Source organism: Pistacia vera, unplaced genomic scaffold (genome assembly GCF_008641045.1).
Source record: "Pistacia vera cultivar Batoury unplaced genomic scaffold, PisVer_v2 Contig824, whole genome shotgun sequence".
Taxonomy (NCBI): Eukaryota; Viridiplantae; Streptophyta; class Magnoliopsida; order Sapindales; family Anacardiaceae; genus Pistacia; species Pistacia vera.
The window spans coordinates 696035-768123 of NW_022196695.1; the positions used below are offsets into that span (position 1 = coordinate 696035).

General features: G+C 35.6%; 4 protein-coding genes across 4 annotated transcripts; 2 read left to right on the forward strand and 2 right to left on the reverse strand.

Annotated features, from left to right (window-relative positions):
* Positions 1-9280: 9280 nt before the first annotated feature.
* LOC116117858 (ethylene-responsive transcription factor ERF017-like) lies at positions 9281-10181 on the reverse strand. Its single transcript, XM_031403868.1, has one exon. It carries the CDS (start codon positions 10038-10040, stop codon positions 9459-9461), a length of 582 nt encoding a protein of 193 aa, XP_031259728.1. The 5' UTR covers positions 10041-10181; the 3' UTR covers positions 9281-9458.
* Positions 10182-12293: 2112 nt separating this feature from the next.
* On the reverse strand, positions 12294-13196 carry LOC116117856 (ethylene-responsive transcription factor ERF017-like). Its single transcript, XM_031403866.1, has one exon. The coding sequence runs from the start codon at positions 13090-13092 to the stop codon at positions 12499-12501; it is 594 nt and encodes a 197-aa protein (XP_031259726.1). The 5' UTR covers positions 13093-13196; the 3' UTR covers positions 12294-12498.
* A 1262-nt stretch (positions 13197-14458) lies between these two features.
* On the forward strand, positions 14459-22820 carry LOC116117895 (putative cysteine-rich receptor-like protein kinase 35). The gene is made up of 4 exons (XM_031403897.1): positions 14459-14524; positions 14656-14775; positions 22476-22545; positions 22582-22820. The coding sequence occupies exons 1-4, from the start codon at positions 14459-14461 to the stop codon at positions 22818-22820; spliced, it is 495 nt and encodes a 164-aa protein (XP_031259757.1).
* A 13977-nt stretch (positions 22821-36797) lies between these two features.
* Positions 36798-37696, forward strand: LOC116117900 (transcriptional regulator SUPERMAN-like). Its single transcript, XM_031403899.1, has one exon. It carries the CDS (start codon positions 36846-36848, stop codon positions 37569-37571), a length of 726 nt encoding a protein of 241 aa, XP_031259759.1. The 5' UTR covers positions 36798-36845; the 3' UTR covers positions 37572-37696.
* The last annotated feature ends 34393 nt before the right edge of the window (positions 37697-72089 follow it).

Below are 72089 nucleotides of genomic sequence, written 5' to 3' on the forward strand. Positions count from 1 at the left end.
ATAGAGAGATGAAACCTGATTAGTCTAAGGTAATAAAACCATAGATTGAGCGAATGTTAGAGATAGGTTACCACGATCTGTGAGGCTCTAGCACATTCCATAAAACTTAATGATCTCTTAGCTTTTAAATCAATTTCAGAGATATTTTGGGTTGTTGTTTAAGGGTTAATTCGCTAATTATTCGAGAGAAAGTTAGTGAAATATTAGGGAGTTTGGTCTTTAGAATAAGCTTAAGCTTAATTAGGTTAGCAATAATTCTCAATGCATACGATTAAATTAGTGTGAAATATGTGCCCTAGGTTTAGTCTTATTGATCTTTTTATCAGAGTATTAATACAATTATGCTTTTGTTTACTTTTTAGTTTGTTTTATTTTTCATTAATTCATTCTTAAAATTCTGTTTCATGAAATAGAAATAAAATAAACTAGTTTGGTACTTGGTAGGTAGTTCTCTTGAGATTCCACACTCGTTTACTCGAGCTTTACTACTTGCGCGATTTCGTACACTTGTGAATAGCCTGTCAGTGGAGACGGTGAAGGAGAATGTCTAAGCCAAGGCCCAGGTCGTAGAGAAGGCAAAGGAAGAAAAGCAGGCCAAGCTCAAATGACTTAGGGAGGAAATGGCGACCTTTGGGGTCAAGGAAAGGGAGTTCCTTGACAAGCTCAAAGCAAGCGAGGCTGTACAAGCTAAGGCTAAAGCCAAAGCAATCGAGGCTGCGAAGAGTCTAGCACAACAGCGAGGTTCCAATAACAAGCTGAACTCCGAGCTTTCCTTGGCCCAAAAAGCTACCTCGGATTGGGAGATCAAGTTCAAACAGACCTCCCTCGACCTTGCTTAGGAGGCGGAAGGTCGATGGAAAGCCGAAGCTGAGGCCAGGCAACTCAGGCTTCAAATTGAGGAGTTAAACGAAGCTATCATTACTCGGGTTTGACAGATGTCGGTCTTCCTTGTGCAAAAGTTGTGGGAAGCCCACCCTTCAATCGACTTCTCTTTCCTTCTGTGAGCTTATCAGATAGAGGTCGATAGGATGAAGACCGAGGCTCAGGGAATGGCCTACGGGTACTTAGATGACTCTGAGGATGATGGTGAACGCCAGGAAGAGGTCGAGGAAGGTGAAGAGGAGATCGGGCTCAAGCAAGAAGTCGAGGATCCAACTCCCCTGGCTACACTTCCCCCGGGCGAGGCTCCCAACCTTGAACAGACCGCTACCATTCCTTTCGTTGAGGAACCGTCTCTTCTAGTTGGCGACGAGCTCCCTGGACCGACTGAGGATGATGCCCCTGCTCTTCCAATTGCCTGAAAGATCATCATATATTTTTCTTTTCTTTTTTTTCTTTTTTTTTTTTTTTTGTTAGATTATAATCGACCTCATCAACGAAAAGAATATATTTTAGTATATCCTCGTCAAGCAAATTTTTATAATCCTGTAGAGTCATTTCAGTCGTCCTAACTGGACTTGTCATAAAGAATCCAAAGTTGCTCCAAGTTATGCATAGCTCGCTTCTTGAAGAGCTTTTTCGAATATATGCGAAGAAATCTTATGCAACAAACAACTCTGATTTCGGATCCGTTGTCTGTTTCGAGTTTTGGTTGCCGGCTTAAGGCTGATTTCCTTGACGTGTTTTTCTTGAATTTTTTTTTTTCAAGTTTAACTTCATCAATTCGGGATATTTCACCCTTATAGAGTTGGATTTTGGTGTGGCTTATTGAGATAAACTGCCTTTTTTCAGACTCTTGAATCCAAGTTTTTTTTTAAATACTATCGCATAGATCACGATTTTTGAAGGGATGAATAATAAGTGTTAAACGAGCAAAAATGACAATGATGAACAAAGAAATATTTTGAATAATACATCTTTCATTGATAAAGCATTTTGGCCATGAACGGCCTTACCATGAATGATAAAAAGAAAGACATAGGTGGAACCTGAGCTGCTCATTGGTAGTACAGTCGCAAATGCTCGACGTTCTAGGCTCAAAATATTGCTTTGCCATTGAGGTGTTCCAGGTAGAAAGTTCCTAGCGTGAGCTTTTCAGCGATCCTAAAAGGACCTTCCCATTTAGGCCCAAGTGCCCCCAAGTTCGGGTTTTAAGTACCTTGGACGACTTTTCCGAGAACCAAATCACCCACTTCAAAGTCTATGTTTTTGACTTTGGTGTTAAAATATCGTTTGACTCATTATTGATATGAGACAAGCCTTAACTGAGACTTGGCCCGATGTTCTTCGATTAGGTCTAGCCTCAAGTGGAGAAGGTCCCCATTTACTTCTTTGTCGAAAACTTCCATTTAGAACAAATTGATCCCCACTTCAACCGAGGCCATTGCTTCACACCCATATGACAGAGAGAATGGGGTTTCACCTGTCGAGCTTTTGGCTATCGTCTTGTAGGATAACAAGGCTTCAGACAATTCTTCGACCCATCTTTCCTTCAAGGCGTCGAGCTTCCTTTTGATGGTATGTTTGATGACCTTGTTTACAGCCTTTACTTGACCACTGGCTTGTGGCCGATAAACAATGGTGAAGCTTTTCTTGATACCGAGCTGTTCGCCTTAAGATCTGAAGTGTTCATTGTCGAATCTTTTTTCGTTGTCGGTAATTATGGTGTGGGGGATTTTGAACCTACAAATGATGTTTTTGTAGACAAAATCCTTTAGCTTGTTCGACGTGATGGTGGCTAAAGGCTCGGCTGCCGCCCATTTGGTAAAGTAGTCCACGACAACAACTGTGAACTTAACGCCCCCATTTCCTTGAGGCAAAGGACTAATTAGGTTGATCCCCAAATTGCGAATGGCCAAGGGCTTGTTAATGTAGTTAAATCTTGGTGTGGAGCTCGTGAAGTATCTGTGAATCTCTGTCATTTGTCGCGTCTGCGCATATAGTCCATTGTGTCGTCGAAAACTGTTGGCCAATAATAACCTTGACGAAGCAATTTGTATGCTAGAGATCTACCTTATGCATGGTTCCTGCAATTTCCCTTATGGATCTCCCTCAGAATATAATTCGCGTCCTCGTGGTCAATACATTGCAGTAGCGGTACATTGAATCTACGCTTATACAACTTATCATTGATGCGTGTGTGTATCGAGTTGACTTCGCGCAAAGTGTTCTAGCTTCAGTTCTTCCTTCCGACAGTGTATCATCCCTTTTAGGTAGGCAATGGTTGCGTCTATCTAACTGTATCTCTAACTCATTGCTAAGACTAGCTCTTGTGGAGCGGAGGTGTTTGGTCTTGGAAGGAACTTAACTGGTATGGAATCAGCTTTCTCTTGGTCCATTGCAGAGGCTAGGTAGGCTAAAGCATTAGCTACTGAGTTCTTCTCCTCTGAAGAACTATAAAGGATCTAAACTGCTCGAGCTCGGGTTTCACCAGTTGGAGGCAGGACGCCATCCTATCTTCCTTCGCCTAGTACTCCCCGGTAATCTGGTGGACCATGAGTTGGGAATTACTGTAAATTTTAATGGACTCTGCCTCCATTTCTTTAGCGAGGCGGATCCCTACGAGCAATACCTCTTACTCAGCCTTGTTGTTGGAGACGGTGAACCCAAATCTTATTGCAACTCTGATTGGGTTTCTCTCTGGACTTTTGAGCAAAAGCCCTACTGTTGCCCCCTTCTCATTCGAGGAGCCATCCACATATAGATTCCAATGCCATAGGTCATCGAGCTTTGGCTTCTGCTGCTTGACTTCTTCCAAGGTATTTGCCTTTAGTAGGCTTAGTTCCCCTTCTAGCTGATAGGAAAATTTTGATATGAAATCCGTCAAGGCCTGATCTTTGATTGTTGTTCTCGGAATGTATTTGATATCGTGCTGACTCATTTCCATTGTCCACTGGATCAATCTAACTGATGTATCGGGCTTCTACATTATTTTTTTCATAAGAAAGTTGGTCAGCATATGAATGGAGTTAGGCTGGAAATAAAGCTGCAGCTTCTTGGCAGCGATGACAAGGGCATAGGCGAGCTTCTCCATTTCAGGGTATCTCGTCTTCGCATCGAGCAACACCTTGCTCACATAGTATACCGACTACTGCACTTCTTCTTCTTTGCGTACCAATGTCGTGTTAATAACAGACTTTGATACCTACAAATACAATAGCAGTGGCTCACCCTAGACAGAGTTTGACAATACAGAAGGTCATCCCAGATGTTTTTTTAGCTCTTAGAAGGCTCTCTCACACTCTTTTGTCCACTTGAAACCTTTCTTCCTTTTTCAAGGTCTCAAAGAATGATAAGTATCTATCTGTGGCTCGAGAAACAAACCTGCTGAGTGCAGCCACACATCCTGTTAAGCTCTATACCTGCCTTATGCTGGTCAGGCTTTTCATATCCAATAGAGTATGAATCTTCTCTGGGTTGGCTTCAACACCTCGTTGATTTACAAAGAACCCTAAGAATTTTCCCGAGCTTACTCCGAAAGCACATTTTAGGGGGTTGAGCTTCATTTTGTATTTTCTAAGGATGTCAAACATTTCCCCCAGATGCTCAACGTGGCTTTCGGTAACCTTCGATTTGAAAAGCATGTCGTCGATGCATACCTTCATAGTCTTGCCAATTTGGTTGGCGAACATCTTGTTCACCAAACGCTAGTAGGTTGCCCCAGTGTTTTTTAGGCCAAACGGCATAAATCTGTAACAATAAATCTCACGGTTAGTAATAAAGAAGGTATGCTTTTCATCTGGCTAATACATCGGGATTTGGTTATATCCCGAGCATGCATCCATAAAGCTAAATAATGCGTTTTCAACTGTCGCATCTACTAGTTGGTCGATTTGTGGTAGTGAAAAGTTGTCTTTTGGACAGGCTTTATTCAAATATATGAAGTCAACGCAAGTCCGCCACTTGCCATTCGACTTCTTAACTGGGAATAGGTTGGCAAGCCAATCCAGGTACTTCACTTCCCTGATGAAGTTGATGTTTAGGAGTTTGTCAACTTTATCCTTGAGCGTTTTAGAGCACTCTGCATCCATAGACCTTCTTTTTTGTCTTATTGGCCAAGCTTTTGGGTCGATGTTCAGCTTGTGACACATTACCTCGGGGCTGATCCCCACCATATCTACATGCGCCTATGTGAACACGTCGAGGTTTTTCTTTAAAAACCTCGCCAAATTGTCAACCATTTCTTTGCTTAGGCTGCTGCCAATTTTCAATACGCGAGTTGGATCTTCCTTGCTGACACATATTTCTCATAGCTCTTCCATCGGCCCTGCTACGGGCTCTTCTCTATGGATGTGAAGATCTATGATATCCTCGAGAGGTCCAAGATTCGGCTCAAATTCTGTAATAACCATTGTCCTTGGGAGCATCCATTTTTGTGTAGTATTTATAGCCCACTTGTAACATTCCCAAGATTCCTTTCTACAGCTTTTGATCGTCGCGACTCCCCCAAGAGTTTGGAACCTCATTACTTGGCAGCACACTAAAGTGGTTACGCTCAGATAATCCAAAATCGGTCTTTAGAGGATGACATTGTATGTGGTCCGGCAATCTACCACTAGGAATTCAGTCGTCGCCTTCTTGATTTTGGGCTCTGCCCCCAGAGTTACGAGGAGGTCAATTGTCCCCTTGGGAACCAAGTTGTCCCCAGTAAATCCATAAAGCGGCGAAGGGCATGCCCTTAGGTATCTCTCCGTGAATCTTATTCCTTGGAAAGCTCTTAAGAAAATGATATTCGTTACACTCTCATTATTAACCATCACCCTCAGTACTCTAGCATTACCAATTCTAGCTACAATTACGATCGCATCATGATTATGGCGAGAGAATTCTTCGCATTCTTCGATTGTGAACCCTATCACCTCGCTCTCTTATCTGGGTCGTTTCGGTGACTTCTGTTCATAGCTCATTATCTGTGGGACCGAATCTGTTCTAGCCTCTCGAGCATATTACTTGCGAGCGCGCCTTGAGTTGTTCACTATGTCAGGCCCCCTGTAGATCATGCCATCATGCCTGGGCTTGCTGGACCTGGTTGTTTTACTTGCCAATACTTTCACAGGCCGGTGCCCCTTGACAAATTCCTTTAGGTAACCCCTTTGTATTAGGTCTTCGATGGCCTTTTTCAAAGCCCGACACTCATTGGTGTTGTGCCCGATGTCTCAGTGGTATCGATAATATTTTTGTCGATCTCTTCTGCCCGGAGCCCCCCTAATCTTTTCTAGAGCAGGCAATTTCTTTGCCTCACAAGAGACTTCGTAGATGTAGGCTATGTCTTGCATGAGGGGGGTATATTCTGCATACCACAGGAAGGGTTGTCTGTCCTTGCGGTTATCTTTTCTCTGTCTTTTTTGGGAACTATTGTGGTCCCTATTATTGCGGTCTTGGCCTATGCGCTTGTCTAATGGGTGATCTTGTTGCCTGTTCGGGGCTCCTCATTTCGAGCTTTCAACTCGCTGGTATTTTGCAGCCATCTGGTAAAACTTGGTCAAGCTTACTTGGTCTTCACTTTGGAGCTCTTTCCATAGCTCCGTGTTCGGCTTGATGCCTGCAATCAACAAAGTCCAGATGGTGCATCCGCGACCTTTGCTTGCTTGTTCTGGAACCTCGTTAAATACAAGGTTAGGGTTTCGTCTCTCTCCTAATGAATATTGCTCAAGTAGTTGAGTGGCATCGCAAACTGTCTCCTCGCCTGGAATTGCTGCAAGTACAGCGAGGGGAACTGTTGCTAACAACTGATGGAGTTCGCCTTGAGTCTTTTGTACCACCTCTTGGCATCTCCTACTAATGTTACCACGAAGCAGCGGCATTTTGCTAGGTCACAGACCTGGTGCAACTCCATCAGGTCATTGAAATTGTCGAGGTGGTTTCTGAGGTCTTCTCTCCTATCGAACTTACTCTTTAATGCCTTAAATCCCTATGGAAGTAGGGCCTAGCAAACCTCCTTTGTGAAGGGAGAACTCGTTATTTCTTCCGCCACACCGTTCTGGCAGGCCTTTAGATCGTCGAGCATTTTCTTCATGCGGTCCAAGTCTTTATTGTGATTACCCTGGCTGGCTCTGTTCAACTTTACCTCGAGTAAGTGAGTTCGCAAATCTGTCGCTTGTGAACCCCCTCCATTGCACATATTGATGCGTGAGGTTGAGTCATGATGGCTCGATTGATAAGTGTTATCATGCTCGTCAATGCGTTGCTCACGACATAGGTTATAACTAGAACGTCAATCATTGCCAGATTGGTGCACATTACTCATCTTGCGAGCTTGTGAGGATGAAGCTTGTCTTGAGTGTGGGTTAAAACGGACACGATGATGTTGAGGATTCCACTAGGAAAGTCGAGCGTCTCGTGGGCGACCATTACCTTCGTTTTTACCCACTAGTTGTTTCCCCGACCGCCTCTCAAGGTTAGTTTGTCTGCGAGACTCACGCTCGTGGGCAAAGTGCACCCTTTGACGTTGGGGGTGTCAGTCACCCCTTGGCGCCGATGAGCCAAACTAGTCCCCGGCTGAAGTCCAACCCAGCAGGGTGGGATCAATAAAGCGTGGCTGGTCAAGGGTTTGGGTAGTTGGTTGCTGATTTCTCAGCTTAGCCACATTTTGTTGCACCGCTTGTGCAACCATAGTCCTGATCATTTCCATCAACTATTTGTTTTCGGGGTTTGATGTTCCTGCCCCTTGATTATTCGTGGCATGCTGAGATGGCGGCAATGGTGGTCGATGCCCAGCAACGTCCTGTTGCACCTCCTAATGGGTGGTCTCCACATCGTCGTGGTTTCCGACGGTGATTTTTGATCTTATACACACCATCATGGGCCTGAAATAGTTAGATCGCTGTGGTTGTTTGCCGGAATTTCTGATATGTTGGCGAAAGCCCTTCTTCTAGAGCCAAAATGTTGATACAGAAATTTGCACCAATTAAAGTGATCTGATCGACCTTGGCAGGATCGGAACTGATGTGTGCATAATTACAGATAACCAGCAATGAATGAATAATGAATGCAGTAATGTAAATGGCAAAAAAGGATTTTAAAGTGGTTCGGCGAGATGAACTCTTAAGCCTACGTCCACTGTTCTTTGTATTTGTTGTGTGAGCTTATAGTAGTAATTCTAGGAGTATTTTCCAACCATTTCCTCATCATTTGAGGGGGTTTATATACAAAGCTTGTACAAAGGAAAGAGCGAAATTAAAGGGATTATAATTAAATTGAAATACGACTCTGATATTCTCGCGATTGGGCGTTGTGATTGCGCAAAGATTGCTGTCAATCTTATCATTCCCGAGATATATGGGATCAGAAGTTATCTGGGAATTGATTGAATGATCACTTGGATTGTTTGCGACTAGCTTATGCTGGGTCGAGCTAAATCTCGATGAGCTTATCTGGGTCGGACAATCAATAGAGTCGTACTGATTCTGGGTTGAGCTATTACCTTGCAACTCTCCGAGCTTGATGGAAAAATCATACACAACAGATTTAAAATAACATAGCAAAAAAAAAAAAAAATTATTATTCTTAAAGCTAAGAAATGATTTTTTTATCAATAATTTTTTTGTAATTTTATTTATTTATCGATACTAATTAAGTTAATAGTAAAAACAATTAAATTTTTAGATGAATTATTAAATTTTAATGAATTCCCGTCAAAAATGTAATTGAAAAACTAAAAATAAATTAATATGATACATTGATGCTACAAACATTTTACTATATTTCGTATAATATTATGCTATAAAATACTATAAGTTACTGTAATTTACCATATTGTGCACCAAACATACCCTTAAGTCAAGGGGCATGTGCCTTGCTAGATTGCATGTAGGTCCCCTCACCAGTAAATTAAACCAGTATCATTCACTTTTAAATTTTATGTTGTTTCATTAAAATTTATCTAAAATTTATCACATTTGTTTGGTTTTCAAATATAAAAATATGTAGAAGATATTCATATTAGATGCTAATTGGCTGGATGGCATTATATTCTATTCACTGGATTTTAGGTTTTTTTTTTTTTTTTTTTCCAAATAATCAAAGTTTCCACTCCTACAGTGACGAAGTACAAAGATCGGTTTGGTTTTGGTAAGTTCTGCCTAAATAGTTAATTAAGTTAAACAAATCTCAGTTAGTCATAAATAATTCAACTCATTTATAATGTTTTTTAATATTCATTTACAAAAGAATGTTTGATCTGCGGGTGTTGCAGCCCACATGATGTAAAAGGAACAAACATAGAAAGAGGGGTATTTCTCCACGTGGCCATATAATTTCAACCTATAGAAATGAAGTAATACGGAAAATCCATTCAATTCATTACATGTAAAAAATTGCAAGCATACAATATGTAAAAAATTGCAAGCATACAATGTACAATTTTTTTGGTGAACTGAACTGTAGACTCGTAAAAAAAATATATACGAATCTGATGGATGACCAAATAAAAAAATATGATAATCTGTACCCGAATTTAAAACCTCAGTAACTCCAGATTCTAAAAATGTCCAGAATTCTGATATCGGTAAACTAATCACCTAAAAGTTCCAAAGAAATGAATCATCAACTAAAATCCCATCAAAGTTTTGTTCTCCATAATCAACGGTTGGCTGTGGTGGTACAAAAATATCATTAGAAAGGTCATCAAATCCGGGAAATATCCCATAACCCGAAGTGTAATTACTTGAACCCGACGTCGTTAAAAGATCCAAAAAAGATCCGTCAAAAACCCCATCACCATCCAACTGCACCGTTCCTTCTGAGACTGAGGGAGACGAATACTCCATTTGAAGTTCCGACCGGTGGCTTTCTGGACGCTCCGAATTCGCAAACCTAGCTGCAACAGATTGAATCTCGGACGGACTAAGTGACCGTCCACCGGCTATGTCCGGTGGATTGTCGGGAAAATTGAACTTACCTGAATGGCCGCGTAAACAAAAAAGTGCGGCGTCGAAAGCACGTGCGGCTTTTTCAGCGGTGTCGTAGGATCCTAACCAAATTCGTTCGCGGCTGTTGGGGAGTCTGATTTCGGACACCCATTTGCCCCATTTTCGTTTTCGAACACCTTTGTAACGAGAGTCGGATCTTTGAGCGGGTTTTTCAGGTGTGTGTTTGACCATGTCTGATTTGATTGTTATAAGGTTTGATTTTGACTTTGCAGTTGAGGATCAAATAAAATTTTGGTGTTGAGTTTGTCTTGCTGACTATGAGGATGGGATTTATCTGGAGGTGTGTGAGTATATATATGTATGTTTTGTGAAGGGGAGTGGGTTGATACTTGATACTAGTCTACTAGAGAGTCAATTGCGAGTGGTCAACACTCAACAGGCGCGTTGATTTAAAAGCAGTTAAAGAGTCAAGGGGAGTATAGAAAGTTGTGTTTCTGGATTACGCGGGGGGAGTGTTGTAGCACGTTTTCTTTTATTTTATTTTTTAAAGAATAAAAATAATTACTCCGGAAATATTTTTTTATGACAAAGACATACTTAAAGCTGCTTTACTCCATGCCCGACAAAATGATAACTGAATGCATTTTTCTTTTTAATGAAAATTGTTGAGTTACTGATTTTTTTTTTTTTTACCAAAATAATAATTTAATGACATTTTCACGATAAACTTTACAAAATATAATATCAATCACAAACACATATGAATTGACTTTAGCTTAAGAAAAAATAACACATAATTTAAAGAAAATAAAAAAAATATGACATGGGTCTCATATGTCTCCCATATTTAAAACAACTTATTACATTTTACGTATGTTTATTACATATGACATAATAGTCAAGACTGCTTTTAAATATTCTTCGTTAATTTCTGTCGGCAAAATCTTGACGATCCATGTATTATTTCCGCTTTTTAGATACACGTCAGCGTAGTACGTGTTATCGTTTTATTACTAAAATGTATATTCCTGCAGTTAATAGAAAACAAATTCTATTTAGACTGTTGAAACTTTTGAATAGAGAAGGCTAATGAATTTTTTGATGGTAGAAGATTGAATTTAGATGGTTGGGATTAATCAAAATTTGACTTGGGAGAGACGACTACGTAAACTCTAATTGTTTGATTATCAGCAATTGATAAGGTTGACGAAAGTAGTATTTGAAGGGTTTTGGTGAGTAATGATCGAAAAAAAGAATGATTGTGGTATAAGATCGTAACGATGTCGAAATTGAAAACGAAATATAAATTTGGATAATAAAATAGTATTTTAAAAGTCTATGAACGGAAGAGTGTAATTAAATCATTATTTGGATAAAAAAAAGTTATTTAATTGAAAATTGTTAAATATTGATCCACAAACCTTTCGAGAATCCAAAATTTACTTAATTCAAGAAACAGGATATTATCTACCTTTTCCTACATTTGACATTTTATTTCATTTAGCCAAAATTTTACAAACAAAATATCTTTATAGAATAATATTGCAACAATTTTGTAATAACTTTTTCATTTATTTTTTGATACATTATTATATACAAATCTTGGTCAGATGTGTTTGTATGAATAATAATATTGATATGAAATAGGAAATGAAGAGCCTGATGTGGGCTAAGAATTAAGATGATAAGCGGAGAAGGATATTGCAGTTGGCATTTGGCATATCAACACGGGCGAGCAGAGCTAGGTATGTTTATTAATTTAGGTTTGGTAGTTAACAAAGGACTGATGCGTCATCCACAGTAACGTCAGCCTGATTAAACTATTCATAAATTACGCGTCAGCTCGCCCAAAATTTCCAAAAACGGGTTCTCTCACTACTCTTAATTGCTCTTAAAACTACGTCATGGATGACCTCATCCAATCCATTAATCCACTTAAATTCAACCATAGTCCTTCGGTTCCACTTTTCAACTTATTATTTTAATAATTGATTAATTAATAATATCTTCAAAATAACTTTTTTTAGTTGTACATATAATTTTATGATTTTTTACAAAAAAAAAATAATTATATGCTTTAATCTGACTTCCATAATTTAAATAAAATCCAATTTCAGAACTCACACTACTGGACACAAAATAATTCCTTACTTGAAAGTTAACTTCGACTTAGTTGCATTTACTAATCAGAATTCGACCCAAAAATATATATAAAGATAGTTGCTTAGTTAATGAAACTCTATGAATTTAAACTAGATTTCAATGGAATTTACGATTAAAAATTGATAAATATATAGTAAAACAGAAATGAATTTGGTTTTGATTTCCAAATAAAACGAATGTTAGCATAAATAATTGAACTACTGCTTTATTTTGATACGGATGCAGGCACTGAAGGAGCAACGAAGAAGGCTTTACACAACGTGCAAAATATATACTCATCCACAATTAAAACAACGAGTTACATGTGGCAAATACCTTGCATTGATTAAAAAAAAATAACTCAATTCAATTCACCACGTGCAAAAAGAAGTACAAGTTATTCATTTTACAATCTTCTCCCCCAATTCAAGTTCATATTTCACTCGATTAAAAGAAGAAGACCGTGAAAAAAATGGTATATCTGTACCAATCAGCACCTCCAGAATCTAAAAATTTCCAGAACTCTGACTTAACTAATCACCTAGAGTTAGAAATTCCAAAGAAATGAATCATCCACTAAAATCCCATCAAAATTAATTTGGTCTCCATAATCAACGGTCGAAGGTGCTGCTGCAAAAATATCACCAGACAGATCATCAAACTGAGAAAAAACCCCAAGATCCGGCACGTAATTACTGGAATTCGTGGTAGATAAAAAATCCAAGAAGGAGCAGTCAAAGGCACCACCACTGTCTAAGTCTGAAATAGACGGAGAAGAATATTCCGTTTGTAAATCGGACACAGACTGTTCCGAAGATTGAGTTCTTGAACTTGAAGGCTCGGAATTTGCGAACCTTGCCGCAGCGGCTTGAATTTGGGGAGGACTAAGCGAGCGGCCACCTTCTATGTCTGGTTGATTGTCGGGAAAATTAAACTTGGCAGAGCAGCCACGTAAGCAAAAAAGTGCAGCGTCGAAAGCACGAGCGGCTTTTTCAGGGGTGTCGTAGGATCCCAACCAAATTCTTTGGCGGCTGTTTGGTAGTCTGATTTCTGAAACCCATTTGCCCCACTTTCGCTTGCGGACACCCTTGTAAATAGAGTCACTTGTCCTTGCAGGTTTCTTGCTTGTGGATTTCACCATTGTTGGAATTTTTATTTTTATTTTTCTTTGTTTGGTGGCTGTTGGATGTTATATTGTGTGTTTGCTGTTGCTGAGGATTTTATCTTTGTGTTGATTGAGGAATGAATTTGCGGCTGAGTGGATATATATAGTGGTGGGAGTTGGGTTGGTAGTAGGGAGGAAGGTGAGTCTCAGTCAACACTCAAAACCAAAAGAGCGAGTTAATTTGAAGCGGAAAAGGAAAATAGTGGACACGTGGCAGATAAGAAAGTAGTGTTTCTGGATTACGCGGGTAGGGTGTTTTGGGGCTTTTAGCCACGTTTGTCTTTTATTTCTCGTGATCAAAGAACGGAGTTAACAAGTATAATTAAAGTCGATGTCACCTGAATCGCAGGCGCAGCCCCACAAGTTCTGAGGAGTTGCTTACGTCCCTAAAGTTTGAGATCTATCCCCTTTACCCCGTACTATAGTATAAAAATATTACGAGATTGACTCCCTACAATTTCGGCATAATAACTATACCAAAGATCATGAGATTAACCTCCCAAGATCAAACCAATATCCTGAGAATCTCTCTTGTAACTATTATCAATTTAGCAATATATAAACCCCCTCAAAGTCATTGTAAAAGAGTTAACAATTTCAAAGAGAAAATGGGATAATTGTAAGTCAAAGACAAGATCGTTGCTTGCAATTGTCACTCAAATCTATCAATAAAATAATAATGGACGTAGGCATGATCGAACTTGCTGAACTACTTAAAAATGGAGTCGTGTTTTTATTGTTTCACTGTATCTTTGCTGATTTTAATTAATCACGCCCATATCTTATTTGATTCCATCATGGTCAATTGGAAATCTGTGGTTGTTGCGAGATTTCATCACAACATTTTGGTGCTAGAAGGAAGGTCGTCTTTCCCTTGTCAATCTTATTCGTTAATCACGCAAAACAGCCATGACACGTACCAGAGCAACCAAAAGTCCAATTGGAGCAAATCAGACTAGTGATGATGAGCCCGACCACTAGGAGGTTAACCAAAGGACCATGCAGACTCGCCCACCAATTGTTCCACCGTTAATCCCAACAGGGGGCACTAATGTCATCCAACCCAGAGAATGCCCAGATGATGAACATGTTGGGGTCGCTCACCAGTGCATTCCAAACCTTGTAGCAAGAGATGGCTAAAATGACAAAAGTCTAGCAAGGAAACCAGGCTCATAGCCAGCAAAACGTCGCTGCAAGAATGTAAGGCTAGGAGTTTGGAATTGCTAACAACGTCTTTAGTTCGTCCAGTGAGTGCCACCATCGGCGGCGAAGAGTTGGTGGAGCACAAAGGCATGAGGCTCAAGATCAAAATAACTCAGGCAGATGCCTAGGAAAGTAGCTAATGGGTAAGAGAGAAGGGCGCCAAGAAGTTGCTCACCCTGAGCAAGCAAACGGTCAAGCCCAGCATGTCGGTTTGAACCCATGCTAGGGGCGTACTTCGCGTCATTTAAATGCCCAAAACTGATGTGCCGATTACATCCACATCGGGAAACCTTAGATAATACCTATTGTCTGAGTAACTATAGTTCATCCTTGCAGGCCAGCATGCCTGATAAAAATGGACAGAAAGGATGGGTTTTAGATCTCCGCACTTATCTGGATTCACGGAGAACCAATCTTTGGACTCACCTCACTGCACAGGGGTCCAACTTAGGCCTGGTGTGAAATCCCCAGGTGAACGATTAGTTAGATTAGGTACAAAGAATACTTGATGACCATAGAGCTCATCAAGACGACCAGGTTACCGGAGCTGTCAAATCCCATTCTCAAAAGAACTGCACCGTGCACCCCTACCATTAGGCTTCAAATCGTCAGACATCAAGTTGGATGGTAAAAGTTATTTTTGAGTTCATCTTGACACCTTCAACGACCTAATGGAATTACATTAGGTCTTTGACCTTGCAAAGTACCACTGCTTCGCGGTCACCTTGATTGAATAAGCGAAAAGGTGGTATAAAAGGCTTTCAGCGGGCTCAGTTCATTCATGGCAGCAATTTGATGCGCTCTACCTCTAGCAATTCTAAGCGAGAAGGCAGTTTGCAATGCCCTTGAGTTACCTTAGTAACATCCAGTAAGAAAAGAGTGCAAAGAAAAGTTGCAAATGCGCGAGAATAGTCAATCCGAACACTCCTTATTGTCGGGGTAAGATCACAGAGTGATCTGTGGAAGGATTTGCAAGGCGAGAATCAAGTAAGTCTAGCTCGTTTATACCAAATGGCCGTTAAATATCAACAATTAGAGAACTCGATGGTTGTGTTAAATGGTGGAGCCTCAAGTAACACTTCTATTCACAATGAAGATGAACCTGGAGAAAAGAGGAAGGATGGTCAAGAGCGAGAAAACAGGGATAGACATCATTTCTCAAGGAAACAGCGAACAAAATCGAGAAGTGACTGCGAGCCACTTCCTCGATTAAGCGATTATACTTATTTGGTTGCTCTTCTTGAAGAAATCTTCGTAGTGTCAAGCAAGGCGAGGCAATTACCTCGATTAGAGAAATTAAGAGGGCAATGCAGTAGGAGAGATTCCTAGAAATATCGTCGATATTACAAGGATGTCAATCATGACACAAATGAGTGCCAATCCCTAAAAGATGTCATAGAAGACCTCATTTGAAGAGGTCGCTTGAAGGAATTTGTGGACAAAACACGAGCTCGTGGAGACTGACAAGACCATGACGAACACCTGCAAGAATCTCTTTGTGTTCAAGCCAACCAAGTCTGGTAAATTTTATCATGTAAATTTTTTATTTTTTCGGTCCTTATTTGTAAAGGCCAAGTTCAGCCTATATCAATTGTGATTTTTAATTCACGAGAATTGATTACAAGTTGTCTGTAGCTCATTTTTAATTTGTTGTAAAATGTGCATAAGTGTCTTATTAATACATTATAAAATCCTTGCATGGTCATGTGTTGGAAAAATCAACTACGCTGTAGCTCGGATCTTTAGTCCGAAGATGAAGAAGACGTTGCAAAACTCGAAGTCATTAGGTTGAGAAGGCAATCCGGTTGTAATTTAGTGACTTGATCCTTAGGAGCACAACATCACCAAAACTTAAGCTTCCGGGGCATCCTTCATAACTCAATGATAGACGACTCGAACAAGGCTACTCACTTAGTCCTAAATCGACATCGACACCTCGAGGAGGATTCAAATATACCTCAAAGACAAAGACTCGAGAAAGGCCCCTTGCTATAACTCGACGTCGTCTTGAGATGGAATCCTCGAAATCACTTGAATTGAGAAAGACGATCATCACTATAACTTGAAGACTTATGGTCTTGATAGTCTTATGGAAAAAATGAAAAGTCAAGGTCGGGATTCCATCGTCACATAAGCTCCACCAGGTTCACCAACATGTTCCAAGCTTTTTCCTCGCCCAACTCCTTCTCTTCTTCAAGTTGCTTCTTTAGCTAGGCGACCTCATTTTCCAACTCGACAGTTTTTCGTGAGTTGAAAATAACTCCACCTTGCCTGAATCCAAATCAGCCTTTAAAGCCTCATTTTTCTTAAGGAGTCTGGAGTTCAAGAGCATCTGTTTATCTCTATCTGCCACAAGCTAATTTTTCAAATTCTCCTCCTCTTAAAGCTGTTTAGCAAATTCTTTTTCATTCTCAGCCAGTTGGACCTTTGAAGACTCAATCTCCTTAGCAAGCTTTACCTTCACAATGGCTAGCTCCTCTTTCATTTTAGAAATCTTCTCGTTTGAAGATTTCTTGATCGTCTCCATCTTCTCGTTAATCTTATTAGATCACTCAAGGGTTACACCACTTTCTTGGACAAGCAGTGAGAAAACGTTCAAGCTCTGCATCCAAGGCGTTAAAATATCATCAAGCTGAGGTAAAAAAAAAATAAATAAATAAAGGAATAGCTAAAAGGAAGACGATCAAAGTTTGCCTTAAAGAGCATATCGGTTCCTTGCTGCAACTTTTGGTAAGGAGGCAGTTTCCTGAGATCCTCAAAGACATCCTCAAGATCATCTCATTTAATATCAAAGCCCTCATGGAAATGCAAGCAAACAATTTCATAAGTTTCTCATCCAACTGCTTGCTAAAACCCTTAACCTTTGAAGAACTGGCTCGCACAGCAGCCTCCTACTGAATGAATGGCAGTAAATCGTCCACTCTAACCTTCCTTTGATTGACAAGCTCCGCGGCATTCTCCTTAATTCTTCGACGGTCCAAATCTCGCAAGTCCTTTCCGAGGTCGCAAGGGAGCTTAGCGTTTTCTAATCTTTCTTCTGTTTTTTGAATCTTTTTCTAAAGTTGCCTACCTTTGATTCTTTGTTGGATCATTCTTATTTGGATCTTGTCTCCTCGAATCTTGTTTCCAAAATCCTGCTTCCTCGGATCCGATGTCTCAGAAGTAGTGTTTTTCTCCTATTGGCGCTTTGGTTTTGGTAGCGAACATCTTTGAGAAGCATCGGGCAACCTTCAGCTAATTAAAGGAAAAGCTGAGCAAATGAAATGACGACGAAAGGGATACTTACTTGCTTTCCTTCTCTTCTCAAAGATTGTATTAGAGCTTGCGGTAGGAGGACAGAATCCGAACTTGATCAAATTCTCAAGCGTGATGAGTTTTCTCACGTCGGGTCTAACCTTAGATAAGCAGTTAAACTCAAGAATCCGCTCCTGAGACCCCTGAGGAAGATAAAATTCATTGTGATGACCTGCAAGTAGTGGCAGACCTAGGATTTTTGCCTAGGGGGACCTCCGTGGCTCTGCCATTATTTGCCAGTCAACTAGTAAAAACTTTTAAAAAACTACCAAACCTTGAGTAAAGGAAATAATATAATATCAGGAAGCTAAAAGGAAATAATGCAATAACATAATACTTTCTTACTTGAATTCTATGAGTAGCTATACCTTGAGCAAATGTGTTGAAAATCACATCCAATTCATAAAGAAATGCAAGAAAATTTTGACGTGGAAAAACCGCTTGAATGTGAAGAGAGCAAAAAACCACGGGAATCTAACGATCCATTTAAATCTAATATAATCTAAAGAGTTTACAGCAACCACAATCCACCAAAAATATTCCACACAAATTTAGAGTTCAATCACGACTCTAACACAAGTAAAATACATAAAGGTTTATAAAGAGATGGATTAAAATCACCAAAGAAGCAGTCAAACCTCAAGTTGTATAACTCCAAATCCAACCGTTAAAATCAAAACTCAACTATCTAGATTAAAGATCCATGCATTCTCTGCTTACAGAACAAAAAATCAAGTTAGAATGTATACTTGAAGATCCGAATATATGAATATTGATTATTTAAAGATGAAAGCAAGTTAGAATGGTATACCTGAAGATCTTCAATTTAACACTATTTTCCGCTTTGATGCATTTTGAAAATGTTCAATAATATCTTCATTTTGAATTGTAGCAAAAACTTCTCTTTCTATGTAAACTACCAATCAATTGTTCATCCTCTCGTTTGCCATTCAATTACACAAACTATTCTTAACAAGATTCATTGCTAAGAACACCCTTTCAATTATTGCAGTAGCCACGAGCAAAACCAATGCTAATTTAATAAGCAAGAAAACCTTGTCATAAGCAACATCCTTCTTAAACTCAACCATTTTTTAGCAAGGTCGATAATCTCTTCGATATGAGTGAAATTGGCTTTGGTGTTAACATCCTCATAATAGTTTTCAAGTTGATCATCGAGCAATCAAATATCGTGTTGAGGAAAATCAACAGGATAGAACTTTGCAAATTCAAGTTATCTATCTTTGTTAAATGCAGCAAAAGAGTTACTTGGATCAAGAGATTCATACAGTGAAGCAACATCATATTTACTTCATCAAAATGATATTGAATTCTTCTTGAATGTTATCTAAAACTGTATACATCAATTCTACCTTAAAATGATGTTTATTCATAATTGGCACAATCCCCCGTTTTGTCCTCCCAAAGTTATCTTCGATGTTCTCCGGGATTGGTGTGTCATTATCTTTGCATATATTAGAAGCTTCTTTTAACACTATGTCGAAGCAAATGTCTTTAGTTATCATTTTATGCAATCGACGTTTTAAAATTTATACAAACTGCATGACATTAAGAAGGTCCTGATCTTTTCTTGTAATGCTTGTGATAGTTCATTTGTGATTCCCAATAATTTTTTCATTAAAAATAACTAAAAGACGAATTCAAAATTCTCCATGATTCGTAACAAACTCCTTGTTTGAATTTTGTTTTGTCAATTGTCTCCTTCAATCTCAATCACCCTGAGCACATCAACAACAGAAGAAAATAAGTTTATGACATTATGAGTTATCCCTATGTGTGAACCCCAACGTGTATCTCCTTGTTGTTTAATAGTGCATTCTTGATTCAAACCTCGTCCCGTCTAAAGATCACCATTAGAAATCAAAGATAACAAATATTCATATTGTTTACCATGTAAAAGATCTTTGTACTTACAAGATGTTGCTACAGTGTTTGATAACATAAAAAGAGATTGAAAAAATTCACCCAGTGCCAAATGGTTACTTACAAATTTGATTAGCACCAGTTGGAGTTGATGAGAGAAACAATGAATGGAGAAAGCAGATTTATTTTCTCTCAATATCAAAGTCTTCAAACTATTGAACTCACCCCTCATCTTGCTTGCTTCGTTGTAACCTTGCCCCCGTAAACTTGTTAAACCCAATCCATGCTTTACAAAAAATGAATCTATTGCAATTTTCAAAGACTTTGTAGAAGTATTTTTAATATGCATAACCCCAATAAAACGTTCAATAACACAACTTATTTTATTCACGTAATGTAAAACAATAGTCATGTGTTCTTTCACTGCCATATCACGAGATTTATCAACTAGCAAAGAGAACGGTTGTTTATCTCTCACAATTTCTACAATAATTTTCTTGATCGTCAAATGAGCACAAACAATATTTAGTTCCCTTTGGATTTTGGGGGCCGTCATTTGATGGTTTTTTGGAGCATTTTCCAGAACAACTTTCTTTATGTTATTATTGTGATTAAATAGAAACTTCAATAGTTTAATAAAGTTACCTTGATTTTCAGATTCAACCGACTTATCATGACCATGAAATGCCAATCCTTGATAAAAAAGAAAAAAAAAAATCTAATGCAATCAATTGATGCATTCAAGCAAATGTGATAGTCCAATTTGGCCTTTTTCGACACTCAAGCAAGATTTACATCAATGTGTTGCCTTTGGTTCATCAAATCAACACACTTGGCATGACATTGGTTTTGAGTACTAGAATGATCTCCAACATATTTTTTCACTTTTGCTTTATCTTTCCAATTATTAAATCCCTTACTCAAAGAAACGTCACCACCTACTTGAACACCATAATCAGGTTTGAAAATATAACAATTCAAACAAAAGATTGCATCTTTTGCCACACTATATTCCATCCAACTTGAACCTTCTTTGTATCACTCTGCTGTAAACCTATGTTTTTTATCTCTGAAAAGAGTAAAAGGAAAGTTATGACCTTTAGGTTGCAAGGACCATTCAGCAAGTATGCTCTTCGAACTTCCTCCTTTTGCTTATAGGTACAACAAATCTTGTTAACTAATATCCATAATCCTAGATTAGTTTCAAGCTCATCTAAATTGAACACCCCAATCGAAGGTTGAGCTTTTTTTACTTGGTGGTGTTGTTGTTGTTATGGAGCTTCTTCTTTTAATGGGATTTGATTAACCTTAATATCAATAGTGTCTCCATCAACAATTTTAGTTGGACTTTTCTTTAATCTTTTGAAATAATTGGATATAGTAGTTGCCAAATGAAAAAAGATAGTACGATACATGCAATGTAAGTGATTGAACTTAATGACTTCTGCTCCTATATTCATTTAGGCTTTATACCAAAGTTGTAAACTAAATCATGGCATACAAGCATCAAACAAGCAAAAATTTGGCATAAACCACCTGCTGTGGAACCAAGCAATTAAGGATAAATTTTTAGATTTAATAACAGTCTACAACTTAATAATTGCATCACTGATCATACAATAATTGAATTGATGTTTATAGTTGNATCTTTCCAATTATTAAATCCTTTGCTCACAAAAACTTCACCACCTGCTTGGTCACCATAATCAGTTTTGAAAAGATAACAATTTAAGCAAAAGATGCAATCTTTTGCCACACTATATTCCATCCAACTTGAACCTTCTTTGTACCACTCTGGTGTAAACCTACGCTTTTTATCTCCGAAAAGAGTGAAATGAAAGTTATGATCTTTAGGTTGGCAAGGACCTTTCAACAAGTATGCTCTTCGAACTTCCTCCATTTGCTTGTCAGTACAACAAATCTCGTTAATTGGTATCCTCAATCCTGGATCAGTTTCAGGCTCATCTAAATTGAACATCCCAATCGAAGGTTGAGCTTCTTTTACTAGGTGTTGTTGTTGCTGATGTGGGGCTTCTTCTTCTAATGAGATTTGATTAACCTCAATATCAATAGAGTCTCCACCAACAAATCTGCTGGAATTTTCTTTAATATCTTGAAATAATTGGATATCATAACTATCAAATAAAAAAAAAAGATAATATGATACATGCAAAGAAAGACCGATAAAACTTTAATTAATAAAATTAGAAGGACTGACTTATCATGTTTTTAGATGTAACAATTAGATCTAATTAAAATATTATTTTAGCAATTAATTAATCATTTTATTGTGTTAATTTTCTTATATTTAAAAACTTATATAATTTGCTAATGAATTTTTTGACTTATTTAAATTATTGGCATAGATCAACTAGATTTAATTTAATTACTATTAGAGCATACTTAGTCAACTAATCACATTCTAAAATAATAAAAATATCATTATTAATATATTAATGATTGGTGCAAATCAAGCTGTCCTCTAATTATATAAAAAATTAATTTTATAAATTATTTGTGATATCTAAAGTCACAAATTAATATTCAACCAATTACAAAATCAAACAAATACAAAACAAACTCACAAGATTTATAATTTTTTTCATCAGAATAAAAAACTTCCATAAAAACAAATATGATTTAACCCTAGAATAAACTAAATTAAAATAAGTAATATACATACCTAAAATTGATAAAGCAAAAAATAGTCTTCAAAAGTTATAACTTCAACCGAACCAATAAGACAAAGAGAAAGAGAGGCGCACTCCCTAAATAAAATTAGGGATACAAAAATTGTGATTTTATAGAGATTCGCCGTATATATATTAATAACTAGTGGGTCCCGCAATATTTATGATGGGTGAGCCTCTGCATTACGCCATTACCATATTAGCTTTTAGTTTGATTGTGGGCCATACATATGTATGGTACCTTTTTTATATAAAAATCATTAATTATAAATATTGGCAAAATTTCAGGGTAAGCCCAGGCCTACTCTCAAGTATGCTGGATCCGCCCCTGTTTATAAGTACTTAAACTTTGTTACAGGTACTTAATTATTTCCTTATTTGGTATAAATTTCAGATTCTGAGAGACGATCACAACTTGATTGGAAGAGGTGCTACAATATTATTGGTGGAATTGCTAGAGGACTTCTTTACCTTCATGAAGATTCTAGGCTTAATATCATTCACCGGGATCTAAAGCCAAGCAATGTATTGCTGGACAAAGAGATGATTGCCAAGATTTCAGATTTTGGTATGGCAAGGATTTTTGGTGAAAATCAGAATGCAGTTCAGACTAGGAGGATAGTTGGAACATAGTATGCTTATTATCTACCGATGTCTCTTTATTTATATATATATATTGCCGAGTAATCATTTCAAGTTTTTAGATGTTAAACCACCACCTAAACTTACATTTGTTCCCATGAGAAATTACTTTTTAGAGTTTTAGAAATTCAATTAACAGATTCACATCACAATAATACAATATCATGATATGAAATAGAAGAAAGAGAAAGATAGGATGACTCTTACAGTTTGTTACTTGGTCGACGACAGACGGCAGCTCACAGACGGTGACAATAATGATAGATGTGAAGGCTGAAGTTGAAGTCACAAATTTGTAGCAAACCTGCCACGGCAAGGAAGAAGCAGACCTTTAGATGGTGACAACGGCGATTGAAGAGGTTGAAGACTTGAAGACCTGAAGACTTGAAGCTGAAGGAGATCGCGAATGGAGGAGGAGGCAAAAAGCAAATACAATCGCAAAAAAAAAAAAAAAAAAAGGGTTAAAAAAATTTGGTTTAGTTTAGGGTTTTGTTAGTGGACCGAATTTGGGTGTTGGGCCGGTTGGACTGGCGGTTTGATACAGTATGGTCCAATAGCGGTTTAAAGCGGTCCAATGCCAAATCTTGGTTTTTTACCCTCTTTGAATCGATGATCTCACCGAAACCTGGTCAGACTAATTCGACCGCCCCGTCCGATCTGGGTTTTAGAACATTGAAATAAACCCCCCACAATTTCTGCAATTTACTATACCACCCGTCACCATTTAAAATGCAAGGATAATCCCATACCGGTAGCGTCCGTTGAAGAAAATCTACAAGTTATAAAATAACATTTTCACCTTATCATATGTATTTTTTATCCAAATAACACTAACAATTTTTTTTTTTTTTTTTTCATTTAATCATTTACTTAGTATCTTTACCAATTAATACTGATATAAATATTTTAATATATCAATTTTCTTAATTTAAACAATATTTTTATTTCCTTTTCCATTCTTTTCTCTCACCAAAACTTCATTCAATATTCTTCAAACTTTTCTCACCTTAAACTAAATTAATCCATTTTCTTATACTTTCCTACTTACCAACAAAACTTATCATCAAATACTTATTAACGCAAATTTAATATTAAGTCCATAAGTCCATTCATCAAATTTCTCACCCAAAAGTAAATTCATATTTTTTCCCTCTTACCAAAAATAATCAAAGATATCAAATAAATCATAAAATAAAGTTTATTTAACTTGAATCCAATAAATAAATAAATAAATAAATAAATAAATAATTTAACAAATGAAAAAAAGACTAAACGAGATTATCTACTTGTGCCGGTGTGATTTGGCAAGATTAATCAAATCAATGGTCTCGCAAATAGACCTTGGTGGCCAAAGTTAGCCCTCAAGATTTGGCTAGTTGCAATGTCCTAAATAGTTGTATTTTTTTTTTTTTTTTTTTAAAGTAAAATAAGGGGAGAAGAGGAGGAGGAGAAAAAAAGATAAAGAAAAATAGAAATATAAGATGAAAAGAGAAGAAAGAAACTGTTACATGGTTACGTTGAAACTTATCAAAATATCAAGTCCACATTGATCATGTCATTCTGTTTTGAACATGGAATTAGTTCATTCATTTTAGTTTTTCTTGTTTAAGTTTACGTTTGAGTTATTAACATTATTCCCTATTTTTGCTTAGTTAGTTTGGCTTTTGACTTGTATTTAAATGATTTTTTATTATGGAATAAATGTATCGAATATAAAAAAATATGCAACTTACTGTTGTATTAGGAGGCCTTGACCACTCAAAGTGTCAAGAAACTTATTTTTTTCTTAATTGTTTATTTAGCAAAAGTGAGTGTATCATCTTTGGTATCAGAGCCTGGCTATGGATTTGCAAGAGCAGGTGAAGAAGTTGGAAGAAGGCCTTAAATCTCTCTCTGATGGACAAAATGATCTTCTCAAACATGTTACTGAGCAAATGGAGAAGATGAGCCAATAATTATATGGCAAGAACTTTAATGAAACCAGTGAAGGTTCTAGTGTTAAAATGGGTGGACGTTCTTCTAAGGGAGGAAGCTCTAGCACGAATTTCATTCCAAGAACCATAAAGCTTGATTTCCCTCAGTATGACGGTCGAGACGACCCGGTTACTTGGATGAGTCAAGCAGAGAAATATTTTTCGCTTCATGATATTGCTGAATCAGACAAAATGGCGCTATCATCATTTTACTTGGAGGGTGATGCCCAACTGTGGTTCCAAACATTGGAACAGGAAATCCTTTATGTGACTTGGGAGAATTTTAGAAATGGGTTCTTCTCTTGTTTTGGTCAAAATCAGTTCGAAGACCCGTTTAGTGAACTTATCAAATTGCGGCAAACTAGCTTAGTAATTGAATACCAAAGCACATTTGAAAGAACATTGGCCAAAGTTGATATTTCTCTCAATCTAGGAAAGTCAGTTGTTTCATCACAGGCTTGAAAGACAGCATTCAAACCGACGTGCAAGCAAATAGGCCTTCTACACTAACCATGGTGGTGGGATTGGCAAAGTTATATGAAAGTTGCGAGCTCCCACATAAGAGATATGTTCTTCCAATTGCTCGACCAGTGAACCCAACACGAGCTGCTATAGGGCCTCAAGAATGTAATACAACAAATACAACAACCAAGAGGATGATGCCGGTTGAACTTGTGGAACGCCGAAGGCAGGGATTGTGCTTCCATTGTAACGACAAATACAACCCATGACACAATTGCCTAAAGCTCTTTCGAATTTAGGCATGTTGGGACGAGGAAGATGATGACGTGATAATTGAAGTCGAAGATGAAATTGTTGATGCAGCTCTAGCCACATCACTTCATGCAATGTCAAGAGTTCAAGCACCAAGGACAATTAGGTTATAGGGAAGTCTTAAAGGTCATTCAGTGATGGTTTTAATCGACTTAGGCAGTACTCACAACTTCATAAGTTTGCGAATAGCTCAACAAGTACAACTATATCCTGACTCTAATGGAAGATTGGAAGTATTGGTGGCATCGGGGGAGAGATTAGCAAGTCCTGGGAAATGCACTCAGGTGCAAATGAAACTCCAAAAGGTTAGATTTTCAAATGAATTTTTTATATTGCCTTTTGAAGGGTATGATGTGTGCTAGGTACACAATGACTAAGGACATTGGGACCAATCCAATAGGACTTCAAGAAACTACAAATGAAGTTTTTTTGGGGCTCCAAAGAAGTTACTTTGAGAGGCACCAATAAACCAGAAAATAAGGTTACTAGTAGTGTGACTTGGCCAAAGAAAGACTCTCTTGAATGGAGTGTGGTAGCCAAGGAAGCCTTTTCAAAAACTCAAGCTTGCAATGACTAAAGCTATGGTATTAGCTCTTCCTGATTTTTCTAAACCATTCATTGTTGAGTGTGATGCCTCCGGGATTGGAGTTGGTGCTATTTTGTTGTAGGAATGCCCCATTGCTTATTTCAGTCAAGCTCTCTATGGAAAGAATCTTCTTCTTTCAACTTACGAAAAAGAAATTTTGGCATTAGTACTTGCAGTTCAAAAATGGCGGCCCTATCTTTTAGGAAGGCAATTCATTGTTCATATTGACCACCAGAGTTTGAAGCATTTGTGGTCTCAAAAGATAACAACAAGTGCCCAACAACGCTGGTTCTACAAGTTAATAGGGTATGACTTCAAGGTAGAATACAAGAAAGAAGGTGAAAATATACTAGCTGATGCTCTTTCAAGGAGACATGAGGTACAAGAAAATTGTGGTAGCTTATATGCATTCACTCAATTAATACCCCATTGGTTGGAGGCAATAAAGGAGGAAGTTGGTGCTAACACTACACTCCAAGTCTTACAAGAATGAATTCAGCAAGGGGAAGCATTAGGTCCATGGTGTATGGTTGATGAGATTATTTTGTTTAAAGGGCGCATATATCTTCCTCCTGATTCTAAGCTAACTTCCTCTATTATCAATGAATTTCATGGCAGCACACATGAGGGCTATGTGAAGACACTCCAGAGGATTAAATCCAATTTTTATTAGCAACCAATGAGGAGGCAAATCAAGGACTTCATCTGCTACTGTGACATTTGCCAACTTCACAAGGTGGAACATCTAGCACATGCTGGACTCCTACAACCTCTCCCTATTCCAACCCAAATATGAGAAGATATTTCAATGGATTTTGTTGACTGCTTGCCACAATCAAATGGTAAAACATCTATCTTTATCATTGTTGACAGATTGTCAAAATATGCACATTTTGTACCACTTTCCCACCTTGCACAGCAGTTGGAGTAGCTTGATTATTTTTTGACAATGTATTCAAGCTACATGGGCTTCCTAAGTCGATAGTTTGCGAGCATGATCCAACATTTACAGGAGCATTTTGGAAGGAGTTGTTTCGTTTAAATGGTACTTCATTCAATTTCAGCTCTAGCTATCATCCACAAACGGACGACCAAAGTGAAGTTGTTAATCGAACATTCGAAATGTATCTTCATTGCTTCACCAGCTCTTGACCAAAGGATTGGTTACGTTAGTTATCTTAGGTGGAATATTGTTATAACACTAGTTGGCATTCCATTGTTCAAAAAACTCCTTTCAAGATTGTCTATGGTCGAAGTCCTCCTCAATTGTTTAGTTATATTCCTAGAACAGCAAGGGTGGTTATAGTTAGGGGTGTTCGGTTATGGGTACCCTACACTTTTGGAAGGAATCGGAACCGGAACCGACGGTTCCTTAACTTTTGGAACCGGAACAGGAACCGGAACCGGAACCTCCGGTTCCGGTTCTGGGTACCCTGTAAAATTAATTATCCCCCCCCCCCCCAAAGTTTTTTAAATGACAAAAAAACTCTTAAAAACTTACAAATACCCCCCACTTGACACTTATTAACAAAATTAAAATTGTAAACTTCATATTTCAAACTCCAAAATTAAAATAATCTATTGAAAATCACAAATTCAAAATTAAAATATTACAATAATCCATTGAAAATCACAAATTCAAAATTATAAACTCCAAAACTAAAACGATGAAATTACATAACATATAAAATTAGTAACATAACAATTAACAACATCCAAATATGAAAAACTAAAAATATCTCATGCTCCATGCTCTGAATTGCTCGCCTCATGTGCATTAATTTCTACAAAACAAGTACAAGAAAATTAATTAGTAAGTTCAAAATATTGAACAAAATAATTTGGGAATAAATTAACTAAATATGAATATAAAAGATTGATATTATTTTGTTACCTGAGTTATAACTTTCTGCATCCATCAAGTAATCCTCAAAAGTAGTTGGGGTATATGCATATCTCAACCAATCTTGTGCACAAACTAATGCTTCCACAATGGGTGTACTTAAAGAACTCCGAAAGTGATCAAGTACACGACCCGATGTACTGAAAGCTGACTCAGAAGCAACTGTAGATACCGGAATAGCAAACACATCTCTTGCCATATACGAGAGAACCTTATACGTTGCAGCATTTGCTTTCCACCAATCTAGTATGTTCAAGTTGGACTTCACGGGTAGACATTTCTCCTGGAGGTAAATGTCTAACTCTGATTTGGTCATATCATGAATCTCTACCTCCATCTCCTCCTCATACTCATCTAAGGAGCGGTCGTACGCAATCTCATCACAACTCACACCAGTAACTGAAGGCTGGCCAATTCCGGTAATTTGGGAAGAACAAGAAGTTTGGCTTTCTTGGAAACCTGATACAACCCCCACATAGAAATCATACAACCGCTGTAACAAATCTCTCAACTTTCTAGACATCAACCCAACCTTTTGCAAATCATTGTCATAAATCTTTTTGTACCCCCACTCCACATATTTTATTTTAAACCGAGGATCTAAAACCGCTGCAATCAATACCATCATGTTCGATCTATCAACACTTCCATAATACTTATCAAACTTCTCTTTCATTTTCTTTGACATGTTGTTAAGTATTGGATTTGTGTCTTTCTCCCAGTCATTCAAACAAAGCACAATACCAATTGTCTCTTGAAAGTAAGTGTTAGAAGTCACATAGTTCGACCCTGACATTTTTTTTGTAGCTTCATAAATTTTTTTGAGGAATTTAGCAAATACATTTGCTTTTTCCCAATCTTCGTTAGAAGGTGTATCATGTGACAAATCCGCAATGTAGTTGGGATCCTCATCTTCCAACCTCTGAAAAGCTTTCTTGAATTTTACTGCAACATCTAACATCAAATAGGTGGAATTCCATCTAGTAGCAACATCAAGACACACACCACCTTTATAAGCAATCCTTTCTTCTTTCACACATCTCTGAAACGTTTCGGCTCTAGCAGGGGAACTCCTCACATACTTAACCGAATTACGAATTCGGCTAATACAATCCTTTGTCTCACTAAGACCATCCTTCACGATCAAATTCATAATATGAGCAGTACATCTCATATGGAAGAACTCACCATCCAGAAGTAGTGCTAATTTGCCCCTCAAGTAAGCGATTGCCACATCATTAGCACTAGCATTATCCACGGTTATAGTAGACACTTTATCTTCAATACCCCAATAAAAAATGCACTTCTCAACCACTTTGCCTATCTCCTTTCCCTTGTGACTACTAATAGGCACAAAACTGAGAATTCTTTTATGTAAAACCCAATTCTCATCAATGTAGTGACCAGTGAGACATAAGTAGCTAATATTCTGAATCGAAGTCCATATATCGGTAGTCAAAGCAATCCTAGACTTTAGAGAGTACAACTTACTTTTCAATAAAACCTTCTCATAATCAAAACGTTTCACAACATCCCTAGCCAATGTGATGCGAGAAATATTTGACCACAAAGGTTGCAATGAATTTAGAAATCTCCTAAACGGTGGCTGCTCCACCATTCGAAAAGGTTCTTCCATAATAATAATCATTTCAGCAAGCAACTGTCTAGACACCTCTTGATTGAATGTCCATGTGTTAATCGTACTACTCTCCTCTCCTTCTTCGTTTATGGTCTTGAAAGATGATAAAAGTGTTTGGCTTCTATCTACATTGCTTGGACATTTCTTACAATTGGATAAATGCTTACGCATAGAAGAAGTTCCATTCACCGAATTATACACCAATATCTTTCCACAATATGAACACTTCGTTCTGTCTGCTATGCCGGTTCTCTCATTGAAAATTTTCTCAAAGTGTTGCCACATGTCAGATTGCTTATGTTGAGCACGCACATTTGAGATAGACTCTCTAACAATATTAGGCATATCCTCCCTAATGTCAATATTCTCTCTATTTATTGACATTGTTCCTACAAAAAATTTGCCAAGTTCAACTTCAAAAGAATTTAAAATACATATAATGTTTAATAAACATAGTGTTTATGTGATATTATGCCATCAATAAATAAAAATCTGATTTAGTGTTTAGCATCTCATTTTCTTCGACTTCATTGAATCTTTAAACCTATAGTCACCATCATTTATAAACTCAAGAATTGTAGACATGAATGCACCCCACCAATACCTTAAAATTTGAACCAACCCACCTTAGAAAAACAATCCAGAAAGCAAACGGGGACAGAATATAAGCAATCAAAACTCAAAAGGGGAATCCAAAAATAAAAAGAGCATATATACTAACAAAAAGAAGCACCGAATGAAATGTTTAGATTTGAAATGGAATAAAGAATGTAACTTTGCAGTAAAGAAATGGAGAAGATAAGAATAACAGGAAATAAAATGGACCCACCAGAACTCAATTGTGTCTAAACAAAAATCTGCCACCAATCCCACAAACTCTGCATGAAAGACACCTATCTCTTTCTACTCTTCTCCTTCTTTCTTTATAAACACCTACCACTTTTGCATTTCCAGTACAAACACAATCTCATCATCATCAAAATTAAACTGCTAAGCTATGAAGAGCACGCAATCTAACCTCAGATCTAACCTCTTTTATTATTTAATGTAGTGTTGGCAACTTTTTTATCATGTGGCATGCTTTTGTAGAATAAAGGGCCAGCTTTCAGGAACAACAGTCTCAGTTTTTTGAGTAAGTGTGATTAGAATATTTTTGTACGCCATTCCATGGAATCAACTCCATCTTTTTTAAGAACAGTAAATTCATTGATGAATTTTCAATTAATTAATAGCTAAACTCACCCAAATTCAGCATACACTTTCTATTGAATGCACAAAACACAATGGAATAAAGACACGAGTGAGATTAATTAATTTTCTTTTAATCTTCTTCTTTTTGGGTCTTGTCATTGTTAGTAATAACTAATAAGCTTACTTAATTTAAGTTTCATAATTATGGTTAATCATACTTATCCCACATGTAAATTTCATATAGTCCAAGAACAACACAATTACTTTATATATTAACATCAGATTATCAATTTTTTCTTCCAATCTTGTGGTTGAAGGTCATGAAGATTAAAAGACAGAATATATAGTATACGGTAAAAATTGTATCTCTAGAGTTTTATATACTCTTGGTTTCTTACTTGGGGAGCTAGTTTAACTAGATCTGTAGTTACTCTACAGCAGAAATGAAGATTCAAAAATAAAATAAAAATAAAGAAATGGAAATTACCTTAAGAAATTTGAGTGCTTTAGTGTCTTCTTCTAGATTCTAAGGATCACAATTTCACAAAGCCAAGCAAATTAAAGGAAACAAATGCTGAAGTTTTTACCTTAATCTGAAGTGAGTGGACAGAGAGCAAGAGTAGACGAAGATTGTGAGAAGGGAAGAAAGAAAATGAACTATTTTGCAAGGAAAAAAAAGCTGAAATTTTACCTTAATCTGCAGTGAATCGACAGAGAGTAGCAGGAGCAGATGAAGAGCGTGAGAAGGGAAGAAAGAAGATGAGTTTTTTTTGCCCTAATCTAAAGTATTTATATGTGGTAGGAAAATTACAAAAACCCCCCCACTCTTTAATAACATTTCATTTCAGTCTCGGTTTTCGGTTCCGGTTCTGGTTCTTGATTCTAGGAACCGGAACCGGGACCGTACAGTGCGGTTCCAGATTTTTGGAACTGGAACCTACCCGTTGACAATCGGTTCTGGGTAGGAACCAGAACCAAACACCGGGTACCCAACGGTTCCGGTTCCGAACGGTTCTTTTGAACACCCTTAGCCATAACGACGTAGGATCGGCTAGATCTGGTCAGTCATGTGTCGATCTATCCATTTTTCGCCGTTGACGACCAGATTTTTTGCTGTCGTTTGGCCATCAACGATGGTCAAGATATGGTTGTCGTCAATGGCCAGATATTTAGCTATAGATCTAGCTATTTCCAGCTAGGTCTATGGTGGATATGACTGAAAATGTCCAGACCAACGCACGATCGGCCAAATCCAATCGGTTGTGCTCTATTTCGATGACTTCCAACCAACGTTCAGTGGTGATAGTCGGCTACCGACAATTGTTAGGTGGGTGGGGGTGTTTTTGTGAATTTATAAATTTTTATTGTAGGGTGGTTTTTAGCTAAATTAACAAATATCAGGGGTTAAAAAATAATCTTAATATTTTCAAAAAATATACTAAACACATTATAAAAATCTTATCCTATTTAATTAAATCACATTCAAAATAGAATACTATTCTAATAAACTAAACAAACGGAGCCTACATTTTTTCTTTTTTAAGAAGAAGCTACAGAAGCCTTAAACTAACCCTAAATCAAACACTTCCTGAAGTTTTAGAAATTCATACAAAACAACTTTCATAGTTTACAATTTTTTTTAACAATCTAGCAAAAAAAAGAAATGGTTTTTGATGAGCTTTTGAAATGTTACAGGGTTTATAAATTAAAATATCATAATTACTACAAACTTGATGAATTTCAGAATATTAAAGAAAGTATTGATTAGAAAAGACATAATTATACTAATAAGAAAAGGTAATAATAGATACAACACAGTAACTATCCCCTCAAACAAAACTATTACAAGAATAATTAAAACAAGCAAAAAAAATGTATGGAATATAAGAAAATTAAAAACATTAGATGAAAAAAACCATATCATGACATTCGCCATTAACCAAGATGAAGGTTCTTTTCAAGAGTTGGAAGGAAAGAGAATAGCCATTGGCAATTTGGCATGTTGCAAACTAAAAGTTAAAGTCCTATTAGTTGCAGAGTTTGAAAAAATTGCATCACGGTCCTCTATGTAAACCTGCATCTCTAAGAAATTCGTAGGATCAACACCAGATCCAAAAGGCTCTGAAGCTTCCAAGGACACTGAAAAAGAGGATTTAAAAACCTTGAATCCAGAAGTTCTTCCGAGCCCTTAGAAAAAAGATCAAGTCAAGAATTACACATAAAAATATGTGTAAATTTTGTTTGATATATGATATATATATATATGTTTATATCATAATCCATACTTAATCTAAAATGAACTGCAAAATATGTGTCAGATCGACGCTGATCATGACCTGCAAAAGCTTACACCATACTCTCCTTTATTATTTCTCTCAAATGAACAAATGGTTCTTCTCTTAGTTAATTAATTACCTCGATCTTGCAACCAGGTTTTCAGGTATGGCGTGAACATTATTAAAAGAGAACAACAATAATAATAATAAGACCAAGAAGAGTGAGAAAGAGTTTGTGAAATTTGCCATCTTATCTGCAGGAAATTTAGAAAAGTGAACGAAGTAATTAAAATTTCTCTGCAAAATTACCCAAAAATTTTGCTGTTGGTAAGCATATGATTCAAAGTAATTAATAATGTTCATGAACCACAAATATTTCCAGCCATATATTAATCTTTAACTATATACAGTAAAACTTCCCTATAATCATAATGATGGGACTAATAAATTTTATTACTATAAGAATGTTATAACTTAATAGAGGTGTAGTTACAAAAGTTATTGTTTTGATTTCTTATTTTACAATTCATGTTTTAGTAGTACAATATTAGGATTTTAATTCATATTTTACTAGTATTATGATTTTAATTCAGTGCTTCACTTGCCTACTTTTGAAACGGATAGAAGATTGTGTCTTGGAATTAGCAAAGATAAGTGTCATTGATGGAACTGTAAATGCAGTTAATGCATGATTAATTGATGTGAAGCTACAGACAATTGCCAATGGTTTTAAGCACTGTAAAATTAGGACCCCTAATTATCGATGAACTGCAAGTTACAAATGAAGTGGATGAGAAGAATAAAAAAGTCATTACAGAATTAAGTGATCAGATTCAACAACTTCAATACACTAATCAAATGGATATTAATGTTTTCCTCAATCATCCAAATGAGCAATAAATTGTGTATATTTTAATCAAAGAAGAAATCATTACTGCAATTAGACAAGAGAAAGGAAATAATCATAATGATGATAGTATGAAAATACAAAAAGTTTTGTATCATAAAGCTCTAAACATGCTTAAGAAGCTAAAAATATTTTTACTTCTACAAGAAGGTGTCTATACTAGCGAGTTATTATGTACTCGTAAGGTAAAAGATGTGATAACAACTCTAAAACATAAATCATTGTCTCAAACAACTTTAAATAAATATTTTATTTCATCTTAAACCTTTAATGTAACATAACATATATTTTTTTGTAATATACAAATAATTATTACTATGTAAGGGCAATTTTTCTTGAGGTGGGAAGTAGTAAAATTATAACTTATTACAATGTGAAGTTTATTCTTATTTATAATTATCTCAAACTAAGATTAGAATTTTTTATGACTATATAAAATTTATTCTTATATAGAATATTACTATATAGATGTTTTATTGTATTACTTCGGCCTTACGACTTTCATTATGTTTTTATATTTATGCACGATTGCTTGCTCACTTGTCTATATATATATTGTTGGCTAAGATATAATTAGTTTTATTCCTCAATCAAACTGATTGATGTGAAATTATGGTTTAAATACAGGTTGTTTAGTTTTAAAATTCCTCAACATTAATGTAATAAATTATATGTAATGTCAGTCCTTTTGATCGAGAGATATGGATATCAATTATACAACTGTTCATGATGTGGGATGGATATCCACACAGCATCCTAAACAGGTTTCATCAAATATCACTCCCTCTTTTATCTTTTCTGTGTGTCACATATTTTTGTCTAGTTAAAGCATATAATATGTCTCACCATTTTATATGACAGGAGAGCCAGAGAAAAGAATATCCTTTAAGGCGATAACATCAATGATTAATACTGTAATGAACGTGACAGATATTAAGTAAGCACGCAGTTTAAAATTACTTTATTAAATTTTATAAACCTCGTTACTCACTAGAAGGAGATCGATATACAACTTGTTAATAGAATTTAACCAGTTAATCAGGTCAATTCCTTGCTTAATTAATTAATTAACCTAATACATTCTACTTGTAGTAGGATATGGCAACTAATAAGAAAGATAAGCTTTAAGTTGGAAGAGTCCTCCTGTCTTAGTACTTGATGGCAAGGAAGAAAAGACGATGCAAACAATGGTTAATTCGTACGAACAAAACATTAAACTTAATTAAAGTTTAATTAGTCTTAATTTCTTGTTTAAGTCGTGGGCGAAAAAAGCTATGTTATAAAGAAGACTATTTCTCCATGGACTTCTTATAATAAGTTCAACCTTTTCTTCTACTGGGGGATATAAATATAATAAAAAAAATTTAACTACCCACATACAATTAAAGAATCAAGAAATTAATAGCCGGGAGCCACGCTGTTCTCTTCTTGCTGTATATATCTAAGTCTCTAGTCTTGGATATGCGGAGCATTAGTTTTTTCAAGGTTGGAAAGAAGCTTCCTCGTAAAGGGTCTTTATTTTTTTGTTGATGCGACGACGAGAGGAAAGCAACAAGCAAGAGAATTTAAGAGCACCGTGATTATTACTGCCGGTACTTAAATTAATAAACTTTGTTGTTTTTAACAAGACAGTCTACATCCTTTAGTAATAAGGCAGTATTGCATTGGAGAAATGGACATAATATTGAACGCGCTTTCAATTCGGAAGGTGGAAGGAACTATACGAAGATTGAATTCTTAATATATAATTGAAAATTATTGATTTTGTTACTGTACTCAATATCCAGATAGGCAACTCCTAAGACCTTGTTAGTGCTGATGAAATTAATAATCCTTTTTCTTTACTTCCAAAGGGTCAGAGTAAAAGGACAATAAGTGAGTCTTATAGCCGAACTTTGCTTTTTTTTGGAAGTAACCGCAATAACTATATTTAATTTGGGGCAATTATTAATTGAAGAATTACAACAAGTTAAAGTTGGCTATCATATACACAGAATAAGATCATTTCATTGGAGCCAAAGTATTTCTTTTTATTGTGCTTCGGGTGATTGATTAATGAATGTTGTTGTTGTTGAAATATTTGCATTAAGGCACTGACATTATTGGAACCCTTTTTCTTTGCAGTTATTAGTAGTAGATTATGTTATAAATTTACATGTTTAAGGACAGACAAAGAGATAAAGGCAGATCATGTATTCCTATTCCTTCAAACGTTTGGGTTTGGTTATTGCTTGGACTTAATTAATTCTTATTTAATAAACTTTCGATTAATAGAACATAACATACATTACGCGGAACGGTCAATGCTAAAATCCCAGGCCAATAACTGTATCGGCATTACCAAAATTGCCTGAATTCTAATAGTATTTTTCGCTAATACTTTTTGTTTCTTTTTCATTGTTTTTTTTTTCCTTTACATTTAGAATATTATGTTATATTCTTTAGTGCTAGAGATAATTATATATGTAAATGGTATTTAATTTTATTACTTTAGATTAGGATAGAAAGATTGATGCATGAGATATTTGAAGGAGTAAATAGTTGGGCGTCAAAGCCAAAGTTGCAATTTGTCTTTGTATGCACAGGATGACTGATTGGAAGAGCAAGTTATTATATATTAATATTGTCAATGTTACTAAAATCCAACTGCTTGCAACTCAAATTTTGTAATATACCTCCACCTTAGCCCATCCCCTATTTAACCCATTTCCCCATTTCATTCCACATCATCTCTCTATCATCACCTATCTTAAATGTTACTAGTACCATGGCTACTGAGCTTGGCCTTCTTTCCTTGACCCAGGTTCAAAAATTAGTTCAGTCTCACCAAAATCAACCACAAAACCCTAACTTTTCTTCAGGTGCTAATTCTTGGATGTTGAACCCTAAGAAAGCTCCCCAAGAAGATGATGATTCATGGGAGGTTAGGGCGTTTGCAGAAGACACAGGTAATATCATGGGCACCACTTGGCCTCCAAGGTCTTACACTTGCACTTTTTGTAGAAGGGAATTTCGGTCAGCTCAAGCCCTAGGCGGCCACATGAATGTGCACCGCCGAGACCGTGCTCGCCTTCACCAAACGCAACCGGGTTCAATCAATATTCCCTCTTCATCATCTTCCACTTCCTCCTCGACTTTGATAATTCCAACTCAAGAGTTCGCTACAAACGGTGGATTATGTCTACTCTACCAATTACCTAACCCTAGTGGGGTTTTCACTCCCACAACCATGACTGCATGTGCTATTGATTCGCCATCTCCTCTTCTCTCTATCTCGCCGTATCCCTCCAACAACTTGATAGCGGCGCCATCGATAAATTTCCCAGTAACGCCGCAAGGGCTAAATTCTTCTCAATGCCACTCCAGCAAAGATCCCTCAGGCTCTATCGACAATAGCAATAATGTGAAGGAGAACAGCAACAACTACAACGATTCGGCCATTGAAGAGCTTGATCTAGAGCTTCGCCTAGGGCACAGACCAACACCATCGTAACAACAAATTAACAAGAAATTTTATTGTGTGAGTGTGATTTCTTTAATTGCAGTTTGAGGGAAAAGAGTGTCATTGATGTGTAAGATACGGTATAATTTTGATAGGCTTGTGTGAGATTTTTTTTTTTTTTTAAAGTAAACGCTTGATTATCTCATTAGTATATCTGTTTGTGTGATGGAAGGTGCTTGGAATTGGAGACGAAAGGAGTAGAAGAAAATTGAAACTTTCTTGAAATCTCCTTGTAATTAAATTCAAAGGAAAAAAAAAAATTATTTATTTTAAAAAGAAGAATTAATAAAAGAAGATTAGGGTTTGACTGAGACTGATGAAGTTATTAGCAGTGCAGTGTCATTTTCTGGTACAGATTTCTGATTAAAGAGTGTGTCTGGGCATACATTTCCGTGGGGATTATATTATATCTATCACGTATAATGCTAATGGAAAACACCTCCTGTTTATAGAAACTACAGAAATGCCGTTTTCTTCTTTGAAAGAAACTTCTCCTTTAAACATTTATAGCGAAAACCGATAAGGTCATTTACACCATTCTAGGAAAGGGTTCATAACAGCGTTAAATGCATCAGTATTCTTCAGAAAACGGTCCCTATTGTTCAAGCTCTACACACCCAGCAAGCTTCTTCATTTCAACTCGTTTATGAGCCCCAGATGAATCAATAGTGTGTTTAATTTAAGAGGAAAAAGAGAGAAATGAAAATAATGGAAGTGGTGTTTGATTTCAGAACGAACAAGAGACAGCCCATTCCTACCGTGGAAGTCCAAGGCTAAGTTCAGAAAAGAAAATTCTGTTCACACAAAGAGAGACAAAATTAGTTCATTATATCTCCTTGGGATTGGGGTACTTTGAGATGAATATAAATACAAAAGTTGTGGACGATAATAGAAGAGGTAATTCCAGCGATAGCGAGATGTCGATACATGGGTCAATTGTATATAGATGATTGAATTGTACATGAGAATTGTACAGCTTTATTATGTTATATTTTATTAATTATAGATGACTCGTTATTTTTTCATTGTATGTTAATTGCACTTCAGATTGAAATCTGTATATAATAAAGTCCAAATTTACAAGAAAATTTGAGGCACTTTAATTAGGACTTTTTTTTTTTTAATGAAATATGATAATTAAGTTATATATAGTTTGATAATATCATGATGACAACACAGATTGATTTTATTAAATCAATAAAGTTTAGCTAAAGTGAGTGTGATGAATTGATTAAACTTGAAGAAATGTATATTGTTGTGTGTGATTTTGCCTGAAGCTCGCAAAGTTGTAGTTCGACCCAGAATCAGCATGACCCAAAATGAGCTCGACCTAGTTGAAATTCGATGCAACGATCAACCTTGACAACTGTTCAACAGATTAGAGGATAAGCATCAATCTCTGATACTTCGGAGGATATGAGATTGGCATCTGATAGCAACACAATCACTGAAATCATGGGATTACATACCAAGTCTGATCGCAATCCTAGATTTATCTCTCTTTCCTTTATACAAACTTTGTATAAATACTTCATAAAACTATGAGGAAAGGGTTAATAAATTATTTTAGGCAAGTACATATTTCTTGTAAGCTTTCAAAAGCAATAAAAGAATAGTAGACGTAGACTTAAGTTTTAACTTGCCAAATCATTATAAAAATTCTTTCGTGTTTTTTATTTTACTGCACTTTTATTATTCATTGCTGATTTTCAGTTAATCAAACACATGTCTATTCTAATTCCACCAAAATCAATCGGATCTTTCTGATTAGTGCGAATTTTCGTATCAACATATATCTTGAATCTAATTTATTGAGTGAATATTTTTCATGAGTTTCTATTAAATTTAAGAGGGTAGTCTTAATTTCTTCTCAAGCTTCTTTAATGTGTCCCTATATTTTTGTTGCTTTTGGATGAAATAAAAAGTCCAAATATATGTTTAAGAAGCTATTAGAACAGAAAATTCAGGGAAAAAAGAATGTTCGGATTTCGAATTTTAATTTAAGCTTGTATGATAATTAATAACATATTTCAATTTAATGGCATTGATTTTAACCCCATATGCACATATCTGGATTCCATAGATAAAATTTCATAAAGACAAGATTTTCAAGTCCAATAAAAACTTTCTTATCTAATATCCAATATTGTTAAGCTAATGCTAACATAACCTAAATCATGTCACGAAATTTCTCGTTTTAAGTGACATTTCATCTTACAATATTATTATTATATTGTCCATCACATTATTTCATTATTTATACAAAAATGACATATCCTAACGAGAAATTTCGAATAATAATTACGATGTATAACGTTATGTTATTATTCATTCATTATTTAAGATAATTATATGTTAGTCAAAATCCAATTTATAATCTGAAACTTTTGAACGAAATTCAACTTATAATAATTAATTCCTACAAAATTAATAAACATTGTTCATTATTAATTAAATTAATCTTTTTTTTAGTTATGTATGTGTAGAACTTAGTGGTTAATTAACTAATTATTNAGAAAGAAAAATAGAAAAAGAAATAGAAAACATAAAGAATTTTAGAAAGAAAAGAAAAGAATTAGATTTTTTTTCAGAAAGAATACAAACATGATCATTTGCATATGCCTAAGACATTTCATGTGCATTGCATCTTATGCATTTATGCATAGATTAAATAGTTTATGTATTATTGCGTGTCTGACTAGCCAAGAAAAGAAAATAGAAGCCCATGAGAATAGAGAGGAAAAAGAAAATAGAAGCCCATAAGAATAGAGAGGAAAAAGAAAATAGAAGCCCATGAGAATAGAGAAGAAAAGAAAATAGAAACCCATGAGAATAGCCAAAAAAGGAAATAGAATCCCATGAGAATAGAGAAGAAAAGAAAAGAAAAGCCCATGAGAATAGAGAAGAAAAGAAAATAGAAACCCATGAGACTAGAGAAGAAAAGAAAATAGAAGCTTACGAGAATAGAAAAGAAATTAGAGATATACAAGAAAATAACAGAAATTAGATACATGCTAGAAAAGAACAGAAATTAGAAACATGGCAAATAGCAAGAAAACTTAGTGTTTTGTTGAGTAGAGAAAGAAACAGAAAGTCATAATCTAGTAGAGAAGAGAAATAAAATAATAAAGAATAGCACAGCCCTAGAAGGATTTAGAAAGATTTGAGGAAAATGGAAGACTACTAAGTAGTATGCTTGAGAATAAACAGAGAAAGGAAGCAGGAATTTAGAAGCAGTACCGTGAAAACTGGGACAACAGAGTTAGAGCATAATTAGATTTGGTTTACTTACTGAGCATTTATAGCTCACCCCATTGCTTTCCTTATTTTTGCAGGCATTAAATTGTAGTGGTAAGGAGATGTCAAGCTGGCGAGAGGATTGCACACACTGTCTCAATGAAGAATTTAACGTGGATTTATATATGTGAGAAATAATCTTTATGTAACAGTATGTTATAGCTGGATTAAAGATGAAAATTTTAGATGAACACCCTTTTTAAACTAGCAAATTCTCTATATTCTCTCTATATGATACTCAGTGAATACTTGCCTAGTGAGACATTGCAATCAGTCCCTTGTTGGCTAACTTGACACTTTATTATTGAGCAAGAAATCCCCTTCTTGCGTGTATGAAACTAATCTTTTGACATTTTGTTTCATTGTACTCTGGTTCTCTTAGAGTATTTTTCTCTCTTAAGGTTCAGGGTTCATTTCCATATTTCGTGTCAAAACCTCACCATATCATACATTGTCTTGATGGCTCTTGAAACATGGTTCCTTTGCTGATGCTGCTGCGTGGCATCGATGCTTGAAGCTTGGAGGTTCACAAGTTGTTCCCGGGTGTGTTCTCGGTGTGAAGAAGGTCTAAGAAGTTGCTACACGTTAAGGATTCAAAGTGTGTTGCTAAGTGTAAAGTTGAATAGGGAGTTCTTTTTACTATAACTTAGATTAGCTTTGAACTATATCTTGTAATGTGTTTTTAACTTAGTGGATTACTTCGATCTAGATAAGGTCTTATGGATGTAGGCTAAAAGTGGATTTAGCCGAACCATGTATATGACTGTGTTCTTTATTTTTCGCACTTATGTTTGATGTGTTCAAATTGGAATTGCATAATCTACTTGGTAAATATTCCGCTACACTTTAAAATGGGAACCTATACGTTAAATAGAGTTCACCAACTCTAACAGAACTATTGCATGCCATAACNCACATATAAAAACTTCAGATTAGGGCAAAAAAATTCATTTTCTTTCTTCCCTTCTCACGATCTTCATCTGCTCTTGCTGCTCTCTGTCCACTCACTTCAGATTAACGTAAAAATTTCAGCTTTTTTTTCTTTGCAAAAAATTTCGGCTTAGTTTGGTTCAAAATTTTGGGTTTTTGGGAAAAGTTTTTTGAAAAAAGTTAAAAAAAAGTTGAATTGGGCAGGTATTACGATGTAGGATTTATAAATTAATAAAATACTCCTTATGTTTGTTTTTTTACAAAATACCCCCTATAATAAAACATTAAAAGTTAACAAAAATACCCCCAACCCACCCTCAAATACGGACAGCCGGCCACCACCACTGGAAGGTGGCCGGAGTCGCCGTATCAGCTCATGAACGGTTGGATCTTGTCGGTTGTACGTCGATATGGCCTTTTCTAGCCAGATCCACCATGGATCTGGCCGGCAAAGGCCAGATTTGGCCGTATTTGCACGTCAATGACGGCCAACAAATGGTCGTTGTTGATGGTCAACGACGACCGTTTGTTGGCCGTCGTTACAAACTATTATGGCCAAAGATCTGGCCATCAACGACCAGATCTTTGGCCTTGGATCTGGCCTTTTCCAGCCAGATCCATCGTGGACTTGGCCGGAAAAGGCTAGATCGACGCACTACCGGCCAGATTCAGTCGGTAATGCGTCATCCTACCAGATTCCAACCATTTTCCGACGGTGGTAGCTGGAATCTGGTAAATATGGATTACTGGGGTGTTTTTGTAATTTTTAAAAAAATATTTAGGGGTATTTAATTAAATTAATAAATTTAAGGGGTTTAAAAATTGAATAATATTGAGAGTAATATTCTCAAAAACTCTAGTTTTTGGGTATTTTACTGTTTAATTTTTTTGGGAATACTAAAAGTAGTATTCCCAATTGGCAACCAAACGAAGCCTTCATTTTCTTTCTTCCCTTCTCACGATCTTCGTTTGCTCTTGCTCTCTGTCCACTCACTTCAGATTAAAGCAAAAACTTCAGCTTTTTTTTTCCTTTTATTTGCTTGGTTTTGTGAAACGTGACCCTTGGAATCTGGAAGAAGACACTAAAGCACTCCAATTTCTTAAGGTAATTTCCATTTCTTTCTTTTAATTTTATTTTTGAATTTTAACTTGATCTACTGATCTAGAGTAACTTCATTTCTGCTTTAATCTGAATTCTAAATAGTTTCAGTTGCACAGATTTTACATAGAAATTCCCTCAATGATTTGTGAAAAGTGGTTGTTGATTTTTTAGCATCTCTCTGTGTGTGTGCACAAAACCCCAATATCTCTATTATTCTATTGCAGTTGGTGTATTTTGTACAAAAATATAATCATACTTCAAAACCTCTTATTTTAATATTTGATGTGATTTGATTGCCAGTGAATAATGTTGGAGTTAACTTTTGTGGATATTAATAGATTGTTGGACACTCATTGGGTGGAGAAACTGCAGCTCTTTTAACATATGTATTGCGGGAGTGGAAGGAATTATCAACAACAACCTGTTTTACATTTGCTCCAGGTTTGTTCGTTTTGTTCTAAGACCATGGAAGAGTTAAGATTTAATTTTGGGAAGAGTTAGTTTAATTACTACCTTATTTTGGGAAGAGTTAAGATTTAATTTTGAAGTTCCCTTGAGGATTACTTGATGGATGCAAAAAGTTATGACTCAAGTAACAAAATAATATCAATCTTTTATATTCATATTAGTTAATTTATTCCCAAATTATTTTGTTTAATATTTTGAATTTACTAATTAATTTTCTTGTATTTATTTTGTAAAAATTAATGAACATGAGGCGAGTAATTTAGAGCATGGAGCATGAGATATTTTTAGTTTTTCATATTTGGATGTTGTTAATTGTTATGTTACTAATTTTATATGTTATGTAATTTCATCGTTTTAGTTTTGGAGTTTATAATTTTGAATTTGTGATTTTCAATGGATTATTGTAATATTTTAATTTTGAATTTGTGATTTTCAATGGATTATTTTAATTTTGGAGTTTGAAATTTATAATTTTAATTTTGTTAATAAGTGCCAAGTGGGGCGTATTTGTAAGTTTTTANCGCAATTGTCATCCGTTACAAGATTAGATTTTTAATGTTCATTAACTAGTTTATATCTTTGATATACAAACACACTCATTTTAGGTGATGCTATGTTTAAAGATATTAATTTGTTTCATAATTGTGTTCTAAGATTGAGTAATTGCATTCTTACAAGTATTTACAAATATTGTCTCTAAAGAGAGAAAAAAAAAAAACTAATTTACAAGGTTTTTCAATCGTCTAATTGTATTAGCATTGATTTTTTAATATAAAATTAATATCTCAGATTGGTTATACATATTGTTGGGTTTCAATTAATGGTAATTATATATTAGTATGATTTTTTAATATAATTGTCTGGTGGATGCTACCTCCTTTAGACAGCATATCATAAAAATTATTAATTATAAGAGAGAGGAACAAATATGGGCAGCTGATAGCATTAAAATGTTAGATTAGCTTGATTTTGCTTTTCGGTTGTTACATTATATGGAACAGGTATACTCATATGGTTCTACTCAAGGCCGGCTCAAGGGTAGGCAGGCGAGGCACATGCCTAAGACCCCAAAAAAATGGGGGCCCAAATTTTTTATTAATTTTTTTTAATATATTACAAAAATGAAAATGATGTACACTTTTTTATCTGGACCAAGGGCCCAAAAAAAAAAAAAAAAAAAAAAAAAAACCAAAAAAGCTCAAATTTATTATAAATTTTTTACATATATTCCCACCCAAAGTTTGACAAAATAGCAAGTTTGTACATATAGTTTCATATATTCCAATTTACACGCCTAAATTAACACATTGAATTTCTTTTAACAATAAAAGACTAAAATAGTCATTTACATGTCTCAAATTACTCACTCCAAATTCAATCCCAAAATTTGACATTCACATAAATTATCTCCACCCCTCTTTCGCCGCCAGCCGTTTGGAGTTTGATTCTGATAGATTTTCTCACCACAATTGACCGGAATCATCACTTTATCATTTCCCAATTGTTTTCCTAGCTTTGATAGCCCTCGATTTGATCGATTTTTGATGAATATCGCAACCCAACTCCATCGCACGTGACAGCCATTTTCGGCCTTTTCGGCATGTACCCGACATTTTTGGCCTTCCCCAACACCACTAGCTTCCTCCCCTTAGCCCTCTCACCAAAACCCCTATCATACCTCATCCGTTTACTCCGCCATTCGCGGGCCACCGATACCTTTTGGGCTACGACTTCTCAAGCTTTTTTCGGTCAATCCTGGCATTGGAAATCACCAATTTCACCTCCCATCACTTCTCCAGCATCTGCTCTCCAAAAACCCCCACCAACCTGACCCCATCAGCTCTCTGATCGTCGTCCACCTCTCCTAGTGATTTTGCATCTCAAAAGGTAAAAAAAAATAATTTTGAAATAATTTTTTTAATATATGTTTATATTATTAGAAGACCCCTAAAGTAACTCTTGTCTAGGGTCACAAATATTTTTGAGACGACCCTGGTTCTACACTTCTACTCAATGTCGACCAAACTAAAATTGGACATAAGTGTGGACGAGGTTTGAGAGAGAAATAGAGGATTGTCAGAGTATTTATCATTTTTAGCTAACAACTTAATCAAAACTACATTACCCAAATTCATATGTCATAACTATAATATATACATAACTATAGTAAGGGGTAAAATTATTTTTCTGAGTATACCTAAAATGAAAATTTCTATCACACACTTTGACATCTAGAAAGTGCCTTATTAAAAAGTTTATACTTAATAAAATGAGATTCATTATTTAAAATGTATAGTTCATTTTGAAGAAGAACAGAATTGAAAACAATATTTATACAATAAATGGAACTTATTATAGTTTTATTAAGAAAAGAAACAAAATGATATTTTAAATAAATAATAAAAACACTCTAAATAATATATAATTTATTAAAAATTTAATTATTCTCATAATTATAAAATTAAAATTTTGTTTTTTCCCGACATTTTCACCCGGGCAGTAGCCAAGGGGGGCCACCCCTAATAAACATGAAAAAGAAATATAATAAAGTAATTAACCAAAGCATTAATACATAAATGATAATACTAAGTCGCATATTTCATTTATAAAGAATAAAATGTCTAGAAAATAGTGCTTCTTGTAAAAAAATTTATTATTTATTGTTGTGTGTGATTTTTCCATCAAGCTCGATGAGTTGGAGGTATTAAATCGACCCATAATCAGTCCGACTCTACCGATTGTCTGACTCAGCATAAGCTCGTCGACATATAGCTCGATCCAACATAAACTAGTCGCGAACAACCTGAATGATTAATCAATCAATTCCTAGATAACTTCAGATCCCAGATATTACGGGAATAATCAGATTAACAACAATCTATGCCCAATCACAGTGTCCAGTTGTGAGAATATCAGAGTTGCATTTAAAATCAATTGTAATCCCTTCATTTTTGCTATTTTCTTTGTACAAGCATTATATATAAACCCCTTCAAATGATGAGAAAGGGGTTAGAAATTTTTCATATAACTCTTATTGTAAGCTCTCACAGCAAATATAAGAACAATGGACGTAGGGACAACAGGTTACCCCGTTGAACCACTTTAAAAACTTCATTGTCATTTACTTTATTACATTTATCATTCATCCATCGCTAATCATTCGTAATCACGCCCACATCCATTCCGATTCCACCAAGGTCAATCGGATCTCTCTAGTTGGTGCGAATTTTCGTATCAACATTTTGGCGCTAAAAGAAAGGGCCTTTGCCAACATCTTAGAAATTCCGGTGAACAGCCACAACAACCTACTCAATCCAGGCTCGCAATGGTACGTACCAAATCGAAGACCACCTCCGGGAACCACAAAAATGTGGAAACCACCCATCAGGAGGTGCAACAGGATGCTACTAGACGTCGACCACCTATGCCACCAACTCAACACATCACGAATAACCAGGGGGTAGGGACGTCAAACCCAGAAAATGGCCAATTGGTGGAGATGATCAGAACAATGGTTACATAGGCGGTGCAACAAAACGTGGTTGAGCTAAGAAACCAGTAACCAACTGCCCAAAACCTCGACCAACCACACTTCGCCAATGCCTCCCTAAAGTGTATGAATTCAGTAGGTGGCCAGTCCGGCTCATAGGTGCCGAGAGGCAACTGGTATCCCCACCGTCATAAGCTCCACTTCGCTCACAAGGGCGAATCCCACAGGCAAACTAACCCCGGGAGGTGGCCAGAGAAGCAACCACTAGGTGAAAGCGAAGGCAACTGTCACCCCCGAGACGCTCAACGATATCCCCAACATCAGCATGCCGGTCTTAACCCACGCCCGAGACAGGCTCAATCCTTGCAAGCTCGCGAGATGAGTCATGTGCGCCAATTTGGTCATTTCTGGCCATAGATCACAAATCCATGGCCGGAAACGTCCTTATCGACACACGACCAGTAAGATCTTGCCGGTCTTGTGCTGATATGACGACTTTCACCGACGGCCAGCAGTGGTCTTGGGTGGTTGGGAGTATTTTGTTAACTTTTAAACTTTTTTGTGACAGGGGTGTTTTTGCTAAATTCTCAAATATAGGGGGTCTAGGAATTGTTATTTGGTAGACATATGAGGGCAAATGTGTCCGAAATTATAAAAGATTAAAGGCAAAATATGGTCAAAATTAAGATTACCTCGATAATCTTATATTAACACCTCTTAGGAAGGTAATCTGATTACCTCAATATTATCAACGGTAAATATTATTTGCAATAAAAGATTACGTAATCTTTTATTATTTGACAACTAAATGAGAGAATCTTGAAAATTAAACAAAAATTACAGAATTAATCTTACATCACCCATAACCAAACGCTACCTTACAAAATTAATTAAATGATGAGGATCTTCTCCGCAATCATATTCCAAGAATTCTCAAAAAACACTTGGGGGAAAAACCTTACTATCTACATGGATGTTTGTGATAATTTTTGGTTTCAATTATATTCATAATACAAGTTATATTGATAAATTGACTCAAAAACTTATTGAGGATTAAAAATATAAATTTTAAAAACTAATATATAATCCACAAAACTCGCAAGTATTCTAATATTTTATAATATCTAAAACTCATTTTATTTTAAGATTTGAAAATATATTAACTAGGGAGAACTAATTCTTTTTTTTTTTTTTTTAATTGTACACTAACTTCGAATCCAGATATGAAACTGCAAGTGTTAAAACATTTTAATGAAATGCATTTTCTTTACAAAAAAATATTTCTTTTCTTTTAAAGACAAACAACTATTTTCAAATTCTAATTGTCTAATTAATATTTAAAATACGGTTAGCAAATATAACTTAAGATTTTGATATTATAATTAAATTCAATGTTTTAATAATTAACTCGGGGCGAAACTTGGTAAAGTTGTTGGAACTTGGAATCGGTCCAAAAGTTTAAAATTTAACAAATACACCCTTAACAGTATAGTTAAGTCCCTATAGGTTTCCAATTTAGCAAACACACTCTAAATACAAATTGGTGGTCGACTGATTGGCGGTGGCGACATACTAAATGCAATCTCAATCATCCCCTGAGCCATTCTCCAGAAAATCTATCTAAGATCTAGCCGAAATTGATTCGATTTCGATTAGATCTTGCCACCGTCGGCGTCGTAACCCTTCCCATCACCATGAAAAATACTCCCCTCAGCCTCCTGACCAAAACTCATCTCACCCTACCCCCATTCACCTCACCAATTACCAGCAAAAGTCGATTGCTGTTGCTACGGTTTTTTTTTTTTTTAATTTCTAGTTGATTCACTCACCAGAAATAACCTCTGTCACCACCATTGCACTCATCGGCCCTTCCTTTTCAAAACCCCCAACATTTTAGCCTTCAATTATTTGCCGATCATCATCCCAATTTTTAGGGTTTTTAATGAATAGGAAAATTGGTAACCCAACTCGGTGAAGGCCTCAAGTCCCGATTGAACTGATTCAACTAGTCGGGCCGTGTTTTAAAACAATGATTAAATTATAGTTTTTAAGATGGATGTAAAAACTAATTAACCGCTAGAATGACATGTGATCTTTCTATTTCTGTCTGTTCCAACACAGAGAAATATGAAGCAACGGTAATAGTTAAGCGATTATAGATAGTTAGTCAATAAAGCAAATTAATTTTCGTTAAAATGTTAATTTAATCAATAAATGAACCCGAATAATCGAGTAAACTTTCCTCACTTAAAAAGAAGAATCAACCACTTATATGGGAATGAGACTAGCTTTTTCCAGACAAGATTTGATTTAATTAAATAAAATCATGACTAAATATTCACATTTATATCAAATATTATCTTTTATGTTTGATACAAGGAAAATAATACAGCCACCGACGATAGTGTACCGAATTTATGCACTGAATGACGTGACAAATTCTTGACTGTTGATTAATTTTAACTTACTATTAATCAACGGTCAAGATTTTGCCACGTCATTCGATGCATAAATTCGGTGCACTACTTCGATGACTGTAGCATTACTCTTGATACAATAGTAAGTTATCTGTGTTGTTATGAAATCAAGTAATTATAAAATTTTAGGACAATAGGAATTAGGGCCGAAAATAGGATTCCTAAAAATTTTCGGCATTGACAATTCGGCCATCGTTAGAATTTGAAGAGATTATTATGGGTTTTTGTAGCCTCTATTTCTAGCTTTCTTGGAAAGTTTTAAGACGATAATTACGTAAGGCTTAAAGCAAACCTCTCGAAAAATGTAAAATTTAAAGACAATGAGCTTTATTTTCTTGGCACCGAAAAATTAGTATTTCCAATCGTCATTTGATTTCAAAGAGATTATCCCACTTTGAAGTAGCCTATGTGTCTTATTTGCTAGCAAAATCTAAAGACAATAGTTTTGTAGGGCTGAAATGAGCTTCTAAAAAATTCTAGGTAGTGAAAATTGGTATATTCAATTCTCGTTGGAGTTCGAAGAGATTACCCTATTGAAGTAGCCTATTTGTCTTGCTTGCTTAAAAATTTTAAAACAGTAAGTGTTTTTCATACCTTAAATCGGGCCTTATGAAAATTCACTCACTAAAAAATTCAAATTTTCGGTTGTGGTCGTAAATTAAAAAGATTGTCCCATATTGAAGTACCCATTTATAACTGTTCTCGGGATGTACTTGATATCATGTTGACTCATCTCCTTGGTCTACTGAATCAATCTACCCAATATCTCGGGCTTCTGCATTATTTTTTTCAATGGAAAGTTTGTCAACATGTGTACGGAGTGCACTTGGAAATAGGGCCGCAGCTTCCAAGCGGCGATGGCCAGTGCATAGGCGAGCTTCTCCATCCCCAGGTATATTGTCTCAACATCGAGCAGCCTCTTGCCCACATAGTACATTGACCATTGCACTCCTTAGTCTTCACGTACCAAAGTCGCACTGATCTTAGACTTAGATACCGATAAATACAGAAGCAAAGGCTCACCTTGGATGAGCTTTGATACCAAAGGAGGCTGCCCCAAGTGCTTCTTTAGTTCCTAGAATGCTTTCTCGCATTTCTCTATCCATTTGAAACCCTTGTTTCCCTTTAGGGTTTCGAAGAAAGGTAGGCACTTGTTTGTAGCTCGGGAGACAAACCTGCTAAGTGCAGCCACACGCCCTATTAGGCTCTGAACCTACTTTATGCTGGTTGGGCTCTTCATGTTCAGGAGAGCATGAATCTTGTCTGGGTTGGCTTCGACACCTCGCTAATTGACAAGGAAACCCAAAAACTTTCCCAAGCTTACTCCAAAAGCACACTTTAGAGGGTTATGTCTCATTTTGTATTTTTGAGGATTTCGAGCATTTCCCCCAGGTGTTCAATGTGGCTCTCGGTGACCTTTGATTTGACGAGCATGTCGTTGATGTACACCTTCATTGTTTTGCCAATTTTCTTAGAGAACATTTTGTTCATCAAACGCTGATAGGTCGTTCCAACGTTCTTCAAGCTAAATGACATTACCCTATAATAGTAAATCTCTTGGTTAATAATAAATGAGGTGTGTTCTTCATCAGGCTAATACATTGGGATTTGGTTATATCCCGAGTATGCATCAATAAAGCTGAGTATTGCGTTTTTGGCTATCGCATATACTAACTAGTCAATCCAGAGTAGCGGAGAGCTGTCTTTAGGACAGACTCCACTTTCCATTCGACTTTTTCACTAAGACCGGGTTGGCGAGCCAGTCTGGGTATTTCACTTCCCTGATGAAGTTGATATTTAAAAGCTTGACAACTTCATCTTTGAGCGCTTTAGGCCGCTCTGCATCCATAGATCTTCTTTTCTGTCTGATTGGTCGAGCTGCTGAGTCGACATTTAATTTGTGGCAAGTTATCTCGGGGTTGATCCCCACCATATCTACATGTACCTAGGTGAACGCGTTGAGGTTTTTCTTTAGGAATCACACCAAATTATTTGCCAGTTCGTCGCTCAGACTGCTGCTAATTTTTAGCACGCGAGTTGGGTCTTCCACGTTGACGGATACTTCTCGCAGCTTTTATATTGGCCCTACTACAGGCTCTTCTTTATAGATGTGAGGATCTATGGTGTCCTCTAGAGGTTCGGCAATGACCATGGTTCTCTGGAGCGACCACTTCAGTGCAGCATGAACAACTCGATTGTAGCATTCCCAAGATTCTTTCCTACAACTCCTGATCGTTGCGACCCCGCCTAGAGTTAGAAACCTCATTGCTTGGCAATGTACTGAGGTGACTGCACTCAAATCATCCAGGATCGGTCTTCCAAGAATCACATTGTAAGTGGTCGGGTAATACACCATTAAGAACTCCACCATCATCATCCTGATCTTGGGCTCTTCCCCTAGGGTCATGGGCATGTCGATTGTTCTCTTGGGGACTAGGTTGTCCCCAGTGAATCCATAGAATGGTGATGAACACGCCTTCAGGTCTCGCTCTGTAAACCTCATTTTTCGGAAAGCTCCTAAGAAAATGATGTTTGCTGCACTGCCATTATCGACCATTACCCTGAGTACTCGAGTGTTGTCGATTCTGGCTACAATCATGATCGAATCATGGTTGTGGTAACGAGACTCTTCACACTCTTTCACTGTGAATCCTATCACCTTGCTCTCTTGCCTGGACCGCTTTGGCATCTTCTGTTCACAGTTCATTACTCAGGGAACTGAGTCTGTCCTGGTCTCTCATGCATATTGCTCATGAGAGTGCCTTGAGTTTCCCGCAATGTCGAGTTCCCCATAGATCATGCCTACTAGGATGTTGTTGTTGGTTGGGGCTTGCTAAATCTAGTTATTCTACTCGCCTGTACTTTCACAAGTCGGTGCCTCATTGACAAATTGTTTTAGGTGGCCCATTTGGATCAGATCTTCGATGGCATCCTTTAAAGTCTGACACTCATTGGTGTTGTGCCCGATGTCCAGTGATATCGACAATATTTCTACAGATCTCTTCTGCCTGAAGCCCCCCTCATCCTTTCTAGAGCGAGCAATCTCTTAGTCTCACGGGAGACTTCATATATATGAGCTATGTCTTGAGTAAGGGGGGCATACTCTACATATTGCGGAAAAGGTTGCCTTTCCTCGTGATTTTCTGTTTTCTTCCTTTTTTGGAACCTGTTATGTCCTTATCATTATAGTCTTGGCCTTTTCGTTTATCTGCTGAGCGATCTTGTCGCATGTCCGAGGCTCTTTGTGGTGAGCTTCTGGCTAGGGCCGCTAGCAACCTTTCTACTTACTGATGTTTAGTAGCCATTTGGTAGAACTTTGTCAGGCTCACATGGTCTTCATTTTGAAGTTCTTTCCATAGCTCCGTCTGCGGCCTGATACACGCGATTGGCAAAGTCCAAATTGACTCTTCAGGTGCATTCGTGACCTTTGTCTGCTCTTTCTGGAACCTCATTAAGTACAAGGTCACTGTTTTATCTCTTTCCTAACGAATATTGCTTAGATAGCTGAGCAGCATTGCGAATTGTCTCCTCACTTGGAATTGCTATAGGTACAATGAGGAGAACTGTTGCCAAGAACTAATTGAGTTCACCTTTAGCCTTTTGTACCACCTCTTAGCATCCCCTACCCATGTGACCCCGAAGCAGCAGCATTTTGCCAAGTCACCGACCTGGTGTAGCTCCATCAGGTCGTTGAAAGTGTCAAGGTGGTCTCTGGGATCTCCTTTCCCATCGAACTTGCTTTCTGACACCCTAAATCCCTGGGGAAGCAGGGTCTGACGAACTTTCTCTATGAATAGAGAGCTCACTATCTCTTCCGCTGCATTGTTCTAGCGGACTCTTAAATCATCAAGCATTTTTTGTACCCAATCTAAGTCTTCGTTATGGGGTTACTTTGGTGTTGAGTGTTGGAAATGCGGATTTATTTAGTGATTTAGGGATGAAACTATAAGGAATTTAAGGTTTAATGCATGATTTATTATGTGAATTCTCGCAAGTTTCGTTATCTTTTGGAATCACGGGTGTTGTGTGTGTTTTCAGGTATTCAGGTGCAAAAAAATGGATTATTCGTGCTTGTGCCAATGTTCGGGCATCCTGGACCTGTTCGAGTGTGGATAAATCAAGGTGAGAAGAAAAGAGTGAAATTCTGAGTTTGCGTTGCAGCATAATGTCGATGAACTACGCCACGTCGTGGTATGGTTTTTGTCGGAGAAGAATCACCAGGAAACTCACCGGAGCACAATTCAAACGCATTGGGGCGCAATTCAACTAAGCCACTGCGCAAATCACGTAGAATGTAAAAATGTTGCATTTCAACCCTAATTTCGGCTACAAGTATTTACAAGTTTGCCATTTTGTCTAAAAACTATATAAAGGCAATTTAAGTCCATTTTTAGGGAGTTTTTAGGTTTGATATACACATTTTGGAGAGATTTCATTTGGGGCTTCTTGGAAAGGTGGAGATTGGAGAGGAAAGAAGGTTCTATTCCTCTCCTCCTCCTTTGTTCTTCATGATTATGGTTCCAGATGTTGTTGTTTCTTTTCCTTTATGTTGTATTTTGTTTTCTAGGGATTTGATGTAATCAATTGAAGGCTTGTGTTTTATTGTTATTCTATTTGTTTGATCCATTCTATTATGTTCTAGATTCATTCATTGTGTTTAATTCAATCTTTAGTTGATGTTAGGGCCTAATCAACCTTGATGTTAGTTGATTGATTTATGAGACAAGATTGGGTATGGAATGATTGATCTGTAGTCTACCCGGGTATAGATTGGTTACTGTCTTTAAGATCGTATGGTGCTTAATGAGTTTTCGTTACTAGACTAGGCTATACGCCACTAGCTAGTTTAGTTGATGGAAACACTAGGGTATTCCGAATGGCCACGGTAATACCTTAGAAACGAGAGACGTTGTGCTTATCTTGATTAGCTCTATGAATGGATGATTTGTGTCTATGCGAATTGGTTCCTTCGTTGTTTATACTAGGTTATACGCCACTAGCTAGTTTGAATGATGAAAGTACTAGGTTGAATTAAATGATGTACGAACCCAAGAATAGAGTGGGAGAACAATAGTTTGATGATGAACACGTAGCCTAATAATTATGATGGAGTTAAAGCCCTAGGATTCTTTTTAGATAGTTAGATTTAGATTTACTTTAAAGTTGATTTTATGTTTGCTTTGTTTCAATTCTTTATTACTTTCATCAAGGCATAGTTTCTAGGATCACAAGAGCATCTCTAGTCTCTGTGGGATAGACCCTTACTTGTGCATTATGCTGCGAATGCGACTTATGCATTTGCGGAGGAATTAAAGTTGTTTTTAACCGAACATTTGGCTGGCTTTATTTAGCCTTACCTTGAGCAGATGAGTTTTCAAGTCCATTGCTTGTGAGCCCCCTCCATTGTGCGCATTGATGCATGAAGTCAAGTCATGATGGCTTAGCTGGTAGGTGTTATCATGCTCATCAGTATGTTGCTCACGACATTGGTTATAACCGGAACGTCGATCATTGCCATATTGGCGCGTATTACTCATCTCGCGAACTTGCAAGGTTTGAGCATGCCTTCGGTTAAAACCGGCACGCTGACATTAGGGATATCGTTAAGTAGGTCGAGTATCCCTCTGACCATTACTTTCATCTTCCCTCATGGAATCTTTACTTGGTCGCCTCCCAGGGTTAGTTTGCTTGCGAGATTCTCGTTCATAAGCAGTTGGAGTAGAAAGGTTATGTTAGGCTTAACCAAGTGTAAATTTTAGTATTCAAGAGTGCATTTTGTTATGCCAAAATTTAGAATATCACTTGGTCATGTTAGTTCAATGAGATAGATGGATCTTAGTGCATGGTTCAAGTTACTTGAACTTTTACTATTTCTTGAATAGCATATTATTTTTTAGATATTGAAATTAGAAACTGTGTAACTTATGACTTGGGAAAGTGTTAGAAAGGAATTGTATGTTAAATTTTTACTTTGATATGACATTGTTGATAGTAGAGAATGGTAGAATTATGTCATAACATATCAATATGCCATAATGAATTCTCAAGTTTGTGTATTTGAACTTGGAAAGAACATCAAAGAACGGGCTTGGCCATACATATATTGTGCATATTATTTGTATATACTTGATTTGGTAAGTGAGAATATTAAGGAAAAATGTTAGCAAAGAGTGAGAGAAAGAAAGAAAAGAAAATGGCTTGTAGATTCTTTTTAAGCTAACATGTAAATATGTATATTTCCCTATTTATTAAAGAATGCAATTGTAGAACTTCCATAGCTTGGAAATTTATTTAGAAATGTGTATATAATCTTTTTCAGAAATATAGAATGTTATATTAGAAGGTTGTTGCGATGGGGAACTCATGAGTGACAGAGATGCAGAAAATTCCTACATGCATACCGCCACCAGTGAGCTACCTGAGAATAGAATAACAAAATTTGTACAGTCCGTTAGAAGTGCATGTGGATGAGGACTGTACCTAGAAACAATTTTAGAATACACTCACATGGCCAGGGTTCCAAATCCATGTCTCAGCCTAGTCCGATCGGCAAACCAGAATAGAATAAAGAAAAGAAAGAGAAATAGAATAAGAGATAAAAAACAAAAACGAAAAGAAAATTTATTTCTTAGAAAAAAGTTTATTATTTTGCATATGTATTATGCTACTTACATTATTTAGAATTTCTTATGTGCTCAATGATGTACATTTTTATTACTTGTTCTTGCTCGTCGGTAAGTAGCAAATTAGAATAATAGAAAAGAATGAAGAATAATAGAAAAGATTGAAGTAAGAAAAGAAAAGCCAGAATGTGAGTAATGGAGGAAAAATAGTAGTGTAGTTTGGTTTACTTACTGAACAATTAGTGCTCACTCCGTTATTTTATTGTTTTTGCAGGTACTAGATGAATTATGGTCAGGTGGGACGTCAGTAAGCGGTGGAGTTTGACAGCACTGTCCAAGGATATTTTTGTACTTATTAATGTATATTAGTTGCTTTATATATATATATATCAAAGTTAGTGTTTTTGGATTTTACATCATATACATATATTTATATATGTTTTCAAAAATTATTTAGTGGATTTTTATCACATACCTCTCAAAAATTACTAGCTAAAGAGAGTATTACACTTGAGAAGATTGGTCCTATCACACACAAGTTGGGCCTACCTGCCATAGCTCATATCCACCCCGTTTTCCATGTCTTCCAACTTAAAAAGAGTCTCCATAGTTCGTTACCCACTCAACCTCTACCTCCCTCCCTTCCTTACAGAGGACTTGGAGCTCCTGGTTCAACCTGAAGATGTCCTCTCTTCTCACACTCTTTTGGATAGGTCTAAGGAAGTTTTAACTAAGTGTCACGATCTGCCACTTTTTGAAGCGACCTAGAAATCCTATGCATTCATTGATCAACAATTTCCTCACTTTCACCTTGAGGACAACCGGGGGCGGGAGGTGGTTGGGATATTGTTAGGCCACCAATTATTACGAAATATCACAAGCAAGGAAGAGGGACGTTGGGTGTGAATAAAGGGAAGGGAGTTAGTTAGTGGAGTGGGTCTTGAGTGAGAATCAATTGGAATATAAGGGAAGAGTCTTAAGACGTGATGGTAGTTAATTTGTTAAAGGAATAGTGATGGGAGGTCTCTAGCTCCTTGAAATGCTAGAATTCTACTGTTCATATATCAGTTGCTTTTCTATTTCTCAATATATGTAATTCTTTGCTTATCAATATAATTCTGGAATAATTCGTATTTGTGGAATTATTTGAATTGTTGTGTGTGCGTGTGTTGACTGCTGATCAGTGTGGTTAAGAGGGGTTTGTATCAAAGACTATGAGCTTCATTGAATTTGTTATTCTTGCAATACACATTGATTAAAGTATTGTAGCAAACAACATCAAGTCTATACCCTTATTTAGTTATAGAAGCAAACAACTCCCTTGCATCCTCAATTCTACCGACAAAGCAATACCCTCCATTAAAATGTTATAAGTATAAATGTCAAGATCCACACTTGTTTGGATCATCAGTTCCAACCACCTATTTGCTACATCCAATTTCTCTTTCTGGCAAAGCTTATCCATACCACACTAAACGTCACCACACAAGGCCACACACCTTGATCCATCATCACAAAGATTAAAATTTTACCCTTCTCAAAATCACCTAGACAATATAAACCATGTATAGAGTATTATAAGCGATTGCATTTGGATTAATACCCAAACTCTTCATTTCCAAGGACAATAATTTCGTCTTCTAAAAAATTCACCCCTGCAAAGACCATCAATAATACTATTATAAGTAACAATATTTGTCCTACAAATAACACAAGATTCTTTAGCCATTTCTTCATGCAACTTAATGGCAATACTATTTTACACAATCCATCAATTCAATTAAAATCCCATAAGTAATCACATCAGGCCTACATCCAAAAGCAACCATTTTCTTAAACAAATCTGTTAGACTCCATAATCTTACCTTTGCGAATTTGGGCTTAAAACCTTTCTTCAAAATCTCCCAAAAAAGGGCAAAACCATGAGATACACTTTTAATATTACAAAGCAATTCATAAAAAATATTCAACTGAGTTGTCTTCAGATTTTATGTCTTTGAGCATTTTTGAATTGTTTGTGTAATATTAAACAAATTTCTTCTTAGTGAAGGATGAAAATTGGAGAAATGAGTTGTGAATTAATCCTGTAATAAAAAAAGTAAAGAGCTTCTTTTAGAGTGAAGTTACCTGATCCGGAATTGGCAAGTGAAGTTAGTTCAAGGGTTTTTTTGAAAGAAGTGAATAAAGATGAAACATTACCTTCCAAAGATGGGCTTTCAATGCACAAAGATGAGAATGAGGCTTTGAAAGCCATGATTTGGAGAGGGTTTTTTTTTTTTTTTTTTTTTTTTTTCTGGGGCTTGTCAAGGTTTCCTTATTAAAGAGAAAAATGTTTTGACAAATTCCAAAAGTTTGGAAAAATTTCACGACCCTAACATTTCAAAAATTGTTCACTTTGTGTCACGACCTTAGAGAATCATGCAGCCCACACAAAAAACTAGAACATGTAAAAAATATTGAAAGAAAGAGATGGAGAGAAAACTCTCTTCTGTTACTATTATTCTCAAAATAATACAACAGTAAAGAGTTTACAAACATATCTGAAGATCCAAATTCATACAAATCTAATAAATTGGATGATCAAGATTAATCATATTAGAATATGAATCATAATCTTATTCTACCTATTACCTATTTGAGTGAGGAGTATTCTAGAACATTTTAAAAACTTGGGTCCCTTTGGTACAACATTTTTACCTTATCCTATTCCATTATCTTATCCAATTTCAACATTCAAAATTATCTTCAAAATACGATATTATTCTATTCAACTCAAAATATTTAGATTACTTTTAACCCTTTAGGTTTGTTAATTTAACTAAACACCCATAACAATAAAAGTTTATAAATTAACAAAAACACCCCCACCCACCCACATTTGCTAGATTCTGGTCATCACTGTCAAAAAGTGGTCGGAATATGTCGTAATGGCACACTACTGACTTGGATATGCCCGCCAAATCTGGCTATTGACAATGATCATATCTTGGTTGTCGTTTGACCATCAACGACAGCTAGATTTGTGGCCGTAGATTTATTTTTTTCTAGTCAGATCCACCGTGGATCTGATCGAAAAAGGTCAGATCAGCACACTACCGGCCATATCCAACCGGTAGTGTGCCATTATGACAGATTCCAGCCACCTTCTGGTGGTGATGGCCTACTGCTGATAATATGTGGATAGATGAGGGTGTTTTTGTTAATTTTTAAACTTTTATTATTGGAGGTGTTTAGTTAAATTAACAAAGTTAAGGGGTTAAAAATAATAAAATATTTTCAAAGAATATTATTGAAAAATGTACAAAAAACTTCTGAAAATATTACTTAACTCAGCTTTTTCTAAAAGACTATTTTAAAAACTCCAAAAATAGTGAAACAAACAGAGTCTTACATATTCTCTTGATACCCTTTGGATTCAAACATCATGGATGGAGCCCAATGGGTCTCTTAATTTGGGCTGGCGATGACACTTGTTGCCCTTTCAATTAATGGTGTGGAGGTTAACGCAGTAAACTTATATTAATTATTAGAGGGTAAAATTGAAATTTAATGAAGCTTAGGCCATACATGATGACTGTGGGCTCGTTTTCAATAGGAGTTTTGTTATGTTGTTGTGTGACAGGAGATGACGAGGGATTGACTAGGGTGAAAAGAAATAACACTTTTGTTGTGCAACAATATTATATTTACAAAAAACTTACAAAAATTTATATACAAAGTGATGGTAAAAAATAAATAAAAAAGTAAAATAAAAAATCAAACTCATTAAATTTACTTTTTTATTCATTTTTTATCAAATCACTTTGTATAAAGATCTTTATAAAATTTTCTTATAAGTGTAACATTACTCTTTGTTGTGTTGTATTATGACTAGAGATTTTTTTTTGGAGGAGAAATATGCATTTTATTCTTTAATGTTACACATATAAAAAATCTATACAAAGTTGTGGATGTAAAATGACATGATAAAACATAAATGGATAAATTAATATAAAGAATCAATTTAGTAGATACACATAAAATGATGGTGAATAATGTGACGACATAAGTGATATCCCGTTACGTTACTTATATAATAAGATTTTATATAATCTCTCCATATATATAATGTATTCTTCTTAATTTTCTAGATTTAAATATTTTATTTCTTTATTAACATTTTTAATTTAAATATTTTTTAGGAAAAGATTTTACGGGCAATTTGGTACTTCCACCAAGATTTTGTGTCACCAACAGATTCATTTAACTTCCGTCAGTTTTGACTTTTGAGGACTGATTTGCCAATAAAAATAAATATGTCCTGAATTTACAGTTAGGCTATAAGTAAAGGACTGCACACCTTTTTTTTTTTTTTTTTTTATATATATGGTTGTGAAATGACCAAACATCTTTAGATAAAGTAATACCATTCTCTCACAAAGTCTACAAAACAACTCGTAATAGATCTCATCTACCCAATTGCGAGTTATCACGTCACGTTTGTGAGAAAAAGGTGGTGAAAAATGTTTGTTAATATATCTTTATTGCTTTAGACAAGTACAAACTACGTTTCAACTTCCGACAAAAGTATAAACAAAAAATTAAAAAAAAAAAAAAAAACCATTATACCATCTCATCAACTCCAGGAAAACACCAATCTAGATGAACTGGGTTTTGGAAGCTTTAGCAACACATCCATCAAATCGTCTATAATTATAGGCTTTGGATCAAGCATTGGTAAGAAACATTCAATCTTTATATCTTTTTAAGTAATGTCTGCCAACACTTGAAATCACAAGAATTGCAACAATTCAAATCCCTATTCGACAAGGTTGCATAAAGTGATTGCAATGCAAACAAATATCTACAAGTCATCAAGACAGTAAATAATTAAATTCAAAACTTGAAAAATACATTGTATACCCAAGTTAGCAGCAATCTGAGAACGAAAAATAGGATTAATCTTTATTAATATATCTCTTATCCCTCGTAACAATGATGATTCTCTAAAAAAGAAATAGGAAATAAAGTAGGAATGTGACAAGATTAAAAAAAAGAAGAAAAAACTCATTTCCATTATATACTTTTTACAGTTTTACTCAGGGAAAAAATTAAAAGACTATAAAAAAACAAATTAAGAGCTTCCACATATCTTCAATTAAACTGTTACAGTTAGCTCCAACCTTTTTTTGTGAGAGACCTTATGGCGACAAAGCATGGAAAGATAATTCTAAATTCTATTTCTCTTCTTATCCTGTTTTTCCTCTCACTTCATCATAAGTTACATAAGCAAATCAATAACAATTCTGGTACTTTAATAAAAAAATCAATAATGACAACTAGTCCACCATGATCATCTTTGAGAAATAAGGAAATAAAGAAAAAAATAAAAAAATAAATAAGAAAAATAAGAAAAATCATCAATGATAAGATGAATGTACCTCAATGAGGTTGATGTGATCCTTCCCCCATGCGTCTAACATAACCAACTTTCTAGGGTGATGAAGGTGAACCCTTTTGGAATTCTTCCAAATCAAACGAAACATTGATATATCACACCAAACAAGAACAATGAAAAAACAAAAGAAATCAATAATAATATGAAATGCAAAAATACAGGTGAAATGTAAATAATCAATAAACTTGTGTTAAAAGACTCACCTTATCTAACATGCAACATAAAGTCAGTACTCTAATCTTTGAAGACGTTGCTAGAAATTTCTTCAACTTAATATACCAATTAGTGTAAAAATCATGTTCAATCACAAAACAAACTATCCATGGACATGGAGCATTCATTGAGGATATAGGAATTGTTTTAGTTTGGTAATCAAAGGAAAGTAAATTTGGAGTATCAACATCAATTGTTTTAAAGTTGATTGCTTGAAATTTTATTCCTTTCAATAAAATGACAACTAATCATGCTAAGAATCTGAAGCAAGGGAAACTTTGAGAGAAGGTAATGAAACTCTTCATCACGAAAAGCACAACATGCAAGAGATAAATCTTTCAATTGTGGACACCCACTCATGTAAATCTCACATGACCTTTGGTACTATATAAGATCAAATTGTTGAAGACCTAGAATATCAACTTTAACTCTTTCAAGTTCACTGGGGGATATGTGAATCTGCAAAATCTTGAGCTCATCAGGTTTACAAATGCAAACACATTTCAAACCCCAACAAAAAGAGAAAATATAATTCTTCTAGCAAAACACATTCACTGGTAAGCTTCTCCACCATTGGTTCACTTATGTGGACTCTAACTAGTTCTAATGTTTTGAGAAAACAGAACCTTATTGTATTAGGCGGCTTCTCAAACTTAAAAGCCATTTAGCCTAAGTAGTTAATAATTTAGCAGTATAGATTAGCTGAGGCAAAATGTAAACCTTCTTATCATCTGTTTTAATGGTAATATCTAACTCTTTCACATCCTTCTCTACTGCCAATCTTATCCATTTGTCAATAGAACAAGGCAATCCTTCAACATCAACAAGACTTATAAATAACCTAAATGTCTTCATAGAAACCTGATGCTCACAAAATCAAAGCAGGGAAATATCAATAAATTGCAAAAAATTTGCTATACGTTCACAATATTCTTCATTACTTGCCAATCTCATTTCCAAGTCTGATTGAAACAAGTCAGCTTCACTAAAATTAAAGATAGGGAATGATGCCTGCAAGTGATTCCATCTCTTTGATAAGAGTTTAGTTTGAGCTACCTGTTTTCTGGAGAGGTGAGACATAATTTGATGAATGGTAAAAGGAGGTAGGGCAGAGATCCGATCATCATCCATATTTGTTTCTATCCAACCTGTAATATCCATACATTTCAATTACAAAAGGCTCCATATCTCAGTATATATTTCAAGCAATTTGCTAAACTTTTAACAAAACTTCAGCATAACAAAGATGAAAACTAGGAAAAAAACCTGCCAAGAAAATTCTTCTTGGAATTCGAAAATTCTGATACTAAATTTCACGCTTAGCCAGAAGATTTTATCAGCATGAACTATACATGTAAATGTACCAAATTATTTCGGATAATACGATCAAAAACCTAAATCAAACAACAAAATAACGAACTTCGACGAAGAGAAAAAAATGGGTATGATTTAAAGATCTCATACGAAGAGAAGAATTCTTACTTAAAATATAATACATCAAAGAACAGAAAATTATATGTAAAGAGACAAAAATCGTATAAGTTAAGAAAACAATGAAGTAAAGTGAAGAGGAAGTAGTAAGAAGGCGTCTCGCCAGTAAATCTGTTGAGTTATTAAAGAGTGAAAGATTAAGAGACGGAAAAAGTAAGAAGGCGTCTTACCAGTAGATCTGTTGAGTAAGTAAAGAGTGAAAGACCTCTTCTGCTCTCTGGAAGAATGGAATTTGAGGCTACAGCTCCATGTCAGCACTTGATTCTCAAATGGAAGGCACTTGATTTGGCCTACAAATAACACAAGATTCTTCATTTACAAAGAACTCTTTATCTTTCATGTTTTACACAATCCATCAATTAAAAGTAATTGATGGATAGTGTAATTGATGGATTGTGTAAAACAGGGAAGATAAGTGTTGACTCCACACACAGACCTTCAATCAAACAAGTAAAGAGCTCCTGATCGACAATTTTCTACAAGGAATTTGGCAAGTGAAGCTGTTTTAGGGGGGTTTTTAAAAGAATATAAAAATTCATTCTTGGAGTGGATAAAGATGAAAAGATGGGTTTGATCCGAAATGAGAGTTATAATCCTATTTATAGGGATAACATAAAAAAATTAGGGTTTACAGAAGGATGCCAATAGGTACACTCCCTTTTGATTTGTTTGATGAGTAATGTCAGCCTTACTCCCCTTTTTTACTCTCTTCTCTTCCTCCCTTGTGTAGATGCCACTCAGCTGCCACGTCATCTAATTACCACATCATTCAGTGCCCAAAATTTAAAAAAAAAAAAATCTCCAAATTTCGAAATTTGGAGGGAATTCCTAAAAAAAAAAAATTCATTTTATGCTTTCTTAATCATTTGATCCCTACAAATTTTCCATGTCTAATTTCAATTTTGAAATACCTTAGCCACCACCTTCCAAATCTCAGCCACTACCATGAATCCAAAAATAAATTGTACAAAGATCAGAGACGAAGCAAAAGGGTGAAGAAATGCTGGATTCTCATTTTTCGAGTTTTGGATATAAAATGGCATGACAAAACATAATTGGATAAATTAATATAAAAAATTAAATTAGTAGATACACATAAAATGATGGTGAATAATGTGGCAACATGAGTGATACCACATCACTTATATATAAGATTTTCTATAATCTCTACATATATGTAATGTACTCTTTTTAATTTTTTAGATTTAAATATTTTATTTCTTTATTAACATTTTTAATTTAAATATTTTTTAGGAGAAGATTTTATGGGCAATTTGGTACTTTCCCCGAGATTTTGTGTCACCAACAGATTCCTTTAACTTCCGTTAGTTTTCAGGATTGATTTGCCAATAAAAATAAATATGTCCTGCACAGTTTTTTTTTTCCCCTCNATCTCAAATCTTCAAATCACATCAAAACTAGGGCTTTTAATCCTTACCTTAAACCCTTCAATTTGAAGACCCAAGGCTCCTATCTTGTTCTCCTTGAAAAATTATGCAAAACTCCTTTAAAACTTAGAGAGAGAATTTTTGTTTCATGGAGGATTTGAGAGAAAATGGAAGAAAGGTTGAAGAAATGATATCTCTCTTGGGTTGAACGAATTTCCTCTCATTTATAGGAAAATATTTCATTAATTTTCCAAAATTATGCTATTGGCCAAAATATTTGAATTGTATAACTCATAAGTCCTTACTTCTTTATATAACGGCATTTTGGTCATTTGGCACTAAACATAGTTATTACTTAATTAATGCCATTAAATGCAATTAAGCCTACTCATCCTTGACTTTTGCAATCCTTATCCATAGGAAAAATAACTATTTTGCCCCTAATACCCTTTTATGGATAATTGATTCATACCGATCCAAATGAATTGACTATTTTGCCTTTAGTTAGATTTTATGCTTTTTAACATAAAATTAACATCTAAAGGACTATTTTGAGTTGGGAACATACCTTTGACATCTTCGGTATTACACACGCAGACAATACAAACCATGTATAAAGTACTATAAGCGATTGCATTTGGACTAATACCCAAACTCTTCATTTCCAAAGACAATAATTTCTACTAAAAAATCCATCCTTACAAAGACCATCAATAATACTATTATAAGTAACAATATTTGTCCTACAAATAACACCAGATTCTTCATTTCCCTAGCCATTTCTTCATTCAACTTAATGGCAACACTGTTTTACACATAATTACACCCAAAAAAACATGTTTTACACAATCCATCAATTCAATTAAGTCCCATAAGTCACATCAAGCCCTACATCCCAAACCACTTTTCTTAACAAATTTGTTAGACTCCATAATCTTACGTTTGAGAATTTTGGCTCAAAAAACCTTTCTTCTCAAAATTCTCCCCCAAACGGCAAAGCCATGAGATACACTTTTAATATTACAAAGCATTCATTAAAAATGTTCAACTGGTTTGTCTCCAATTTTATGTCTTTTGAGCATTTTGATGAATTGCTTGTGTAATATTAAACAATTTCTTCTTAGTGAAGGATGAAATTGGAGAATGAGTTGCAAATTAATCCTATAAATAAAAAAGTAAAGAGCTTCTTTAGAGTGAATTACCTGATGGGAATCTGGCAAGTGAAGTTGTTCTAGGGGGTTTTGAAAGAATGAACTAAGAAGAAACATTACCTTTCAAAGATGGCTTAGGGTGCACAAGATGAACGAATGAGGCTCTAAAAGCCATGATTTGGAGAGGGTTTTTTTTGGGGGGGCTTGTCAAGGTTTCTGTATTAAAGAGAAAAATGTTTTGACAAATTCCAAAGTTTGGAAAAAATTTCACACCCTAACATTTCGAAAATTGTTCACTTTGTGTCAAGACCTTAGAGAATCCCACACAAAAAACTAAAACATCTAAATATCGAAAGAAAGAGATGGAGAGGAAAAACTCTCTTCTATTCCTATATTCTCAAATAATACAACTGAAGAGTTTACAAACATATATGAGATCCGATTCATAAAATCTTACGGGACAATTGGTCTTTTCACCAAGATTTTATGTCACCAACAATTTCTTTAACTTCCTCATTTTGAGGACTGATTTGCCAATAAAATAATCTGTCCTGAATTGATAGTTATGCTATAGTGAGGGCAGTTCCCCCACCCCCCCCCCCCCCCCCCCCCCCCCTCCCCCACCCCCCCCCCCCCCCCCCCCCCCCCCCCCCCCCCCCCCCTCCCCCCCTAAATATGGTTGTGAAATGGCCAAGCATCTTTAATAGAGTAATACCATTCTCACAACAACGCAATGTTACAGTTCGTAATTGGTCAACTCGTAAGATCACGCATACCCAATTGCGAGTTGTCACGTCACGTACGTTGCGTTGTGAGAAAAAGTGAGAAATGTTTGTTACCTATCTTTATTGATTTAGATAAGTACAAATTGCGTTTCAACTTCCAACAAGTAAACAAAAAATTAAATCAAAAAAAAAAAAAAAAAAAACCATTAAAAAAACATCTCATCAACTTCAGGGAAACACCAATCTAGATGAACTAGGTTTTGGAAGCTTGGCAACACTCCATCAAACTGTCTATAATCATAGGCTTTGATCAAGCGTCAGTAAGAAACATTCAATCTTTAATTTTTTTTTTAAGTAATGTCGCCAACACTGAAATCACAAGAATTGTAATATTCAAATCCCTATTCGACAAGATTGCTAAAGTGATTGCAACAACAAACAATATCTACAAGTCATCAAGACAGCAAATAATTAGATTCAAAACTTGAAATACATTGTATACCAGGTTAGCAGCAGTCTGAAAGCGAAAAAATAGGATTAATTTTTATGAATATACTTCTTATCCCTTGTAACAATAATCATTCTCTAAAAAAAAAAAAGAAAAAAAAAAGTAGGAATGTGCACAAATTAAAAAAAAAAAAAAAAAAAAAAAAAACTCTTCACTCTTTCCTTATATCTTTTTACAGTTTTACTCAGGGAAAAAAATTGAAAGACCATAAGAAAATAAATTAAGAGCTTTCACATATCTTTAGTTAACAATAATGTTATGCTTACTCACGATCTTACTAACATCTTACTATCATTTGTAAATATAAGCATAGTAGGGTATCATATGTAATTTAACAAAGGATAGTAAGAATGGCTAGTAAGATCGTAAGTAAGTATAGCATTATTGCTTTTAACTGTTATAATTAGATCCAAGCTTTTTTTGTGAGAGAACTTATAGCGACAAAGCATGGAAAGTAATTCTAAATTCATTTCTCTTCTTACCCTGTTTTTCCTCTCACTTCATCAAAGTTACATAAGCAAATCATAACAATTCTGGTACAATAATGAACAAACAATGCTACATGATTATCATGAGAAATAAGAAATATAGATAAAAAACTAAAATACGATGATCAATGAGGTTGATGTGATCCTACCCCCATGCATCTACACTCAAACACTTTGGGATAGCAGATCAAAATAAGAGCATCCTACAAAGCTCCAAATCTGATGATAATAGAGTTGAAATAAGACACATAACCAACTTTATAGGGTGGTGAAGGTGAACCCTTTTGGAATTCTTCCAAATCAAACAGAACCTTGATATATCGCACCAAACAAGAACAATGAAAAAACAAAAGAATCAATAATAACTAAAATGCAAAAATACAGTGAATGAAATACATACTGTTAAAATCAAAACTTGTGTAAAGACTCACTTATCTGACATGCAACATAAGTCAGTGATTTAATCTTTGAAGACGTTGCTAGAAATTTCTTCAACTTAATATACCAATTGGTGTAAAATCCTGTTCATCAACAACAAAAACAAACTATCCATGGACATGGAGCATTGATTGAGGAGATAGGAATTATTTTATTTTGGTAATCAAAGGAAAGTAAATTTGGAGTATCAACATCAATTGCCGCATTGCAAGGTTTATCAATACTCAAATTTCTAAATTTTGAATGCTTGAAATTTTATTCCTTTCAATAAAATGACAGCTAATCGTGCTAAGATTCTGAAGCAAGGAAACTTTGAGAGAAGGTAATGAAACTCTTCATCACGAAAAGCACAACATGCAAGACGTAAATCTTTCAATTGTGAACTCCCACTCATGTAAATCTCACACGACATTTGGTACTATATAAGATCAAATTGTTGAAGACCTAGAATATCAACTTTAACTCTTTCAAGTTCGCTGGTGTCTATGTGAATCTGCAAAATCTTGAGCTCATCAGGTTTACAAATGCAAACACATTTCAAACCCCAACAATGGAGAAATATAATTCTTGAAGCAAAACACATTCACTAGTAAGCTTCTCCACCATTGGTTCACTTACGTGACTCTAACTAGTTCTAATTTTTTGAGAAAACAGAACCTTATTGTATTAGGTGGCTTCTCAAACTTGAAGCCATTTAGCCTAAGTAGTTAACAATTTAGCAGTATATATTAGGTGAGGCAAAATGTACAGCTTCTTATCATCTGTTTTAATAGTAATATCTAACTCTTTCACATTCTTCTCTACTGCCAGTCTTATCCATTTGTCAATAGAACAAGGCAATCCTTCAACATCAACAAGGCTTATAATAACCTAAATGTCTTCATAGAAACCTTATGCTCACAAAATCGAAGCAGGGAAACATCCATAGTTGTTTCTATCCATACATTTCAATTACAAAAGGCTCCATAACTCAGTATATATTTCAAGCAATTTCACAAACTTTTAACAAAACTTCAGCATGACAAAGATGAAAACTAGGAAAAAACCTGCCAAGAAAATTCTTCCTAGAATTCGAAAATTCTGATACTAAATTTCATGTTAGCCATAAGATTTTACCAGCATGAACTATACATGTAAATGTACCAAATTATTTCAAATAATACCATCAAAAACCTAAATCAAACAACAAAATAACGAGCTTCCATGAAGAGAAGAAAATGGGTATGATTTAAAGATCTCATACGAATAGACGAATTCTTACTTAAAATATAATACATCAAAGAACAGAAAATTATATATAAAGAGAAAAAAATCGTATAAGCTAAGAAAACAATGAAGTAAAGTGAAGAGGAAGTAGTAAGAAGGTGTCTCGCCAGTAAAGAGTGAAAGATTAAGAGATGGAAGAAGTAAGAAGGCGTCTTACCAGTAAATCTGTTGGGTAAGTAAAGAGTGAAAGACGTCTACTGCTCTCTGGAAGAATGGAATTTGAGGCTACAGCTCCGTCTCAGCCCTTGATTCTCAAATGGAAGGCACTTGATTTGGCCTACAAAATAACACCAGATTCTTCATTTACAAAGAGCTCTTATCTTTCCTGTTTTACACGATCCATCATTTACGTAATCCTTCAATTAAAGTAATTGATGGATTGTGTAAAACAGGGAAGATAAGTGCTGACTCCACACACAGACCTTCAATCAAACAAGTAAAGAGCTCCTGATCGACAATTTTCTACGAGGAATTTGGCAAGTGAAGTTGGTTCAGGGGGGTTTTTAAAAGAATATAAAAGTTCATTTTTGTAGTGAATAAAGATGAAAAGACGGGTTTGATCCGAAAGAAGAGTTACAATCCTATTTATACAAAGACTCTGGCAACGGTCACACCAACAATTTGTGAAAAGAATGATGTAAAACTGGAACTTTGTCCAAAAACTCAACTTTTAACATTTCTCAAAAAAAAATTAGGGTTTAGAAAAGATGGCAGTAGGTAAACTTCCTTTTAATTTGTTTTATACCTTCTCATGTCCCACATCTAGCCCATTAACACACAAGATCTCCTTATTATTAAACGAGTCATTTGTTCATAAGTTCTTCTCATAATTGAATTATAAAAGAAGAATAATATCTAACAAAAGGGAAAATAACTTATACCTACCTGAAGTTTGTTGTCAAGATAAGTTGGTATCCAAAAAATTTTATCCAAAAAATTTTAAAACGACAAATACCCACCTTTTGAGAGTTTGTTAGTAAAAACTAATATGACATTATTGATGTTCCTTAATCTCAAAGGGATAATTTTGACCTTTTATATTTTATAAAATCCCTTTTTTTTTCTTTTTCTTTATTATCTTTTACTCTTTTTTCTCTTTCTTTCCACCTCATCACTTCATCTTCTCTGCCTCTCTTCTTTCTCTTACTTTCTTTCCTTTCTTCTCCCTTTCTCTTTTCTTCCACCTTCCTCCTCCTCCCTTCTTCTTCTTCTTCATCTACCCCTCTTCTCATCTTCATCTTTGCATCCAGCCAAATTGCATCCGATTGGTGTGATTCCCACTGGAATCATATCAAATCAGGGATGATTTTGCATGGGTTGGGTGCCATCCAGCCAAAATTGCATCCAACTGTGTGCGATTTGGCTAGAATCGCTCCACCTACACCTCCACCAAACCCTTCATCATTTCCTCCTCCACCCCTGCCTTGAGTTCCTCCTCCCCACCATTTCCTCTCTCCCTCTCCTTTCTATTGTTTAATTGTGAAGTAATTTCTTGAATAAGCCAAATTACGTGCTTGTCTATTGTGGAAGCTCTTCACTAGAATGTTTATGTTTTGCTTTTGCTTTGTTTGGTTAGGCAGAATGGTGAAGGGCGGGCTAATTCTTATGCTTGCAATTCTTGTTGCGTTTTTGGAGGAGAACCACTGCGTATTATGATGATTGCAGGTGGCATAAAGGGGGATAGCGAGATTGCGGAGTTTTATTTTTTATTCGACTGNGAAGTAAAGTGAAGAGGAAGTAGTAAGAAGGTGTCTCGCCAGTAAAGAGTGAAAGATTAAGAGATGGAAGAAGTAAGAAGGCGTCTTACCAGTAAATCTGTTGGGTAAGTAAAGAGTGAAAGACGTCTACTGCTCTCTGGAAGAATGGAATTTAAGGCTACAGCTCCGTCTCAGCCCTTGATTCTCAAATGGAAGGCACTTGATTTGGCCAACAAAATAACACCAGATTCTTCATTTACAAAGAGCTCTTATCTTTCCTGTTTTACACGATCCATCAATTACGTAATCCTTCAATTAAAGTAATTGATGGATTGTGTAAAACAGGAAAGATAAGTGTTGACTCCACACACAGACCTTCAATCAAACAAGTAAAGAGCTCCTGATCGACAATTTTCTACGAGGAATTTGGCAGGCGAAGTTGGTTCAGGGGGGTTTTTAAAAGAATATAAAAGTTCATTTTTGTAGTGAATAAAGATGAAAAGACGGGTTTGATCCGAAATGAAGAGTTATAATCCTGTTTATACAAAGACTCTGGGCAACTGTCACATCAACAATTTGTGAAAAGAAAGATATAATACTGGTACTTTGTACAAAAACTATTTTTAACATTTCTTTACAAAAATTAGGGTTTAGAAAATACAGCAGTAGGTAAACTTCCTTTTAATTTGTTTTATATCCATAATTAGTTTACTGAACGAGTCATTTGTCTATTAGGTCTTATTATAATTGAATTATAAAAGAAGAATAATATCTAACAAAAGGAAGAACAATTTATACCTATCCGAAGTTTGCTATCCAGATAAGTTGGTATCTACAAAATTTTGAAACGACAAATACTCAACCTTCATTAGAGGCTGTTAGTAAAAACTGATATAGCATTATTGATGTTCCTTAATCTCTGAAGGATAATTTTGACCTTTTATATAAAATCCCTTTTTTTTTTTTCTATTTCTTTATAATCTTTTACTCCTTTTTCTGTTTCTTTCCACCTCATCACTTCGTCTTCTCCGCCTCTCTTCTTTCTCTTTCTTTCTTTCCTTTCTTCTCCCTTCTCTTTTCTTCCTCCCTCCTTCTCCTCCCCTCTTCTTCTTCTTCATCTACCCCTCTTCTCATCTTCATCTTCGCATCCAGCCAAATTGCATCCGATTGGTGTGATTCCCACTGGAATCATATCAGATCGGGGATGATTTTGTCTGGGTTGGGTGCCATTCCAGCCAAAATTGCATCCAACTCTGTGCGATTTGGCTAGAATCGCTCCACCTACACCTCCACCAAACCCGCCATCATTTCCTCCTCCAC

Coding starts and splice junctions, on each gene's coding strand:
- LOC116117858 (XM_031403868.1), bottom strand. CDS start 10,040: ATGGTCAAACACACACCTGAAAAACCCGCTCAAAGATCCGACTCTCGT.
- LOC116117856 (XM_031403866.1), bottom strand. CDS start 13,092: ATGGTGAAATCCACAAGCAAGAAACCTGCAAGGACAAGTGACTCTATT.
- LOC116117895 (XM_031403897.1), top strand. CDS start 14,459: ATGGGTAAGAGAGAAGGGCGCCAAGAAGTTGCTCACCCTGAGCAAGCA. Junction 14,776..22,475: donor AGGGGTCCAACTTAGGCCTG/GTGTGAAATCCC, acceptor GCAAAATTTCAG/GGTAAGCCCAGGCCTACTCT. Junction 22,546..22,581: donor GTACTTAAACTTTGTTACAG/GTACTTAATTAT, acceptor TATAAATTTCAG/ATTCTGAGAGACGATCACAA.
- LOC116117900 (XM_031403899.1), top strand. CDS start 36,846: ATGGCTACTGAGCTTGGCCTTCTTTCCTTGACCCAGGTTCAAAAATTA.